Here is a 71254-nt window from a genome sequence, read left to right on the forward strand (position 1 = left end):
TGGGTGACGCGTACACATCCCCTGGAGTGGGGGGGGGAAAGATCACCAATTTGGGAGCACAGTCTGGGGAGCCCCTCACTGCAACAGCTCCACAGCTGTCTGAGACCTTGCCAAGGGTCACTGAGGTGTGGAGAACTGCTGGAGACGAGGGACCAACTCAGCACCAAGCAGGAGAGGAGCTGGGGTGGGGGGAGCGGTGGACAGGTGTATGGCACACAATGATCCTCAATGGCCAGATGCTGCCGAGGCGCAGTTACACTGTGGGGAACCCAACGATCTCAAGCAGGAGAATGTCTGGCTGGTACTATGGAGAGGTTGGTGGTGGCCATTGGAGAGTCAGATCCAGCACCCTTGGGATCTATTGGAGAGGGGCTCACACCAGCATTCCCTTGGGACTGAAGGCATGGTGAGAGGGGGACAGGGAACCTGGCAAGGACTCCAGTTATCCCTTCCTCACGAGGAGAGTGGGCGGTGCCAGGAAGTACCCAGCGAGAGGAGTAACCACACGCAAGGCCTTCCAGAATTCTCCTCTCAGGATGCCCTGGGGCGGCTGAGCCCACTATCTCCACCCTGATGTTTGGAAGTCCAAGATGAGGTGGATCCACTTGCTTCTGGTAAGAAGACTCTCAACATTTCAGGGATATCCAGGTACAGATGCCTCTGGGATCATCCAACTGATCCTCCAAGGATAATCGACTGCACTGTCCAGGTAAGTACCCAGAGCCGAGATGTGCACTGAGACAGAGTGGGAAGGAGAGAAAGGTAAAAACACCTTTGGGGAGTGGGCAATGCATAAGGGAGTAACAGTGAGGGGTGTGGGGTATATCAGTGTGTTACAGTGAGGGGTGAGGGGTATATCAGAGTGTTACAGTGAGGGGTGTGGGGTATATCAGTGTGTTACAGTGAGGGGTGTGGGGTATATCAGTGTGTTACAGTGAGGGGAGTGGGGTATATCAGGGTGTTACAGTGAGGGGTGTGGGGTATATCAGTGTGTTACAGTGAGGGGTGTGGGATATATCAGTGTGTTACAGTGAGGGGTGTGGGGTATATCAGGGTGTTACAGTGAGGGGTGTGGGATATATCAGTGTGTAACAGTGAGGGGTGTGGGGTATATCATTGTGTTACAGTGAGGGGAGTGGGGTATATCAGGGCGTTACAGTGAGGGGTGTGGGGTATATCAGTGTGTTACAGTGAGGGGTGTGGGGTATATCAGGGTGTTACAGTGAGGGGAGTGGGGTATATCAGTGTGTTACAGTGAGGGGTGTGGTGTATATCAAGGTGTTACAGTGAGGGGTGTGGGGTATATCAGGGTGTAACAGTGAGGGGTGAGGGGTATATCAGAGTGTTACAGTGAGGGGTGTGGGGTATATCAGTGTGTTACAGTGAGGGGTGTGGGGTATATCAGTGTGTTACAGTGAGGGGAGTGGGGTATATCAGGGTGTTACAGTGAGGGGTGTGGGGTATATCAGTGAGTTACAGTGAGGGGTGTGGGATATATCAGTGTGTTACAGTGAGGGGGGTGGGGTATATCAGAGTGTTACAGTGAGGGGTGTGGGATATATCAGTGTGTTACAGTGAGGGGTGTGGGATATGTCAGTGTGTTACAGTGAGGGGTGTGGGGTATATCAGTGTGTTACAGTGAGGGGAGTGGGTTATATCAGTGTGTTACAGTGAGGGGTGTGGGATATATCAGTGTGTTACAGTGAGGGGAGTGGGGTATATCAGTGTGTTACAGTGAGGGGAGTGGGGTATATCAGTGTGTTACAGTGAGGGGTGTGGGGTATATCAGTGTGTTACAGTGAGGGGAGTGGGGTATATCAGTGTGTTACAGTGAGGGGAGTGGGTTATATCAGGGTGTTATAGTGAGGGGTGTGAGGTATATCAGTGTGTTAGAGTGAGGGGTGTGGGATATATCAGTGTGTTACAGTGAGGGGTGTGGCATATATCAGTGTGTTATAGTGAGGGGTGTGGGATATATCAGTGTGTTACAGTGAGGGGTGTGGGGTATATCAGTGTGTTACAGGGAGGGGTGTGAGGTATATCAGTGTGTCACAGTTCGGGGTGTGGGGTATATCAGTGTGTTATAGTGACGGGTGTGGGATATATCAGTGTGTTACAGTGAGGGGTGTGGGGTATATCAGCGTGTTACAGTGAGGGGTGTGGGATATATCAGGGTGTTACAGTGAGGGGTGTGGGGTATATCAGTGTGTTACAGTGAGGGGAGTGGGGTATATCAGTGTGTTACAGTGAGGGGAGTGGGTTATATCAGGGTGTTATAGTGAGGGGTGTGAGGTATATCAGTGTGTTAGAGTGAGGGGTGTGGGATATATCAGTGTGTTACAGTGAGGGGTGTGGCATATATCAGTGTGTTATAGTGAGGGGTGTGGGATATATCAGTGTGTTACAGTGAGGGGTGTGGGATATATCAGTGTGTTACAGTGAGGGGTGTGGGATATATCAGTCTGTAACACTGAGGGGTGTGGGGGATATCAGTGTGTTACAGCGAGGGGTGTGGGATATATCAGAGTATGACAGTGAGGGGTGTGGGATATATCACAGTGTTACAGTGAGGGGTGTGGGATATATCAGAGTGTTACAGTGAGGGGTGTGGGGTATATCAGAGTGTTACAGTGATGGGTGTGGGGTATATCAGTGTGTTACAGTGAGGGGTGTGGGATATATCAGTCTGTAACACTGAGGGGTGTGGGGGATATCAGTGTGTTACAGCGAGGGGTGTGGGATATATCAGAGTATGACAGTGAGGGGTGTGGGATATATCACAGTGTTACAGTGAGGGGTGTGGGATATATCAGAGTGTTACAGTGAGGGGTGTGGGGTATATCAGAGTATTACAGTAAGGGGTGTGGGGTATATCAGGGTATTAAAATGATGGGTTTGTGATATATCAGGTTGTTACAGTGAGGGGTGTGGAGTATATCAGTGTGTTATAGTGAGGGGTCCAGGGTATGTCAGAGTGTTACAGTGAGGGGTGTGAGGTATATCAAAGTGTTACAGTAAGGGGTGCGGGGTATTTCATTGTGTTACTGTGAAGGGTGTGGGGTATATCAGTGTGTTACAGAGAGATGTGTGGGGTATATCAGAATGTTCCAGTGAGGGGTGTGGGGTATATCAGTGTGTTACAGTGAGCGGTGTGGGGTATATCAGTGTGTTACACTGAGGTGCGTGGGTTATATCAGTGTGTTAGAGTGAGGGGTGTGGGATATATCAGTGTGTTACAGTGAGGGTGTGGGGTATATCAGTGTGTTACAGTGTGGGGTGTGGGGTATATCAGAGTGTTACACTGAGGTGCGTGGGTTATATCAGTGTGTTCCAGTGGAGGGTGTGGGTTATATCAGAGTGTCACATTGAGGCGTGTGGGGTACATCAGAGCGCGACAGTGAGGGGTGTGGGGTATATCAGTGTGGTACAGTGAGGGGAGTATCGTATATCGGTGCGTTACTGTGAGGATGTAAGATATATCAGTGTGTAACAGTGAGGGGTGTGGGATATATCAGTGTGTTACAGTGAGGTGTGTGGGATATATCAGTGTGTTACAGTGAGGGGTGTGGGGTGTATCAGTGTGTTACACTGAGGTGTGTGGGTTAGATCAGTGTGTGACAGTGAGGGGTGTGGGATATATCAGAGTGCTCCAGTGTGGGGTGTGGGGAATGTCAGTTTTTTACAGTGAGGGGTGTGTGATATATCAGTGTGTTACAGTGAGGAATGTGGGGTATAACAGGGTTTTACAGTGAGGGGTGTGGGGTATATCAGAGTATTAAAGTGAGGGGTTGTGGGATATATAATTGTGTTACATTGAGGGGTGTGGAATATATCAACGTGTTACAGTGAGGGGTGTGGGGTGTATCAGTGTGTTTCAGTGAGGGGTGTGGGATATATCAGTGTGTTACAGTGAGGGGTGTGGGATATATCAGTGTGTAACAGTGAGGGGTGTGGGGTATATCAGAGTGTGACAGTGAGGGGTGTGGGATATATCAGTGTGTTACAGTGAGGGGTGTTCGGTATATCAGTGTGTTACAGTGAGGGGTGTGGGGTATATCAGAGTGCTACAGTGAGGGGTGTGGGGTATATCAGTGTGTTACAGTGTGGGGTTTGGGATATATCAGTGTGTTCCAGTGGAGGGTGTGGGATAAATCAGTGTTTTAGTGAGGGGTGTGGATTATATCAGTGTGTTATCGTGAGGAGCGTGGGGTATATCACTGTGTGACAGTGAGGGGCGTGGGGTCTATCAGAGTGTTACAGTGACGGGTGTGGGATATATCAGTGTGTTACAGTGAGGGTTTGGGGTATATCAGTGTGTTACAGTGAGGGGTGTGGGATATTTCAGTGTGTTACAGTGACGGGTGTGGGATATATCAGGGTGTTACAGTGAGGGGTGTGGGGTGTATCAGTGTGTTACAGTGAGGGGTGTGGGGTATATCAGTGTGTTCCAGTGTAGGTTGTGGGATATATCAGAGTGTTTCAGTGAGGGGTGTGGGGTATATCAGTGTGTTATCGTGAGGAGTGTGGGGTATACCACTGTGTTCCAGTGAGGGGTGTGGGGTATATCAGTGTGTTACAGCGAGGGGTGTGGGGTCTATCAGAGTGTTACAGTGAAGGGTGTCGGTTATATCAGTGTGTTTCAGTGAGGGGTGTGGGGTATATCAGTGTGTTACAGTGACGGGTGTGGGATATATCAGTGTGTTACAGTGAGGGTTTGGGGTATATCAGTGTGTTACAGTGAGGGGTGTGGGATATATCAGTGTGTTACAGTGAGGGTTTGGGGTATATCAGTGTGTTACAGTGAGGGGTGTGGGGTCTATCAGAGTGTTACAGTGAGGGGTGTGTGGTATATCAGTGTGTTACAGTGAGGGGTGTGGGGTCTATCAGAGTGTTACAGTGAGGGGTGTGGGATATATCAGTGTGTTACAGTGAGGGTTTGGGGTATATCAGTGTGTTACAGTGAGGGGTGTGGGGTCTATCAGAGTGTTACAGTTAGGGGTGTGGGGTATATCAGTGTGTTACAGTGAGGGGTGTGGGGTATATCAGTGTGTTACAGTGAGGGGTGTGGGGTATATCAGTGTGTTACAGTGAGGGGTGTGGGATATATCAGTGTGTTACAGTGAGGGGTGTGGGATATATCAGTGTGTTACAGTGAGGGGTGTGGGGTATATCAGGGTGTTACAGTGAGGGGTGTGGGGTCTATCAGAGTGTTACAGTGATGGGTGTGGGATATATCAGTGTGTTACAGTGAGGGGTGTGGGGTATATCAGTGTGTTACAGTGAGGGGTGTGGGGTATATCAGTGTGTTACAGTGAGGGGCGTGGGGTATATCAGAGTGTTACAGTGAGGGGTGTGGGATATATCAGTGTGTTACAGTGAGGGGTGTGGGGTATATCAGTGTGTTCCAGTGTAGGGTGTGGGATATATCAGAGTGTTTCTGTGAGGGGTGCGGGGTATATCAGTGTGTTGTCGTGAGGAGCGTGGGGTATAACACTGTGTTCCAGTGAGGGGTGTGGGGTATAACACTGTGTTCCAGTGAGGGGTGTGGGATATATCAGTGTGTTACAGTGAGGGGTGTGGGGTCTATCAGAGTGTTACAGTGAGGGGTGTGGGGTATATCAGTGTATTACAGTGAGGGGTGTGGGGTATATCAGTGTGTTACAGTGAGGGGTGTGGGATATATCATTGTGTTACAGTGAGGGGTGTGGGATATATTAGTGTGTTACAGTGAGGGGTGTGGGGTATATCAGAGTGTTACAGTGAGGGGTGTGGGATATATCAGTGTGTTACAGTGAGGGGTGTGGGGTATATTAGTGTGTTGTCGTGAGGGGTGTGGGGTATAACACTGTGTTCCAGTGAGGGGTGTGGGATATATCAGGGTGTTACAGTGAGGGGAGTGGGGTATATCAGAGTGTTACAGTGAGGGGTGTGGGATATATCAGTGTGTTACAGTGAGGGGTGTGGGGTATATCAGTGTGTTGTCGTGAGGGGTGTGGGGTATAACACTGTGTTCCAGTGAGGGGTGTGGGATATATCAGTGTGTTACAGTGAGGGGTGTGGGGTCTATCAGAGTGTTACAGTGAGGGGTGTGGGGTATATCAGTGTGTTACAGTGAGGGGTGTGGGATATATCAGAGTGTTACAGTGAGGGGTGTGGGGTATATCAGAGTATGACAGTAAGGGGTGTGGTGTATATCAGTGTGTTACAGTGAGGGGTGTGGGATATCTCAGAGTGTTACAGTAAGGGGTGTGGGGTATATCAGGGTAGTAAAATGATGGGTTTGTGATATATCAGGTTGTTACAGTGAGGGGTGTGGAGTATATCAGTGTGTTACAGTGAGGGGTCCAGGGTATGTCAGAGTGTTACAGTGAGGGGTGTGAGGTATGTCAAAGTGTTACAGTAAGGGGTGCGGGGTATATCATTGTGTTACTGTGAAGGGTGTGGGGTATATCAGTGTGTTACAGAGAGATGTGTGGGATATATCAGTGTGTTACAGTGAGGGGTGTGGGGTGTATCAGTGTGTTACACTGAGGTGTGTGGGGTCTATCAGAGTGTTACAGTGAGGGGTGTGGGGTATATCAGTGTGTTACAGTGAGGGGTGTGGGATATATCAGAGTGTTACAGTGAGGGGTGTGGGGTATATCAGAGTATGACAGTAAGGGGTGTGGTGTATATCAGTGTGTTACAGTGAGGGGTGTGGGATATCTCAGAGTGTTACAGTAAGGGGTGTGTGACAGTGAGGGGTGTGGGATATATCAGAGCGCTCCAGTGTGGGGTGTGGGGTATGTCAGTGTTTTACAGTGAGGGGTGTGTGATATATCAGTGTGTTACAGTGAGGGGTGTTTGGTATATCAGGGTGTTACAGTGAGGAATGTGGGGTATAACAGGGTTTTACAGTGAGGGGTGTGGGGTATATCAGAGTATTACAGTGAGGGGTTGTGGGATATATAATTGTGTTACATTGAGAGGTGTGGAATATATCAACGTGTTACAGTGAGGGGTGTGGGGTGTATCAGTGTGTTTCAGTGAGGGTTGCAGGGTGTACTTGAGTGTTACAGTGAGGGGTGTGGGGTATATCAGTGTGTTACAGTGAGGGGTGTGGGGTATATCAGTGTGTTACAGTGAGGGGTGTGGGGTGTATCAGTGTGTTACAGTGAGGGGTGTGGGATATATCAGTGTGTTACAGTGAGGGGTGTTCGGTATATCAGAGTGTTACAGTGATGGGGGTGGGTATATCAGGGTGTTACAGTGAGGGGTGTGGGATATATCAGTGTGTTACAGTGAGGTGTGTGGGGTATATCAGAGTGTTACAGTGAGGGGTGTGGGATATATCAGAGTATGACAGTGAGGGGTGTGGGGTATATCAGTGTGCTACAGCGAGGGGTGTGGGATACATCAGAGTGTTACAGTGAGGGGTGTGGGATATATCAGAGTGTTACACTGAGGGTTGTGGGGTATATCAGAGAGTGTTACAGTGAGGGGTGTGGGATATATCAGTGTGTTACAGTGATGGGTGTGGGATATATCAGTCTGTAACACTGAGGGGTGTGGGGGATATCAGTGTGTTACAGCGAGGGGTGTGGGATATATCAGAGTATGACAGTGAGGGGTGTGGGATATATCACAGTGTTACAGTGAGGGGTGTGGGATATATCAGAGTGTTACAGTAAGGGGTGTGGTGTATATCAGTGTGTTACAGTGAGGGGTGTGGGGTATATCAGAGTATTACAGTAAGGGGTGTGGGGTATATCAGGGTATTAAAATGATGGGTTTGTGATATATCAGGTTGTTACAGTGAGGGGTGTGGAGTATATCAAAGTGTTACAGTAAGGGGTGCGGGGTATATCATTGTGTTCCTGTGAAGGGTGTGGGGTATATCAGTGTGTTACAGAGAGATGTGTGGGGTATATCAGAATGTTCCAGTGAGGGGTGTGGGGTATATGAGTGTGTTACACTGAGGTGCGTGGGTTATATCAGTGTGTTCGAGTGAGGGGTGTGGGATATATCAGTGTGTTACAGTGAGGGTGTGGGGTATATCAGTGTGTTACAGTGTGGGGTGTGGGGTATATCAGAGTGTTACACTGAGGTGCGTGGGTTATATCAGTGTGTTCCAGTGGAGGGTGTGGGGTATATCAGAGTGTCACATTGAGGCGTGTGCGGTACATCAGAGCGCTACAGTGAGGGGTGTGGGGTATATCAGTGTGGTACAGTGAGGGGAGTATCGTATATCAGTGCGTTACTGTGAGGATGTGAGATATATCAGTGTGTAACGGTGAGGGGTGTGGGATATATCAGTGTGTTACAGTGAGGTGTGTGGGATATATCAGTGCGTTACTGTGAGGATGTGAGATATATCAGTGTGTTACAGTGAGGGGTGTGGGGTGTATCAGTGTGTTACACTGAGGTGTGTGGGTTAGATCAGTGTGTGACAGTGAGGGGTGTGGGATATATCAGAGCGCTCCAGTGTGTGGTGTGGGGTACGTCAGTGTTTTACAGTGAGGGGTGTGTGATATATCAGTGTGTTACAGTGAGGGGTGTTTTTTATATCAGGGTGTTACAGTGAGGAATGTGGGGTATAACAGGGTTTTACAGTGAGGGGTGTGGGGTATATCAGAGTATTACAGTGAGGGGTTGTGGGATATATCATTGTGTTACATTGAGGGGTGTGGAATATATCAACGTGTTACAGTGAGGGGTGTGGGGTGTATCAGTGTGTTTCATGGGGGGTTTGGGATATATCAGGGTGTTACAGTGAGGGGTGTGGGGTATATCAGTGTGTTACAGTGAGTGGTGTGGGGTATATCAGTGTGTTACAGTGAGGGGTGTGGGGTATATCAGGGTGTTACAGTGAGGGGTGTGGGGTATATCAGTGTGTTCCAGTGAGTGGTGTGGGGTATATCAGTGTGTTACAGTGAGGGGTGTGGGATATATCAGGGTGTTACAGAGAGTGGTGTGGGGTATATCAGTGTGTTACAGTGAGGGGTGTGGGATATATCAGGGTGTTACAGTGAGGGGTGTGGGGTATATCAGTGTGTTCCAGTGAGTGGTGTGGGGTATATCAGTGTGTTACAGTGAGGGGTGTGGGATATATCAGGGTGTTACAGTGAGGGGTGTGGGGTATATCAGTGTGTTACAGTGAGTGGTGTGGGGTATATCAGTGTGTTACAGTGAGGGGTGTGGGGTATATCAGAGTGTTACAGTGAGGGGTGTGGGATATATCAGAGTATGACAGTGAGGGGTGTGGGGTATATCAGTGTGTTACTGTGAGGGGTTTGGGGTATATCAGTGTGTTACAGTGTGGGGTGTGGGGTCTATCAGAGTGTTACAGTGAGGGGTGTGGGGTCTATTAGAGTGTTACATTGAGGAGTGTGGGATATATCAGTGTGTTATAGTGAGGGGTGTGGGGTATATCAGTGTGTTACAGAGAGGGGTGTGGGGTATATCAGAGTGTTACATTGAGGGGTGTGGGGTATATCAGAGTGTTACAGTGAGGGGTGTGGGGTATATCAGTGTGATACAGTGAGGGGTGTGGGATATATCAGTGTGTTACAGTGAGGTGTGTGGGACATATCAGAGTGTTACAGTGAGGGGTGTGGGATATATCAGTGTGATACAGTGAGGGGTGTGGGGTATATCAGTGTGTTACAGTGAGGGGTGTGGGGTATATCAGTGTGTTACAGTGAGGGGTGTGGGATATATCAGTGTGTTACAGTGAGGGGTGTGGGGTATATCAGTGTGTTACAGTGAGGGGTGTGGGATATATCAGGGTGTTACAGTGAGGGGTGTGGGATATATCAGTGTGTTACAGTGAGGGGTGTGGGGTGTATCAGTGTGTTACACTGAGGTGTGTGGGTTAGATCAGTGTGTGACAGTGAGGGGTGTGGGGTATATCAGTGTGTTACAGTGAGGGGTGTGGGGTGTATCAGTGTGTTACACTGAGGTGTGTGGGTTAGATCAGTGTGTGACAGTGAGGGGTGTGGGATATATTAGAGCGCTCCAGTGTGGGGTGTGGGGTATGTCAGTGTTTTACAGTGAGGGGTGTGTGATATATCAGTGTGTTACAGTGAGGGGTGTTTGGTATATCAGGGTGTTACAGTGAGGAATGTGGGGTATAACAGGGTTTTACAGTGAGGGGTGTGGGGTATATCAGAGAATTACAGTGAGGGGTTGTGGGATATATCATTGTGTTACATTGAGGGGTGTGGGGTATAACATTGTTTAACAGTGTGGGGTGTGGGGTATATCAGAATGTTACAGTGAGGGGTGTGGGATATATCAGTGTGTTACAGTGAGGGGTGTTCGGTATATCAGAGTGTTACAGTGATGGGGGTGGGTATATCAGAGTGTTACAGTGAGGGGTGTGGGATATATCAGGGTGTTACAGTGAGGTGTGTGGGGTATATCAGTCAATGACAGTGAGGGGTGTGGGGGATATCAGTGTGTTACAGCGAGGGTTGTGGGATATATCAGTGTGTTACAGTGAGGGGTGTGGGGTCTATCAGAGTGTTACAGTGAGGGTTGTGGGGTCTATCAGAGTGTTACATTGAGGGGTGTGGGGTCTATCAGAGTGTTACATTGAGGAGTGTGGGATATATCAGTGTGTTATAGTGAGGGGTGTGGGGTATATCAGTGTGTTACAGAGAGGGGTGTGGGGTATATCAGAGTGTTACGTTGAGGGGTGTGTGGTATATCAGAGTGTTACATTGAGGAGTGTGGTATATATCAGTGTGATACAGTGAGGGGTGTGGGGTATATCAGTGTGTTACAGTGAGGGGTGTGGGGTATATCAGAGTGCTACAGTGAGGGGTGTGGGGTATATCAGTGTGTTACAGGGTGGGGTGTGGGATATATCAGTGTGTTACATTGAGGAGTTTGGGATATATCAGTGTGTTACAGTGAGGGGCGTGGGGTATATCAGAGTGTAACAGTGAGGGGTGTGGGGTATATCAGTGTGTTACAGTGAGGGGTGTGGGGTATATCAGTGTGTTCCAGTGTAGGGTGTTGGATATATCAGAGTGTTTCAGTGAGGGGTGTGGGGTATATCAGTGTGTTATCGTGAGGAGTGTGGGGTATAACACTGTGTTCCAGTGAGGGGTGTGGGGTATATCAGTGTGTTACAGTGAGGGGTGTGGGGTCTATCAGAGTGTTATAGTGACGGGTGTGGGATATATCAGTGTGTTACAGTGAGGGGTGTGGGGTCTATCAGAGTGTTACAGTGTGGGGTGTGGGATATATCAGTGTGTTACATTGAGGAGTGTGGGATATATCGGTGTGTTACAGTGAGGGGTGTTGGGTATATCAGTGTGTTCCAGTGGAGGGTGTGGGATAAATCAGTGTTTTCGTGAGGGGTGTGGATTATATCAGTGTGTTAGCGTGAGGAGCGTGGGGTATATCACTGTGTTACAGTGAGGGGTGTGGGATATATCAGCGTGTTACAGTGAGGTGTGTGGGATATATCAGTGTGTTCCAGTGAGTGGTGTGGGGTATATCAGTGTGTTACAGTGAGGGGTGTGGCATATATCAGTGTGTTACAGTGAGGGGTGTGGGATATATCAGTGTGTTACAGTGAGGAGTGTGGGGTATATCAGAGTGTTACAGTGAGGGGTGTGGGGTATATCAGTGTGTTACAGTGAGGGGTGTGGGGCATATCAGTGTGTTACAGTGAGGGGTGTGGGGTATATCAGTGTGTTACAGTGAGGGGTGTGGGATGTATCAGTGTGTTACAGTGAGGGGTGTGGGGTATATCAGCGTGTTACAGTGAGGGGTGTGGGATATATCAGGGTGTTACAGTGAGGGGTGTGGGATATATCAGTGTGTTACAGTGAGGGGCGTGTGGTATATCAGAGTGTTACAGTGAGGGGTGTGGGGTATATCAGTGTGTTACAGTGAGGAGTTTGGGATATATCAGTGTGTTACAGTGAGGGGCGTGGGGTATATCAGAGTGTAACAGTGAGGGGTGTGGGGTATATCAGTGTGTTACAGTGAGGGGTGTGGGGTATATCAGTGTGTTATCGTGAGGAGTGTGGGGTATAACACTGTGTTCCAGTGAGGGGTGTGGGGTATATCAGTGTGTTACAGTGAGGGGTGTGGGGTCTATCAGAGTGTTATAGTGACGGGTGTGGGATATATCAGTGTGTTACAGTGAGGGGTGTGGGGTCTATCAGAGTGTTACAGTGTGGGGTGTGGGATATATCAGTGTGTTACATTGAGGAGTGTGGGATATATCGGTGTGTTACAGTGAGGGGTGTTGGGTATATCAGTGTGTTCCAGTGGAGGGTGTGGGATAAATCAGTGTTTTCGTGAGGGGTGTGGATTATATCAGTGTGTTAGCGTGAGGAGCGTGGGGTATATCACTGTGTTACAGTGAGGGGTGTGGGATATATCAGCGTGTTACAGTGAGGTGTGTGGGATATATCAGTGTGTTCCAGTGAGTGGTGTGGGGTATATCAGTGTGTTACAGTGAGGGGTGTGGCATATATCAGTGTGTTACAGTGAGGGGTGTGGGATATATCAGTGTGTTACAGTGAGGAGTGTGGGGTATATCAGAGTGTTACAGTGAGGGGTGTGGGGTATATCAGTGTGTTACAGTGAGGGGTGTGGGGCATATCAGTGTGTTACAGTGAGGGGTGTGGGGTATATCAGTGTGTTACAGTGAGGGGTGTGGGATATATCAGTGTGTTACAGTGAGGGGTGTGGGGTATATCAGCGTGTTACAGTGAGGGGTGTGGGATATATCAGGGTGTTACAGTGAGGGGTGTGGGATATATCAGTGTGTTACAGTGAGGGGTGTGGGATATATCAGGGTGTTACAGTGAGGGGTGTGGGGCATATCAGTGTGTTCCAGTGAGTGGTGTGGGGTATATCAGTGTGTTACAGTGAGGGGTGTGGGGTATATCAGTGTGTTACAGTGAGGGGTGTGGGGTATATCAGTGTGTTACAGTGAGGGGTGTGGGATATATCAGTGTGTTACAGTGAGGGGTGTTTGGTATATCAGTGTGTTCCATTGAGGGGTGTGGGGTATATCAGTGTGTTACAGTGAGGGGTGTGGGGTATATCAGTGTGTTCCAGTGAGGGGTGTGGGGTATATCAGTATGATACAGTGAGGGGTGTGGGATATATCAGGGTGTTACAGTGAGGGGTGTGGGATCTCTCAGTGTGTTACAGTGAGGGGTGTGGGATATATCAGGGTGTTACAGTGAGGGGTGTGGGGTATATCAGTGTGTTACAGAGAGGGGTGTGGGGTATATCAGTGGGTTACAGTGAGGGGTGTGGGGTATATCAGTGTGTTACAGTGAGGGGTGTGGGGTATATCAGTGTGTTCCAGTGAGTGGTGTGGGGTATATCAGTGTGTTACAGTGAGGGGTGTGGGGTATATCAGTGTGTTACAGTGAGGGGTGTGGGGTATATCAGTGTGTTACAGTGAGGGGTGTGGGGTATATCAGTGTGTTCCAGTGAGGGGTGTGGGGTATATCAGTGTGTTACAGTGAGGGGTGTGGGATATATCAGGGTGTTACAGTGAGGGGTGTGGGGTATATCAGTGTGTTACAGTGAGGGGTGTGGGATATATCAGTGTGTTACAGTGAGGGGTGTGGGGTATATCAGAGTGTTACAGTGAGGGGTGTGGGATATATCAGTGTGTTACAGTGAGGGGTGTGGGGTATATCAGTGTGTTACAGTGAGGGGTGTGGGGATATATCAGGGTGTTACAGTGAGGGGTGTGGGATCTCTCAGTGTGTTACAGTGAGGTGTGTGGGATATATCAGTGTGTTACAGTGAGGGGTGTGGGGTGTATCAGTGTGTTACACTGAGGTGTGTGGGTTCGATCAGTGTGTGACAGTGAGGGGTGTGGGATATATCAGAGCGCTCCAGTGTGGGGTGTGGGGTATGTCAGTGTTTTACAGTGAGGGGTGTGTGATATATCAGTGTGTTACAGTGAGGGGTGTTTGGTATATCAGGGTGTTACAGTGAGGAATGTGGGGTATAACAGGGTTTTACAGTGAGGGGTGTGGGGTATATCAGTGTGTTACAGTGAGGGGTGTGGGATATATCAGTGTGTTACAGTGAGGGGTGTGGGGTATATCAGAGAATTACAGTGAGGGGTGTGGGATATATCAGGGTGTTACAGTGAGGTGTGTGGGGTATATCAGTCTATTACAGTGAGGGGTGTGGGGGATATCAGTGTGTTACAGTGAGGGGTGTGGGGTATATCAGTGTGTTACAGTGAGGGGTGTGGGATACATCAGTGTGTTACAGTGAGGGGTGTGGGATATATCAGTGTGTTACAGCGAGGGTTGTGGGATATATTAGAGTATGACAGTGAGGGGTGTGGGGTATATCAGTGTGTTACAGTGAGGGGTGTGGGGTATATCAGTGTGTTACTGTGAGGGGTGTGGGGTATATCAGTGTGTTACAGTGAGGGGTGTGGGGTCTATCAGAGTGTTACAGTGAGGGTTGTGGGGTCTATCAGAGTGTTACATTGAGGGGTGTGGGGTCTATCAGAGTGTTACATTGAGGAGTGTGGGATATATCAGTGTGTTATAGTGAGGGGTGTGGGGTATATCAGTGTGTTACAGAGAGGGGTGTGGGGTATATCAGAGTGTTACGTTGAGGGGTGTGTGGTATATCAGAGTGTTACATTGAGGAGTGTGGTATATATCAGTGTGATACAGTGAGGGGTGTGGGGTATATCAGTGTGTTACAGTGAGGGGTGTGGGGTATATCAGAGTGCTACAGTGAGGGGTGTGGGGTATATCAGTGTGTTACAGGGTGGGGTGTGGGATATATCAGTGTGTTACATTGAGGAGTGTGGGATATATCAGTGTGTTACAGTGAGGGGTGTGGGGTATATCAGTGTGTTATCGTGAGGAGCGTGGGGTATATCACTGTGTTACAGTGAGGGGCGTGGGGTATATCAGAGTGTAACAGTGAGGGGTGTGGGGTATATCAGTGTGTTACAGTGAGGGGTGTGGGGTATATCAGTGTGTTCCAGTGTAGGGTGTTGGATATATCAGAGTGTTTCAGTGAGGGGTGTGGGGTATATCAGTGTGTTATCGTGAGGAGTGTGGGGTATAACACTGTGTTCCAGTGAGGGGTGTGGGGTATATCAGTGTGTTACAGTGAGGGGTGTGGGGTCTATCAGAGTGTTATAGTGACGGGTGTGGGATATATCAGTGTGTTACAGTGAGGGGTGTGGGGTCTATCAGAGTGTTACAGTGTGGGGTGTGGGATATATCAGTGTGTTACATTGAGGAGTGTGGGATATATCGGTGTGTTACAGTGAGGGGTGTTGGGTATATCAGTGTGTTCCAGTGGAGGGTGTGGGATAAATCAGTGTTTTCGTGAGGGGTGTGGATTATATCAGTGTGTTAGCGTGAGGAGCGTGGGGTATATCACTGTGTTACAGTGAGGGGTGTGGGATATATCAGCGTGTTACAGTGAGGTGTGTGGGATATATCAGTGTGTTCCAGTGAGTGGTGTGGGGTATATCAGTGTGTTACAGTGAGGGGTGTGGCGTATATCAGTGTGTTACAGTGAGGGGTGTGGGATATATCAGTGTGTTACAGTGAGGAGTGTGGGGTATATCAGAGTGTTACAGTGAGGGGTGTGGGGTATATCAGTGTGTTACAGTGAGGGGTGTGGGGCATATCAGTGTGTTACAGTGAGGGGTGTGGGGTATATCAGTGTGTTACAGTGAGGGGTGTGGGATATATCAGTGTGTTACAGTGAGGGGTGTGGGGTATATCAGCGTGTTACAGTGAGGGGTGTGGGATATATCAGGGTGTTACAGTGAGGGGTGTGGGATATATCAGTGTGTTACAGTGAGGGGTGTGGGATATATCAGGGTGTTACAGTGAGGGGTGTGGGGCATATCAGTGTGTTCCAGTGAGTGGTGTGGGGTATATCAGTGTGTTACAGTGAGGGGTGTGGGGTATATCAGTGTGTTACAGTGAGGGGTGTGGGGTATATCAGTGTGTTACAGTGAGGGGTGTGGGATATATCAGTGTGTTACAGTGAGGGGTGTTTGGTATATCAGTGTGTTCCATTGAGGGGTGTGGGGTATATCAGTGTGTTACAGTGAGGGGTGTGGGGTATATCAGTGTGTTCCAGTGAGGGGTGTGGGGTATATCAGTATGATACAGTGAGGGGTGTGGGATATATCAGGGTGTTACAGTGAGGGGTGTGGGATCTCTCAGTGTGTTACAGTGAGGGGTGTGGGATATATCAGGGTGTTACAGTGAGGGGTGTGGGGTATATCAGTGTGTTCCAGTGAGTGGTGTGGGGTATATCAGTGGGTTACAGTGAGGGGTGTGGGGTATATCAGTGTGTTACAGTGAGGGGTGTGGGGTATATCAGTGTGTTCCAGTGAGTGGTGTGGGGTATATCAGTGGGTTACAGTGAGGGGTGTGGGGTATATCAGTGTGTTACAGTGAGGGGTGTGGGGTATATCAGGGTGTTACGGTGAGCAGTGTGGGGTATATCAGTGGGTTACAGTGAGGGGTGTGAGGTATGTCAGTGTGTTACAGTGAGGGGTGTTTGGTATATCAGTGTGTTACAGTGAGGGGTGTGGGATATATCAGGGTGTTACAGTGAGGGGTGTGGGATCTCTCAGTGTGTTACAGTGAGGTGTGTGGGATATATCAGTGTGTTACAGTGAGGGGTGTGGGGTGTATCAGTGTGTTACAGTGAGGGGTGTGGGGTGTATCAGTGTGTTACACTGAGGTGTGTGGGTTCGATCAGTGTGTGACAGTGAGGGGTGTGGGATATATCAGAGCGCTCCAGTGAGGGGTGTGGGGTATGTCAGTGTTTTACAGTGAGGGGTGTTTGGTATATCAGGGTGTTACAGTGAGGAATGTGGGGTATAACAGGGTTTTACAGTGAGGGGTGTGGGGTATATCAGAGAATTACAGTGAGGGGTGTGGGATATATCAGGGTGTTACAGTGAGGTGTGTGGGGTATATCAGTCTATTACAGTGAGGGGTGTGGGGGATATCAGTGTGTTACAGCGAGGGTTGTGGGATATATTAGAGTATGACAGTGAGGGGTGTGGGGTATATCAGTGTGTTACTGTGAGGGGTGTGGGGTATATCAGTGTGTTACAGTGAGGGGTGTGGGGTCTATCAGAGTGTTACAGTGAGGGTTGTGGGGTCTATCAGAGTGTTACATTGAGGGGTGTGGGGTCTATCAGAGTGTTACATTGAGGAGTGTGGGATATATCAGTGTGTTATAGTGAGGGGTGTGGGGTATATCAGTGTGTTACAGAGAGGGGTGTGGGGTATATCAGAGTGTTACGTTGAGGGGTGTGTGGTATATCAGAGTGTTACATTGAGGAGTGTGTTATATATCAGTGTGATACAGTGAGGGGTGTGGGGTATATCAGTGTGTTACAGTGAGGGGTGTGGGGTATATCAGAGTGCTACAGTGAGGGGTGTGGGGTATATCAGTGTGTTACAGGGTGGGGTGTGGGATATATCAGTGTGTTACATTGAGGAGTGTGGGATATATCAGTGTGTTACAGTGAGGGGTGTGGGGTATATCAGTGTGTTATCGTGAGGAGCGTGGGGTATATCACTGTGTTACAGTGAGGGGCGTGGGGTATATCAGAGTGTAACAGTGAGGGGTGTGGGGTATATCAGTGTGTTACAGTGAGGGGTGTGGGGTATATCAGTGTGTTCCAGTGAGGGGTGTGGGGTATATCAGTATGATACAGTGAGGGGTGTGGGATATATCAGGGTGTTACAGTGAGGGGTGTGGGATCTCTCAGTGTGTTACAGTGAGGGGTGTTTGGTATATCAGTGTGTTCCATTGAGGGGTGTGGGGTATATCAGTGTGTTACAGTGAGGGGTGTGGGGTATATCAGTGTGTTCCAGTGAGGGGTGTGGGGTATATCAGTATGATACAGTGAGGGGTGTGGGATATATCAGGGTGTTACAGTGAGGGGTGTGGGGTATATCAGTGTGTTACAGTGAGGGGTGTGGGATATATCAGGGTGTTACAGTGAGGGGTGTGGGGTATATCAGTGTGTTCCAGTGAGTGGTGTGGGGTATATCAGTGGGTTACAGTGAGGGGTGTGGGGTATATCAGTGTGTTACAGTGAGGGGTGTGGGGTATATCAGTGTGTTCCAGTGAGTGGTGTGGGGTATATCAGTGGGTTACAGTGAGGGGTGTGGGGTATATCAGTGTGTTACAGTGAGGGGTGTGGGGTATATCAGGGTGTTACGGTGAGCAGTGTGGGGTATATCAGTGGGTTACAGTGAGGGGTGTGAGGTATGTCAGTGTGTTACAGTGAGGGGTGTTTGGTATATCAGTGTGTTACAGTGAGGGGTGTGGGATATATCAGGGTGTTACAGTGAGGGGTGTGGGATCTCTCAGTGTGTTACAGTGAGGTGTGTGGGATATATCAGTGTGTTACAGTGAGGGGTGTGGGGTGTATCAGTGTGTTACACTGAGGTGTGTGGGTTCGATCAGTGTGTGACAGTGAGGGGTGTGGGATATATCAGAGCGCTCCAGTGAGGGGTGTGGGGTATGTCAGTGTTTTACAGTGAGGGGTGTTTGGTATATCAGGGTGTTACAGTGAGGAATGTGGGGTATAACAGGGTTTTACAGTGAGGGGTGTGGGGTATATCAGAGAATTACAGTGAGGGGTGTGGGATATATCAGGGTGTTACAGTGAGGTGTGTGGGGTATATCAGTCTATTACAGTGAGGGGTGTGGGGGATATCAGTGTGTTACAGCGAGGGTTGTGGGATATATTAGAGTATGACAGTGAGGGGTGTGGGGTATATCAGTGTGTTACTGTGAGGGGTGTGGGGTATATCAGTGTGTTACAGTGAGGGGTGTGGGGTCTATCAGAGTGTTACAGTGAGGGTTGTGGGGTCTATCAGAGTGTTACATTGAGGGGTGTGGAGTCTATCAGAGTGTTACATTGAGGAGTGTGGGATATATCAGTGTGTTATAGTGAGGGGTGTGGGGTAAATCAGTGTGTTACAGAGAGGGGTGTGGCGTATATCAGAGTGTTACGTTGAGGGGTGTGTGGTATATCAGAGTGTTACATTGAGGAGTGTGTTATATATCAGTGTGATACAGTGAGGGGTGTGGGGTATATCAGTGTGTTACAGTGAGGGGTGTGGGGTATATCAGAGTGCTACAGTGAGGGGTGTGGGGTATATCAGTGTGTTACAGGGTAGGGTGTGGGATATATCAGTGTGTTACATTGAGGAGTGTGGGATATATCAGTGTGTTACAGTGAGGGGTGTGGGGTATATCAGTGTGTTATCGTGAGGAGCGTGGGGTATATCACTGTGTTACAGTGAGGGGCGTGGGGTATATCAGAGTGTAACAGTGAGGGGTGTGGGGTATATCAGTGTGTTACAGTGAGGGGTGTGGGGTATATCAGTGTGTTCCAGTGTAGGGTGTTGGATATATCAGAGTGTTTCAGTGAGGGGTGTGGGGTATATCAGTGTGTTATCGTGAGGAGTGTGGGGTATAACACTGTGTTCCAGTGAGGGGTGTGGGGTATATCAGTGTGTTACAGTGAGGGGTGTGGGGTCTATCAGAGTGTTATAGTGACGGGTGTTGGATATATCAGTGTGTTACAGTGAGGGGTGTGGGGTCTATCAGAGTGTTACAGTGTGGGGTGTGGGATATATCAGTGTGTTACATTGAGGAGTGTGGGATATATCGGTGTGTTACAGTGAGGGGTGTTGGGTATATCAGTGTGTTCCAGTGGAGGGTGTGGGATAAATCAGTGTTTTCGTGAGGGGTGTGGATTATATCAGTGTGTTAGCGTGAGGAGCGTGGGGTATATCACTGTGTTACAGTGAGGGGTGTGGGATATATCAGCGTGTTACAGTGAGGTGTGTGGGATATATCAGTGTGTTCCAGTGAGTGGTGTGGGGTATATCAGTGTGTTACAGTGAGGGGTGTGGCATATATCAGTGTGTTACAGTGAGGGGTGTGGGATATATCAGTGTGTTACAGTGAGGAGTGTGGGGTATATCAGAGTGTTACAGTGAGGGGTGTGGGGTATATCAGTGTGTTACAGTGAGGGGTGTGGGGCATATCAGTGTGTTACAGTGAGGGGTGTGGGGTATATCAGTGTGTTACAGTGAGGGGTGTGGGATATATCAGTGTGTTACAGTGAGGGGTGTGGGGTATATCAGCGTGTTACAGTGAGGGGTGTGGGATATATCAGGGTGTTACAGTGAGGGGTGTGGGATATATCAGCGTGTTACAGTGAGGGGTGTGGGATATATCAGGGTGTTACAGTGAGGGGTGTGGGGCATATCAGTGTGTTCCAGTGAGTGGTGTGGGGTATATCAGTGTGTTACAGTGAGGGGTGTGGGGTATATCAGTGTGTTACAGTGAGGGGTGTGGGGTATATCAGTGTGTTACAGTGAGGGGTGTGGGATATATCAGTGTGTTACAGTGAGGGGTGTTTGGTATATCAGTGTGTTCCATTGAGGGGTGTGGGGTATATCAGTGTGTTACAGTGAGGGGTGTGGGGTATATCAGTGTGTTCCAGTGAGGGGTGTGGGGTATATCAGTATGATACAGTGAGGGGTGTGGGATATATCAGGGTGTTACAGTGAGGGGTGTGGGATCTCTCAGTGTGTTACAGTGAGGGGTGTGGGATATATCAGGGTGTTACAGTGAGGGGTGTGGGGTATATCAGTGTGTTCCAGTGAGTGGTGTGGGGTATATCAGTGGGTTACAGTGAGGGGTGTGGGGTATATCAGTGTGTTACAGTGAGGGGTGTAAGGTATATCAGTGTGTTACAGTGAGGGGTGTGAGGTATGTCAGTGTGTTACAGTGAGGGGTGTGGGATATATCAGTGCGTTACAGTGAGGGGTGTTTGGTATATCAGTGTGTTACAGTGAGGGGTGTGGGGTATATCAGTGTGTTACAGTGAGGGGTGTGGGGTATATCAGTGTGTTACAGTGAGGGGTGTGGGGTATATCAGTGTGTTCCAGTGAGGGGTGTGGGGTATATCAGTGTGTTACAGTGAGGGGTGTGGGATATATCAGGGTGTTACAGTGAGGGGTGTGTGATATATCAGTGTGTTACAGTGAGGGGTGTTTGGTATATCAGGGTGTTACAGTGAGGAATGTGGGGTATAACAGGCTTTTACAGTGAGGGGTGTGGGGTATATCAGAGAATTACAGTGAGGGGTTGTGGGATATATCATTGTGTTACATTGAGGGGTGTGGGGTATAACAGTGTTTAACAGCGTGGGGTTTGGGGTATATCAGAGTGTTACAGTGAGGGGTGTGGGATATATCAGTGTGTTACAGTGAGGGGTGTTCGGTATATCAGAGTGTTACAGTGAGGGGTGTGGGATATATCAGGGTGTTACAGTGAGGTGTGTGGGGGAAATCAGTCTATTACAGTGAGGGGTGTGGGGGATATCAGTGTGTTACAGCGAGGGGTGTGGGGTATATCAGTGTGTTACAGTGAGGGGTGTGGGGTCTATCAGAGTGTTACAGTGAGGGGTGTGGGGTCTATCAGAGTGTTACATTAAGGGTTGTGGGGTCTATCAGAGTGTTACATTGAGGAGTGTGGGATATATCAGTGTGTTATAGTGAGGGGTGTGGGATATATCAGTGTGTTACAGAGAGGGGTGTGGGGTATATCAGAGTGTTACGTTGAGGGGTGTGTGGTATATCAGAGTGTTACATTGAGGAGTGTGGGATATATCAGTGTGATACAGTGAGGGGTGTGGGGTATATCAGTGTGTTACAGTGAGGGGTGTGGGGTATATCAGAGTTCTACAGTGAGGGGTGTGGGGTATATCAGTGTGTTACACTGTGGGGTGTGGGATATATCAGTGTGTTACAGTGAGGTGTGTGGGATATATCAGAGTGTTACAGTGAGGGGTGTGGGATATATCAGAGTATGACAGTGAGGGGTGTGGGGTATATCAGTGTGTTACTGTGAGGGGTGTGGGGTATATCAGTGTGTTACAGTGAGGGTTTGGGGTATATCAGTGTGTTACAGTGAAGGGTGTGGGGTCTATCAGAGTGTTACAGTGACGGGTGTGGGATATATCAGTGTGTTACAGTGAGGGGTGTGGGGTATATCAGTGTGTTACAGTGAGGGGTGTGGGGTCTATCAGTGTGTTACAGTGAGGGGTGTGGGGTATATCAGTGTGTTACAGTCAGGGGCGTGGGGTATATCAGAGTGTTACAGTGAGGGGTGTGGGATATATCAGTGTGTTACAGTGAGGGGTGTGGGGTATATCAGTGTGTTCCAGTGTAGGGTGTGGGATATATCAGAGTGTTTCAGTGAGGTGTGTGGGGTATATCAGTGTGTTATCGTGACGAGTGTGGGGTATAACACTGTGTTCCAGTGAGGGGTGTGGGGTATATCAGTGTGTTACAGTGAGGGGTGTGGGGTCTATCAGTGTGTTACAGTGAGGGGTGTGGGATATATCAGTGTGTTACAGTGAGGGGTGTTCGGTATATCAGTGTATTACAGTGAGGGGTGTGGGGTATATCAGGGTGTTACAGTGAGGGGTGTGGGGCACATCAGTCTGTTACAATGAGGGGTGTGGGGTGTATCAGTGTGTTACAGTGAGGGGTGTGGGGTATATCAGAGTTTTACAGTGAGGGGAGTGGGGTATATCAAGGTGTTACAGTGAGGTGTGTGGGGTATATCAGTGTGTTACAGCGAGGGGTGTGGGATATATCAGGTTGTTATAGTGAGGGGTGTGGGGTATATCAGTGTGTTACAGTGAGGCGTGTGGGATATATCAGTGTGTTACAGTGAGGGGTGTTCGGTATATCAGAGTGTTACAGTGAGGGGTGTGGGGGATATCAGTGTGTTACAGCGAGGGGTGTGGGATATATCAGAGTATGACAGTGAGGGGTGTGGGGTATATCAGTGTGTTCCTGTGAGGGGTGTGGGGTATATCAGTGTGCTACAGCGAGGGGTGTGGGATACATCAGAGTATGACAGTGAGGGGTGTGGGGTATATCAGTGTGTTCCTGTGAGGGGTGTGGGGTATATCAGTGTGCTACAGCGAGGGGTGTGGGATACATCAGAGTGTTACAGTGAGGGGTGTGGGATATATCAGAGTGTTACACTGAGGGTTGTGGGGTATATCAGAGAGTGTTACAGTGAGGGGTGTGGGATATATCAGTGTGTTACAGTGATGGGTGTGGGATATATCAGTGTGTTACAGTGAGGGGTGTGGGATATATCAGTCTGTAACACTGAGGGGTGTGGGGGATATCAGTGTGTTCCAGCGAGGGGTGTGGGATATATCAGAGTATGACAGTGAGGGGTGTGGGATATATCACAGTGTTACAGTGAGGGGTGTGGGATATATCAGTGTGTTACAGTGAGGGGTGTGGGGTATGTCAGAGTATTACAGTAAGGGGTGTGGGGTATATCAGTGTGTTACAGTGAGGGGTGTGGGGCATATCAGTGTGTTACAGTGAGGGGTGTGGAGTATATCAGTGTGTTACAGTGAGGGGTGTGGGATATATCAGTGTGTTACAGTGAGGGGTGTGGGGTATATCAGCGTGTTACAGTGAGGGGTGTGGGATATATCAGGGTGTTACAGTGAGGGGTGTGGGATATATCAGTGTGTTACAGTGAGGGGTGTGGGATATATCAGGGTGTTACAGTGAGGGGTGTGGCGTATATCAGTGTGTTCCAGTGAGTGGTGTGGGGTATATCAGTGTGTTACAGTGAGGGGTGTGGGGTATATCGGTGTGTTACAGTGAGGGGTGTGGGGTATATCAGTGTGTTACAGTGAGGGGTGTGGGATATATCAGTGTGTTACAGTGAGGGGTGTTTGGTATATCAGTGTGTTCCAGTGAGGGGTGTGGGGTATATCAGTGTGTTACAGTGAGGAGTGTGGGGTATATCAGTGTGTTCCAGTGAGGGGTGTGGGGTATATCAGTGTGTTTCTGTGAGGGGTGTGGGATATATCAGGGTGTTACAGTGAGGGGTGTGGGATCTCTCAGTGTGTTACAGTGAGGGGTGTGGGATATATCAGGGTGTTACAGTGAGGGGTGTGGGGTATATCAGTGTGTTCCAGTGAGTGGTGTGGGGTATATCAGTGTGTTACAGTGAGGGGTGTGGGGTATATCAGTGTGTTACAGTGAGGGGTGTGGGATATATCAGTGTGTTACAGTGAAGGGTGTGGGATATATCAGTGTGTTACAGTGAGGGGTGTGGGGTATATCAGTGTGTTACAGTGAGGGGTGTGGGGTATATCAGTGTGTTACAGTGAGGGGTGTTTGGTATATCAGTGTGTTCCAGTGAGGGGTGTGGGGTATATCAGTGTGTTACAGTGAGGGGTGTGGGATATATCAGGGTGTTACAGTGAGGGGTGTGGGATATATCAGTGTGTTACAGTGAGGGGTGTGGGATATATCAGGGTGTTACAGTGAGGGGTGTGGGGTATATCAGTGTGTTCCAGTGAGTGGTGTGAGGTATATCAGTGTGTTACAGTGAGGGGTGTGGGGTATATCAGTGTGTTACAGTGAGGGGTGTGGGGTATGTCTGTGTGTTACAGTGAGGGGTGTGGGATATATCAGTGTGTTACAGTGAGGGATGTTTGGGATATTAGTGTGTTACAGTGAGGGGTGTGGGATATATCATTTTGTTACAGTGAGGGGTGTTTGGTATATCAGTGTGTTACAGTGAGGGGTGTGGGGTATATCGGTGTGTTACAGTGAGGGGTGTGGGGTATATCAGTGTGTTACAGTGAGGGGTGTTTGGTATATCAGTGTGTTACAGTGAGGGCTGTGGGATATATCAGTGTGTTACAGTGAGGGGTGTGGGGTATATCAGTGTGTTACAGTGAGGTGTGTGGGGTATATCAGTGTGTTACAGTGAGGGGTGTGTGGTATATCAGTGTGTTACAGTGAGGGGTGTGGGGTATATCAGTGTGTTCCAGTGAGGGGTGTGGGGTATATCAGTGTGTTACAGTGAGGGGTGTGGGGTATATCAGTGTGTTACAGTGAGGTGTGTGGGGTATATCAGTGTGTTACAGTGAGGGGTGTGGGGTATATCAGTGTGTTACAGTGAGGTGTGTGGGGTATATCAGTGTGTTACAGTGAGGGGTGTGTGGTATATCAGTGTGTTACAGTGAGGGGTGTGGGGTATATCAGTGTGTTCCAGTGAGTGGTGTGGGGTATATCGGTGTGTTACAGTGAGGGCTGTGGGATATATCAGTGTGTTACAGTGAGGGGTGTTTGGTATATCAGTGTGTTACAGTGAGTGGTGTGGGATATATCAGTGTGTTACAGTGAGGGGTGTTTGGTATATCAGTGTGTTACAGTGAGGGGTGTGGGGTATATCGGTGTGTTACAGTGAGGGGTGTGGGGTATATCAGTGTGTTACAGTGAGGGGTGTTTGGTATATCAGTGTGTTACAGTGAGGGCTGTGGGATATATCAGTGTGTTACAGTGAGGGGTGTTTGGTATATCAGTGTGTTACAGTGAGGGGTGTGGGATATATCAGTGTGTTACAGTGAGGGGTGTTTGGTATATCAGTGTGTTACAGTGAGGGGTGTGGAGTAAATCAGTGTGTTACAGTGAGGGGTGTGGGGTATATCAGTGTGTTATAGTGAGGGGTGTGGGGTATGTCAGGGTGTTACGGTGAGCAGTGTGGGGTATATCAGAGTGTTTCAGTGAGGGGTGTGGGGTATATCAGTGTGTTATCGTGAGGAGTGTGGGGTATAACACTGTGTTCCAGTTAGGGGTGTGGGGTATATCAGTGTGTTACAGTGAGGGGTGTGGGGTCTATCAGAGTGTTATAGTGACGGGTGTGGGATATATCAGTGTGTTACAGTGAGGGGTGTGGGGTCTATCAGAGTGTTACAGTGTGGGGTGTGGGATATATCAGTGTGTTACATTGAGGAGTGTGGGATATATCGGTGTGTTACAGTGAGGGGTGTTGGGTATATCAGTGTGTTCCAGTGGAGGGTGTGGGATAAATCAGTGTTTTCGTGAGGGGAGTGGATTATATCAGTGTGTTATCGTGAGGAGCGTGGGGTATATCACTGTGTTACAGTGAGGGGTGTGGGATATATCAGCGTGTTACAGTGAGGTGTGTGGGATATATCAGTGTGTTATAGTGAGGGGTGTGGGGTGTATCAGTGTGTTACAGTGAGGGGCGTGGGGTATATCAGTGTGTAACAGTGAGGGGTGTCGGGTATATCAGTGCGTTACAGTGAGTGGTGTGGAGTATATCAGAGTTTTACAGTGAGGGGTGTGGGGTATATCAGTCTGTTACAGTGAGGGGTGTGGGGTATATCAGAGTGTTACAGTGAGGGGTGTGGGATATACCAGTGTGTTACAGTGAGGGGTGTGGTGTATATCAGTGTGTGACAGTGAGGGGTTAGGGGTATATCAGTGTGTTCCAGCGGGGTGTGGGGTATATCAGTGTGTTACAGTGAGGGGTGTGGGATATATCAGTGTGTTACAGTGAGGGGTGTGGCATATATCAGTGTGTTACAGTGAGGGGTGTGGGATATATCAGTGTGTTACAGTGAGGAGTGTGGGGTATATCAGAGTGTTACAGTGAGGGGTGTGGGGTATATCAGTGTGTTGCAGTGAGGGGTGTGGGGTATATCAGTGTGTTCCAGTGAGGGGTGTGGGATATATCAGTGTGTTACAGTGAGGGGTGTGGGGTATATCAGCGTGTTACAGTGAGGGGTGTGGGATATATCAGGGTGTTACAGTGAGAGGTGTGGGATATATCAGTGTGTTACAGTGAGGGGTGTGGGATATATCAGGGTGTTACAGTGAGGGGTGTGGGGTATATCAGTGTGTTCCAGTGAGTGGTGTGGGGTATATCAGTGTGTTACAGTGAGGGGTGTGGGGTATATCAGTGTGTTACAGTGAGGGGTGTGGGGTATATCAGTGTGTTACAGTGAGGGGTGTGGGATATATCAGTGTGTTACAGTGAGGGGTGTTTGGTATATCAGTGTGTTCCAGTGAGGGGTGTGGGGTATATCAGTGTGTTACAGTGAGGGGTGTGGGGTATATCAGTGTGTTCCAGTGAGGGGTGTGGGGTATATCAGTGTGTTACAGTGAGGGGTGTGGGATATATCAGGGTGTTACAGTGAGGGGTGTGGGATCTCTCAGTGTGTTACAGTGAGGGGTGTGGGATATATCAGGGTGTTACAGTGAGGGGTGTGGGGTATATCAGTGTGTTCCAGTGAGTGGTGTGGGGTATATCAGTGTGTTACAGTGAGGGGTGTGGGGTATATCAGTGTGTTACAGGGAGGGGTGTGAGGTATATCAGTGTGTCACAGTTCGGGGTGTGGGGTATATCAGTGTGTTATAGTGACGGGTGTGGGATATATCAGTGTGTTACAGTGAGGGGTGTGGGGTATAACACTGTGTTCCAGTGAGGGGTGTGGGGTATATCAGTGTGTTACAGTGAGGGGTGTGGGGTCTATCAGAGTGTTATAGTGACGGGTGTGGGATATATCAGTGTGTTACAGTGAGGGGTGTGGGGTCTATCGGTGTGTTACAGTGAGGGGTGTTGGGTATATCAGTGTGTTCCAGTGGAGGGTGTGGGATAAATCAGTGTTTTCGTGAGGGGTGTGGATTCTATCAGTGTGTTATCGTGAGGAGCGTGGGGTATATCACTGTGTTACAGTGAGGGGTGTGGGATATATCAGCGTGTTACAGTGAGGTGTGTGGGATATATCAGTGTGTTATAGTGAGGGGCGTGGGGTATATCAGTGTGTTACAGTGAGGGGCATGGTGTATATCAGTGTGTAACAGTGAGGGGTGTGGGGTATATCAGTGCGTTACAGTGAGGGGTGTGGAGTATATCAGAGTTTTACAGTGAGGGGTGTGGGGTATATCAGTCAGTTACAGTGAGGGGTGTGGGGTATATCAGAGTGTTACAGTGAGGGGTGTGGGATATACCAGTGTGTTACAGTGAGGGGTGTGGTGTATATCAGTGTGTGACAGTGAGGGGTTAGGGGTATATCAGTGTGTTCCAGCGGGGTGTGGGGTATATCAGTGTGTTACAGTGAGGGGTGTGGGATATATCAGTGTGTTACAGTGAGGGGTGTGGCATATATCAGTGTGTTACTGTGAGGGGTGTGGGATATATCAGTGTGTTACAGTGAGGAGTGTGGGGTATATCAGAGTGTTACAGTGAGGGGTGTGGGGTATATCAGTGTGTTACAGTGAGGGGTGTGGGGCATATCAGTGTGTTACAGTGAGGGGTGTGGGGTATATCAGTGTGTTACAGTGAGGGGTGTGGGATATATCAGTGTGTTACAGTGACGAGTGTGGGGTATATCAGAGTGTTACAGTGAGGGGTGTGGGATATACCAGTGTGTTACAGTGAGGGGTGTGGTGTATATCAGTGTGTGACAGTGAGGGGTTAGGGGTATATCAGTGTGTTCCAGCGGGGTGTGGGGTATATCAGTGTGTTACAGTGAGGGGTGTGGGATATATCAGTGTGTTACAGTGAGGGGTGTGGGATATATCAGGGTGTTACAGTGAGGGGTGTGGGATATATCAGTGTGTTACAGTGAGGTGTGTGGGATATATCAGGGTGTTACAGTGAGGGGTGTGGGGTATATCAGTGTGTTCCAGCGAGTGGTGTGGGGTATATCAGTGTGTTACAGTGAGGGGTGTGGGGTATATCAGTGTGTTACAGTGAGGGGTGTGGGGTATATCAGTGTGTTACAGTGAGGGGTGTGGGATATATCAGTGTGTTACAGTGAGGGGTGTTTGGTATATCAGTGTGTTCCAGTGAGGGGTGTGGGGTATATCAGTGTGTTACAGTGAGGGGTGTGGGGTATATCAGTGTGTTCCAGTGAGGGGTGTGGGGTATATCATGGTGTTACAGTGAGGGGTGTGGGATATATCAGGGTGTTACAGTGAGGGGTGTGGGATCTCTCAGTGTGTTCCAGTGAGTGGTGTGGGGTATATCAGGGTGTTACAGTGAGGGGTGTGGGGTATATCAGTGTGTTACAGTGAGGGGTGTGAGGTATATCAGTGTGTCACAGTTAGGGGTGTGGGGTATATCAGTGTGTTACAGTGAGGGGTGTTTGGTATATCAGTGTGTTACAGTGAGGGGAGTGGGGTATATCAGGGTGTTACAGTGAGGGGTGTGGGATATATCAGGGTGTGACAGTGAGGGGTGTGGGATATATCAGTGTGTTACAGTGAGGGGTGTGGGATATATCAGGGTGTTACAGTGAGGGGTGTGGGGTATATCAGTGTGTTCCAGTGAGTGGTGTGAGGTATATCAGTGTGTTACAGTGAGGGGTGTGGGGTATATCAGTGTGTTACAGTGAGGGGTGTGGGGTATATCAGAGTGTTACAGTGAGGGGTGTGGGGTATATCAGTGTGTTACAGTGAGGGGTGTGGGATATATCAGTGTGTTACAGTGAGGGGTGTGGAGTATATCAGTGTGTTACAGTGAGGGGTGTGGGGTATATCAGAGTGTTACAGTGAGGGGTGTGGGGTATATCAGTGTGTTACAGTGAGGGGTGTGGGGTATATCAGAGTGTTACAGTGAGGGGTGTGGGGTATATCAGTGTGTTACAGTGAGGGGTGTGGGATATATCAGTGTGTTACAGTGAGGGGTGTTTGGTATATCAGTGTGTTACAGTGAGGGGTGTGCAGTATATCAGTGTGTTCCAGTGAGGGGTGTGGGGTATATAAGTGTGTTATAGTGAGGGGTGTGGGGTATATCAAGGTGTTACGGTGAGCAGTGTAGGGTATATCAGTGTGTTACAGTGAGGGGCGTGGGGTATATCAGGGTGTTACAGTGAGGGGTGTGGGATATATCAGTGTGTTACAGTGAGGGGTGTGGGGTATATAAGTGTGTTATAGTGAGGGGTGTGGGGTATATCAAGGTGTTACGGTGAGCAGTGTAGGGTATATCAGTGTGTTACAGTGAGGGGTGTGGTGAATATCAGTGTGTTACAGTGAGGGGTGTGGGATATATCAGTGTGTTCGAGTGAGGGGGGTGGGGTGTATCAGTGTGTTACAGTGAGGGGTGTGGGGTATATCGGTGTGTTACAGTGAGGGGCGTGGGGTATATCAGTGTGTTACAGTGAGGGGTGTGGGGTATATCGGTGTGTTACAGTGAGGGGTGTGGGATATATCAGTGTGTTACAGTGAGGGGTGTGGGGTATATCAGTGTGTTACAGTGAGGGATGTGGGATATATCAGTGTGTAACAGTGAGCGGTGTGGGGTATATCAGTGTGTTACAGTGAGGGGTGTGGGGTATATCAGTGTGTTACAGTGAGGGGTGTGGGATATATCAGTGTGTTACAGTGAGGGGTGTGGGGTATATCAGTGTGTTACTGTGAGGGGTGTTTGGTATATCAGTGTGTTACAGTGAGGGGTGTGGGATATATCAGTGTGTTATAGTGAGGGGTGTGGGGTATATCAGTGTGTTACAGTGAGGGGCGTGGGGTATATCAGTGTATTACAGTGAGGGGTGTGGGGTATATCAGTGTGTTACAGTGAGGGGTGTGGCATATATCAGTGTGTTATAGTGAGGGGTGTGGGATATATCAGTGTGTTACAGTGAGGAGTGTGGGGTATATCAGAGTGTTACAGTGAGGGGTGTGGGGTATATCAGTGTGTTACAGTGAGGGGTGTGGGGCATATCAGTGTGTTACAGTGAGGGGTGTGGGGTATATCAGTGTGTTACAGTGAGGGGTGTGGGATATATCAGTGTGTTACAGTGAGGGGTGTGGGGTATATCAGCGTGTTACAGTGAGGGGTGTGGGATATATCAGTGTGTTACAGTGAGGGGTGTGGGGTATATCAGCGTGTTACAGTGAGGGGTGTGGGATATATCAGGGTGTTACAGTGAGGGGTGTGGGATATATCAGGGTGTTACAGTGAGGGGTGTGGGATATATCAGTGTGTTACAGTGAGGGGTGTGGGATATATCAGGGTGTTACAGTGAGGGGTGTGGGGTATATCAGTGCATTACAGTGAGGGGTGTGGAGTATATCAGAGTTTTACAGTGAGGGGTGTGGGGTATATCAGTCTGTTACAGTGAGGGATGTGGGGTATATCAGAGTGTTACAGTCAGGGGTGTGGGATATACCAGTGTGTTACAGTGAGGGGTGTGGTGTATATCAGTGTGTGACAGTGAGGGGTTAGGGGTATATCAGTGTGTTCCAGCGGGGTGTGGGGTATATCAGTGTGTTACAGTGAGGGGTGTGGGATATATCAGTGTGTTACAGTGAGGGGTGTGGCATATATCAGTGTGTTATAGTGAGGGGTGTGGGATATATCAGTGTGTTACAGTGAGGAGTGTGGGGTATATCAGAGTGTTACAGTGAGGGGTGTGGGGTGTATCAGTGTGTTACAGTGAGGGGTGTGGGGCATATCAGTGTGTTACAGTGAGGGGTGTGGGGTATATCAGTGTGTTACAGTGAGGGGTGTGGGATATATCAGTGTGTTACAGTGAGGGGTGTGGGATATATCAGGGTGTTACAGTGAGGGGTGTGGGGTATATCAGTGTGTTCCAGTGAGTGGTGTGGGGTATATCAGTGTGTTACAGTGAGTGGTGTGGGGTATATCAGTGTGTTAGAGTGAGGGGTGTGGGGTATATCAGTGTGTTACAGTGAGGGGTGTGGGATATATCAGTGTGTTACAGTGAGGGGTGTTTGGTATATCAGTGTGTTCCAGTGAGGGGTGTGGGGTATATCAGTGTGTTACAGTGAGGGGTGTGGGGTATATCAGTGTGTTCCAGTGAGGGGTGTGGGGTATATCAGTGTGTTACAGTGAGGGGTGTGGGATATATCAGGGTGTTACAGTGAGGGGTGTGGGATCTCTCAGTGTGTTACAGTGAGGGGTGTGGGATATATCAGGGTGTTACAGTGAGGGGTGTGGGGTATATCAGTGTGTTCCAGTGAGTGGTGTGCGGTATATCAGTGTGTTACAGTGAGGGGTGTGGGGTATATCAGTGTGTTACAGTGAGGGGTGTGAGGTATGTCAGTGTGTTACAGTGTGGGGTGTGGGATATATCAGTGTGTTACAGTGAGGGGTGTTTGGTATATCAGTGTGTTACAGTGAGGTGTGTGGGGTATATCAGTGTGTTACAGTGAGGGGTGTTTGGTATATCAGTGTGTTACAGTGAGGGGTGTGGGATATATCAGTGTGTTCAGTGAGGGGTGTTTGGTATATCAGTGTGTTCCAGTGAGGGGTGTGGGGTATATCAGTGTGTTACAGTGAGGGGTGTGGGATATATCAGGGTGTTACAGTGAGGGGTGTGGGATATATCCGTGTGTTACAGTGAGGGGTGTGGGATATATCAGGGTGTTACAGTGAGGGGTGTGGGGTATATCAGTGTGTTCCAGTGAGTGGTGTGAGGTATATCAGTGTGTTACAGTGAGGGGTGTGGGGTATATCAGTGTGTTACAGTGAGGGGTGTGGGGTATGTCTGTGTGTTACAGTGAGGGGTGTGGGGTATATCAGTGTGTTCCAGTGAGTGGTGTGAGGTATATCAGTGTGTTACAGTGAGGGCTGTGGGATATATCAGTGTGTTACAGTGAGGGGTGTTTGGTATATCAGTGTGTTACAGTGAGGGGTGTGGGGTATATCAGTGTGTTACAGTGTGGGGTGTTTGGTATATCAGTGTGTTACAGTGAGGGGTGTGGGATATATCAGTGTGTTACAGTGAGGGGTGTTTGGTATATCAGTGTGTTACAGTGAGGGGTGTGGAGTATATCAGTGTGTTACAGTGAGGGGTGTGGGATATATCAGTGTGTTACAGTGAGGGGTGTCAGATATATCAGGGTGTTATAGTGAGGGGTGTGGGATATATCAGTGTGTTACAGTGAGGAGTGTGGGGTATATCAGAGTGTTACAGTGAGGGGTGTGGGGTATATCAGTGTGTTACAGTGAGGGGTGTGGGGCATATCAGTGTGTTACAGTGAGGGGTGTGGGGTATATCAGTGTGTTACAGTGAGGGGTGTGGGATATATCAGTGTGTTACAGTGAGGGGTGTGGGGTATATCAGCGTGTTACAGTGAGGGGTGTGGGATATATCAGGGTGTTACAGTGAGGGGTGTGGGATATATCAGGGTGTTACAGTGAGGGGTGTGGGATATATCAGTGTGTTACAGTGAGGGGTGTGGGATATATCAGGGTGTTACAGTGAGGGGTGTGGGGTATATCAGTGCGTTACAGTGAGGGGTGTGGAGTATATCAGAGTTTTACAGTGAGGGGTGTGGGGTATATCAGTCTGTTACAGTGATGGGTGTGGGGTATATCAGAGTGTTACAGTCAGGGGTGTGGGATATACCAGTGTGTTACAGTGAGGGGTGTGGTGTATATCAGTGTGTGACAGTGAGGGGTTAGGGGTATATCAGTGTGTTCCAGCGGGGTGTGGGGTATATCAGTGTGTTACAGTGAGGGGTGTGGGATATATCAGTGTGTTACAGTGAGGGGTGTGGCATATATCAGTGTGTTATAGTGAGGGGTGTGGGATATATCAGTGTGTTACAGTGAGGAGTGTGGGGTATATCAGAGTGTTACAGTGAGGGGTGTGGGGTATATCAGTGTGTTACAGTGAGGGGTGTGGGGCATATCAGTGTGTTATAGTGAGGGGTGTGGGATATATCAGTGTGTTACAGTGAGGAGTGTGGGGTATATCAGAGTGTTACAGTGAGGGGTGTGGGGTATATCAGTGTGTTACAGTGAGGGGTGTGGGGCATATCAGTGTGTTACAGTGAGGGGTGTGGGGTATATCATTGTGTTACAGTGAGGGGTGTGGGATATATCAGTGTGTTACAGTGAGGGGTGTGGGGTATATCAGCGTGTTACAGTGAGGGGTGTGGGATATATCAGGGTGTTACAGTGAGGGGTGTGGGATATATCAGTGTGTTACAGTGAGGGGTGTGGGATATATCAGGGTGTTACAGTGAGGGGTGTGGGGTATATCAGTGCGTTACAGTGAGGGGTGTGGAGTATATCAGAGTTTTACAGTGAGGGGTGTGGGGTATATCAGTCTGTTACAGTGAGGGGTGTGGGGTATATGAGAGTGTTACAGTCAGGGGTGTGGGATATACCAGTGTGTTACAGTGAGGGGTGTGGTGTATATCAGTGTGTGACAGTGAGGGGTTAGGGGTATATCAGTGTGTTCCAGCGGGGTGTGGGGTATATCAGTGTGTTACAGTGAGGGGTGTGGGATATATCAGTGTGTTACAGTGAGGGGTGTGGCATATATCAGTGTGTTACAGTGAGGGGTGTGGCATATATCAGTGTGTTATAGTGAGGGGTGTGGGATATATCAGTGTGTTACAGTGAGGAGTGTGGGGTATATCAGAGTGTTACAGTGAGGGGTGTGGGGTATATCAGTGTGTTACAGTGACGGGTGTGGGGCATATCAGTGTGTTACAGTGAGGGGTGTGGGGTATATCAGTGTGTTACAGTGAGGGGTGTGGGATATATCAGTGTGTTACAGTGAGGGGTGTGGGGTATATCAGCGTGTTACAGTGAGGGGTGTGGGATATATCAGGGTGTTACAGTGAGGGGTGTGGGATATATCAGGGTGTTACAGTGAGGGGTGTGGGATATATCAGTGTGTTACAGTGAGGGGTGTGGGATATATCAGGGTGTTACAGTGAGGGGTGTGGGGTATATCAGTGCGTTACCGTGAGGGGTGTGGAGTATATCAGAGTTTTACAGTGAGGGGTGTGGGGTATATCAGTCTGTTACAGTGAGGGGTGTGGGGTATATCAGAGTGTTACAGTCAGGGGTGTGGGATATACCAGTGTGTTACAGTGAGGGGTGTGGTGTATATCAGTGTGTGACAGTGAGGGGTTAGGGGTATATCAGTGTGTTCCAGCGGGGTGTGGGGTATATCAGTGTGTTACAGTGAGGGGTGTGGGATATATCAGTGTGTTACAGTGAGGGGTGTGGCATATATCAGTGTGTTATAGTGAGGGGTGTGGGATATATCAGTGTGTTACAGTGAGGAGTGTGGGGTATATCAGAGTGTTACAGTGAGGGGTGTGGGGTATATCAGTGTGTTACAGTGAGGGGTGTGGGGCATATCAGTGTGTTACAGTGAGGGGTGTGGGGTATATCAGTGTGTTACAGTGAGGGGTGTGGGATATATCAGTGTGTTACAGTGAGGGGTGTGGGGTATATCAGCGTGTTACAGTGAGGGGTGTGGGATATATCAGGGTGTTACAGTGAGGGGTGTGGGATATATCAGTGTGTTACAGTGAGGGGTGTGGGATATATCAGGGTGTTACAGTGAGGGGTGTGGGGTATATCAGTGTGTTCCAGTGAGTGGTGTGGGGTATATCAGTGTGTTACAGTGAGTGGTGTGGGGTATATCAGTGTGTTAGAGTGAGGGGTGTGGGGTATATCAGTGTGTTACAGTGAGGGGTGTGGGATATATCAGTGTGTTAAAGTGAGGGGTGTTTGGTATATCAGTGTGTTCCAGTGAGGGGTGTGGGGTATATCAGTGTGTTACAGTGAGGGGTGTGGGGTATATCAGTGTGTTCCAGTGAGGGGTGTGGGGTATATCAGTGTGTTACAGTGAGGGGTGTGGGATATATCAGGGTGTTACAGTGAGGGGTGTGGGATCTCTCAGTGTGTTACAGTGAGGGGTGTGGGATATATCAGGGTGTTACAGTGAGGGGTGTGGGGTATATCAGTGTGTTCCAGTGAGTGGTGTGGGGTATATCAGTGTGTTACAGTGAGGGGTGTGGGGTATATCAGTGTGTTACAGTGAGGGGTGTGAGGTATGTCAGTGAGTTACAGTGAGGGGTGTGGGATATATCAGTGTGTTACAGTGAGGGGTGTGGGATATATCAGTGTGTTACAGTGAGGGGTGTGGGATATATCAGTGTGTTACAGTGAGGGGTGTGAGGTATGTCAGTGTGTTACAGTGAGGGGTGTGGGATATATCAGTGTGTTACAGTGAGGGGTGTGGGGTATATCAGTGTGTTACAGTGAGGGGTGTGGGATATATCAGTGTGTTACAGTGAGGGATGTTTGGTATATCAGTGTGTTACAGTGAGGGGTGTTTGGTATATCAGTGTGTTACAGTGAGGGGTGTGGGATATATCAGTGTGTTCAGTGAGGGGTGTTTGGTATATCAGTGTGTTCCAGTGAGGGGTGTGGGGTATATCAGTGTGTTACAGTGAGGGGTGTGGGATATATCAGGGTGTTACAGGTAGGGGTGTGGGATATATCCGTGTGTTACAGTGAGGGGTGTGGGATATATCAGTGTGTTACATTGAGGGGTGTGGGGTATATCAGTGTGTTCCAGTGAGTGGTGTGAGGTATATCAGTGTGTTACAGTGAGGGGTGTGGGGTATATCAGTGTGTTACAGTGAGGGGTGTGGGGTATGCCTGTGTGTTACAGTGAGGGGTGTGGGATATATCAGTGTGTTACAGTGAGGGATGTTTGGTATATCAGTGTGTTACAGTGAGGGGTGTGGGGTATATCAGAGTGTTATAGTGAGGGGTGTTTGGTATATCAGTGTGTTACAGTGAGGGGTGTGGGATATATCAGTGTGTTACAGTGAGGGGTGTTTGGTATATCAGTGTGTTACAGTGAGGGGTGTGGGGTATATCGGTGTGTTACAGTGAGGGGTGTGGGGTATATCAGTGTGTTACAGTGAGGGGTGTTTGGTATATCAGTGTGTTACAGTGAGGGGTGTGGGATATGTCAGTGTGTTACAGTGAGGGGTGTGGGGTATATCAGTGTGTTACAGTGAGGGGTGTTTGGTATATCAGTGTGTTACAGTGAGGGGTGTGGGGTATATCAGTGTGTTACAGTGAGGGGTGTGGGGTATATCAGTGTGTTACAGTGAGGGGTGTGGGGTATATCAGTGTGTTACAGTGAGGGCTGTGGGATATATCAGTGTGTTACAGTGAGGGGTGTTTGGTATATCAGTGTGTTACAGTGAGGGGTGTGGGGTATATCAGAGTGTTACAGTGTGGGGTGTTTGGTATATCAGTGTGTTACAGTGAGGGGTGTGGGGTATATCAGTGTGTTACAGTGAGGGGTGTGGGGCATATCAGTGTGTTATAGTGAGGGGTGTGGGATATATCAGTGTGTTACAGTGAGGAGTGTGGGGTATATCAGAGTGTTACAGTGAGGGGTGTGGGGTATATCAGTGTGTTACAGTGAGGGGTGTGGGGCATATCAGTGTGTTACAGTGAGGGGTGTGGGGTATATCATTGTGTTACAGTGAGGGGTGTGGGATATATCAGTGTGTTACAGTGAGGGGTGTGGGGTATATCAGCGTGTTACAGTGAGGGGTGTGGGATATATCAGGGTGTTACAGTGAGGGGTGTGGGATATATCAGGGTGTTACAGTGAGGGGTGTGGGATATATCAGTGTGTTACAGTGAGGGGTGTGGGATATATCAGGGTGTTACAGTGAGGGGTGTGGGGTATATCAGTGCGTTACAGTGAGGGGTGTGGAGTATATCAGAGTTTTACAGTGAGGGGTGTGGGGTATATCAGTCTGTTACAGTGAGGGGTGTGGGATATATCAGTGTGTTACAGTGAGGGGTGTGGCATATATCAGTGTGTTACAGTGAGGGGTGTGGCATATATCAGTGTGTTATAGTGAGGGGTGTGGGATATATCAGTGTGTTACAGTGAGGAGTGTGGGGTATATCAGAGTGTTACAGTGAGGGGTGTGGGGTATATCAGTGTGTTACAGTGACGGGTGTGGGGCATATCAGTGTGTTACAGTGAGGGGTGTGGGGTATATCAGTGTGTTACAGTGAGGGGTGTGGGATATATCAGTGTGTTACAGTGAGGGGTGTGGGGTATATCAGCGTGTTACAGTGAGGGGTGTGGGATATATCAGGGTGTTACAGTGAGGGGTGTGGGATATATCAGTGTGTTACAGTGAGGGGTGTGGGATATATCAGGGTGTTACAGTGAGGGGTGTGGGGTATATCAGTGCGTTACCGTGAGGGGTGTGGAGTATATCAGAGTTTTACAGTGAGGGGTGTGGGGTATATCAGTCTGTTACAGTGAGGGGTGTGGGGTATATCAGAGTGTTACAGTCAGGGGTGTGGGATATACCAGTGTGTTACAGTGAGGGGTGTGGTGTATATCAGTGTGTGACAGTGAGGGGTTAGGGGTATATCAGTGTGTTCCAGCGGGGTGTGGGGTATATCAGTGTGTTACAGTGAGGGGTGTGGGATATATCAGTGTGTTACAGTGAGGGGTGTGGCATATATCAGTGTGTTATAGTGAGGGGTGTGGGATATATCAGTGTGTTACAGTGAGGAGTGTGGGGTATATCAGAGTGTTACAGTGAGGGGTGTGGGGTATATCAGTGTGTTACAGTGAGGGGTGTGGGGCATATCAGTGTGTTACAGTGAGGGGTGTGGGGTATATCAGTGTGTTACAGTGAGGGGTGTGGGATATATCAGTGTGTTACAGTGAGGGGTGTGGGGTATATCAGCGTGTTACAGTGAGGGGTGTGGGATATATCAGGGTGTTACAGTGAGGGGTGTGGGATATATCAGTGTGTTACAGTGAGGGGTGTGGGATATATCAGGGTGTTACAGTGAGGGGTGTGGGGTATATCAGTGTGTTCCAGTGAGTGGTGTGGGGTATATCAGTGTGTTACAGTGAGTGGTGTGGGGTATATCAGTGTGTTAGAGTGAGGGGTGTGGGGTATATCAGTGTGTTACAGTGAGGGGTGTGGGATATATCAGTGTGTTAAAGTGAGGGGTGTTTGGTATATCAGTGTGTTCCAGTGAGGGGTGTGGGGTATATCAGTGTGTTACAGTGAGGGGTGTGGGGTATATCAGTGTGTTCCAGTGAGGGGTGTGGGGTATATCAGTGTGTTACAGTGAGGGGTGTGGGATATATCAGGGTGTTACAGTGAGGGGTGTGGGATCTCTCAGTGTGTTACAGTGAGGGGTGTGGGATATATCAGGGTGTTACAGTGAGGGGTGTGGGGTATATCAGTGTGTTCCAGTGAGGGGTGTGGGGTATATCAGTGTGTTACAGTGAGGGGTGTGGGGTATATCAGTGTGTTACAGTGAGGGGTGTGAGGTATGTCAGTGTGTTACAGTGAGGGGTGTGGGATATATCAGTGTGTTACAGTGAGGGGTGTGGGATATATCAGTGTGTTACAGTGAGGGGTGTGGGATATATCAGTGTGTTACAGTGAGGGGTGTGAGGTATGTCAGTGTGTTACAGTGAGGGGTGTGGGATATATCAGTGTGTTACAGTGAGGGGTGTGGGGTATATCAGTGTGTTACAGTGAGGGATGTTTGGTATATCAGTGTGTTACAGTGAGGGGTGTTTGGTATATCAGTGTGTTACAGTGAGGGGTGTGGGATATATCAGTGTGTTCAGTGAGGGGTGTTTGGTATATCAGTGTGTTCCAGTGAGGGGTGTGGGGTATATCAGTGTGTTACAGTGAGGGGTGTGGGATATATCAGGGTGTTACAGGTAGGGGTGTGGGATATATCCGTGTGTTACAGTGAGGGGTGTGGGATATATCAGTGTGTTACAGTGAGGGGTGTGGGGTATATCAGTGTGTTCCAGTGAGTGGTGTGAGGTATATCAGTGTGTTACAGTGAGGGGTGTGGGGTATATCAGTGTGTTACAGTGAGGGGTGTGGGGTATGCCTGTGTGTTACAGTGAGGGGTGTGGGATATATCAGTGTGTTACAGTGAGGGATGTTTGGTATATCAGTGTGTTACAGTGAGGGGTGTGGGATATATCAGTGTGTTACAGTGAGGGGTGTGGGGTATATCAGTGTGTTCCAGTGAGTGGTGTGAGGTATATCAGTGTGTTACAGTGAGGGGTGTGGGGTATATCAGTGTGTTACAGTGAGGGGTGTGGGGTATGCCTGTGTGTTACAGTGAGGGGTGTGGGATATATCAGTGTGTTACAGTGAGGGATGTTTGGTATATCAGTGTATTACAGTGAGGGGTGTGGGATATATCAGTGTGTTACAGTGAGGGGTGTGGGGTATATCAGAGTGTTATAGTGAGGGGTGTTTGGTATATCAGTGTGTTACAGTGAGGGGTGTGGGATATATCAGTGTGTTACAGTGAGGGGTGTTTGGTATATCAGTGTGTTACAGTGAGGGGTGTGGGGTATATCGGTGTGTTACAGTGAGGGGTGTGGGGTATATCAGTGTGTTACAGTGAGGGGTGTTTGGTATATCAGTGTGTTACAGTGAGGGGTGTGGGATATATCAGTGTGTTACAGTGAGGGGTGTGGGGTATATCAGTGTGTTACAGTGAGGGGTGTTTGGTATATCAGTGTGTTACAGTGAGGGGTGTGGGGTATATCAGTGTGTTACAGTGAGGGGTGTGGGGTATATCAGTGTGTTACAGTGAGGGGTGTGGGGTATATCAGTGTGTTACAGTGAGGGGTGTGGGATATATCAGTGTGTTACAGTGAGGGGTGTTTGGTATATCAGTGTGTTACAGTGAGGGGTGTGGGGTATATCAGAGTGTTACAGTGTGGGGTGTTTGGTATATCAGTGTGTTACAGTGAGGGGTGTGGGATATATCAGTGTGTTACAGTGAGGGGTGTTTGGTATATCAGTGTGTTACAGTGAGGGGTGTGGAGTATATCAGTGTGTTATAGTGAGGGGGGTGGGGTATATCAGTGTGTTATAGTGAGGGGTGTGGGGTATATCAGGGTGTTACGGTGAGCAGTGTGGGGTATATCAGTGTGTTACAGTGAGGTGTGTGGGGTATATCAGTGTGTTACAGTGAGGGGTGTGGGGTATATCAGTGTGTTACAGTGAGGGGTGTGTGGTATATCAGTGTGTTACAATGAGGGGTGTGGGGTATATCAGTGTGTTACAGTGAGGGGTGTGGGGTATATCCGTGTGTTCCAGTGGGGGGGTGTGGGGTATATCAGTGTGTTACAGTGAGGGGAGTCGTGTATATCAGTGTGTTACAGTGAGGGGTGTGGGGTATATCAGTGTGTTAGAGTAAGGGGTGTGGGGTGTATCAGTGTGTAACAGTGAGGGGTGTGGGGTATATCAGTGTGTTACAGTGAGGGGCGTGGGGTATATCAGTGTGTTAGAGTGAGGGGTGTGGGGTGTATCAGTGTGTAACAGTGAGGGGTGTGGGGTATATCAGTTTGTTACAGTGAGGCGTGTGGGGTATATCAGAGTGTTACAGTGAGGGGCGTGGGGTATATCAGGGTGTTACAGTGAGGGGTGTGGGATATATCAGAGTGTTACAGTGAGGGGTGTGGGGTATATCAGTGTGTTACAGTGAGGGGTGTGGGATATATCAGTGTGTTACAGTGAGGGGTGTTTGGTATATCAGTGTGTTACAGTGAGGGGTGTGGGGTATATCGGTGTGTTACAGTGAGGGGTGTGGGGTATATCAGTGTGTTACAGTGAGGGGTGTTTGGTATATCAGTGTGTTACAGTGAGGGCTGTGGGATATATCATTGTGTTACAGTGAGGGGTGTGGGGTATATCAGTGTGTTACAGTGAGGGGTGTGGGGCATATCAGTGTGTTACAGTGAGGGGTGTGGGGTATATCAGTGTGTTACAGTGAGGGGTGTGGGGTATATCAGTGTGTTACAGTGAGGGGCGTGGGGTATATCAGTGTGTTACAGTGAGGGGTGTGGGGTATATCAGTGTGTTACAGTGAGGGGTGTGGGGTATATCAGTGTGTTACAGTGAGGGGTGTGGGGTATATCAGAGTGTTACAGTGTGGGGTGTTTGGTATATCAGTGTGTTACAGTGAGGGGTGTGGGATATATCAGTGTGTTACAGTGAGGGGTGTTTGGTATATCAGTGTGTTACAGTGAGGGGTGTGGAGTATATCAGTGTGTTCCAGTGAGGGGTGTGGGGTATATCAGTGTGTTATAGTGAGGGGTGTGGGGTATATCAGTGTGTTACAGTGAGGGGTGTGGGATATATCAGTGTGTTACAGTGAGGGGTGTTTGGTATATCAGTGTGTTACAGTGAGGGGTGTGGAGTATATCAGTGTGTTCCAGTGAGGGGTGTGGGGTATATCAGTGTGTTATAGTGAGGGGTGTGGGGTATATCAGGGTGTTACGGTGAGCAGTGTGGGGTATATCAGTGTTTTACAGTGAGGTGTGTGGGGTATATCAGTGTGTTACAGTGAGGGGTGTGTGGTATATCAGTGTGTTACAGTGAGGGGTGTGGGGTATATCAGTGTGTTACCATGAGGGGTGTGGGGTATATCAGTGTGTTACAGTGAGGGGTGTGGGGTATATCCGTGTGTTCCAGTGAGGGGTGAGGGGTATATCAGTGTGTTACAGTGAGGGGAGTCGTGTATATCAGTGTGTTAGAGTAAGGGGTGTGGGGTGTATCAGTGTGTAACAGTGAGGGGTGTGGGGTATATCAGTGTGTTACAGTGAGGGGCGTGGGGTATATCAGTGTGTTCGAGTGAGGGGTGTGGGGTGTATCAGTGTGTAACAGTGAGGGGTGTGGGGTATATCAGTTTGTTACAGTGAGGCGTGTGGGGTATATCGGTGTGTTACAGTGAGGGGTGTGGGGTATATCAGTGTGTTACAGTAAGGGGTGTGGGATATATCAGTGTGTTCGAGTGAGGGGGGTGGGGTGTATCAGTGTGTTACAGTGAGGGGTGTGGGGTATATCGGTGTGTTACAGTCAGGGGCATGGGGTATATCAGTGTGTTACAGTGAGGGGTGTGGGGTATATCGGTGTGTTACAGTGAGGGGTGTGGGGTATATCAATGTGTTAGAGTGAGGGGTGTGGGGAATATCAGTGTGTTACAGTGAGGGGTGTGGGATATATCAGTGTGTTAGAGTGAGGGGTGTGGGGTGTATCAGTGTGTAACAGTGAGGGGTGTGGGGTATATCAGTGTGTTACAGTGAGGGATGTGGGGTGTATCAGTGTGTAACAGTGAGGGGTGTGGGGTATATCAGTGTGTTACAGTGAGGGGTGTGGGATATATCAGTGTGTTACAGTGAGGGGTGTGGGGTATATCAGTGTGTTACTGTGAGGGGTGTTTGGTATATCAGTGTGTTACAGTGAGGGGTGTGGGATATATCAGTGTGTTATAGTGAGGGGTGTGGGGTATATCAGTGTGTTACAGTGAGGGGCGTGGGGTATATCAGTGTGTTACAGTGAGGGGTGTGGGGTATATCAGTGCGTTACAGTGAGGGGTGTGGAGTATATCAGAGTTTTACAGTGAGGGGTGTGGGGTATATCAGTCTGTTACAGTGAGGGGTGTGGGGTATATCAGAGTGTTACAGTCAGGGGTGTGGGATATACCAGTGTGTTACAGTGAGGGGTGTGGTGTATATCAGTGTGTGACAGTGAGGGGTTAGGGGTATATCAGTGTGTTCCAGCGGGGTGTGGGGTATATCAGTGTGTTAGAGTGAGGGGTGTGGGATATATCAGTGTGTTACAGTGAGGGGTGTGGCATATATCAGTGTGTTATAGTGAGGGGTGTGGGATATATCAGTGTGTTACAGTGAGGAGTGTGGGGTATATCGAGTGTTACAGTGAGGGGTGTGGGGTATATCAGTGTGTTACAGTGAGGGGTGTGGGGCATATCAGTGTGTTACAGTGAGGGGTGTGGGGTATATCAGTGTGTTACAGTGAGGGGTGTGGGATATATCAGTGTGTTACAGTGAGGGGTGTGGGGTATATCAGCGTGTTACAGTGAGGGGTGTGGGATATATCAGGGTGTTACAGTGAGGGGTGTGGGGTATATCAGTGTGTTACAGTGAGGGGTGTGGGGTATATCAGTGTGTTACAGTGAGGGGTGTGGGGAATATCAGTGTGTTACAGTGAGGGGTGTGGGATATATCAGTGTGTTACAGTGAGGGGTGTGGGGTATATCAGCGTGATACAGTGAGGGGTGTGGGATATATCAGGGTGTTACAGTGAGGGGTGTGGGATATATCAGGGTGTTACAGTGAGGGGTGTGGGATATATCAGGATGTTACAGTGAGGGGTGTGGGGTATATCAGTGCGTTACAGTGAGGGGTGTGGAGTATATCAGAGTTTTACAGTGAGGGGTGTGGGGTATATCAGTCTGTTACAGTGAGGGGTGTGGGGTATATCAGAGTGTTACAGTCAGGGGTGTGGGATATACCAGTGTGTTACAGTGAGGGGTGTGGTGTATATCAGTGTGTGACAGTGAGGGGTTAGGGGTATATCAGTGTGTTCCAGCGGGGTGTGGGGTAAATCAGTGTGTTACAGTGAGGGGTGTGGGATATATCAGTGTGTTACAGTGAGGGGTGTGGCATATATCAGTGTGTTATAGTGAGGGGTGTGGGATATATCAGTGTGTTACAGTGAGGAGTGTGGGGTATATCAGAGTGTTACAGTGAGGGGTGTGGGGTATATCAGTGTGTTACAGTGAGGGGTGTGGGGCATATCAGTGTGTTACAGTGAGGGGTGTGGGGTATATCAGCGTGTTACAGTGAGGGGTGTGGGGTATATCAGTGTGATCCAGTGAGTGGTGTGGGGTATATCAGCGTGTTACAGTGAGTGGTGTGGGGTATATCAGTGTGTTAGAGTGAGGGGTGTGGGGTATATCAGTGTGTTACAGTGAGGGGTGTGGGATATATCAGTGTGTTACAGTGAGGGGTGTTTGGTATATCAGTGTGTTCCAGTGAGGGGTGTGGGGTATATCAGTGTGTTACAGTGAGGGGTGTGGGGTATATCAGTGTGTTCCAGTGAGGGGTGTGGGGTATATCAGTGTGTTACAGTGAGGGGTGTGGGATATATCAGGGTGTTACAGTGAGGGGTGTGGGATCTCTCAGTGTGTTACAGTGAGGGGTGTGGGATATATCAGGGTGTTACAGTGAGGGGTGTGGGGTATATCAGTGTGTTACAATGAGGGGTGTGGGATATATCAGTGTGTTCAGTGAGGGGTGTTTGGTATATCAGTGTGTTCCAGTGAGGGGTGTGGGATATATCAGGGTGTTACAGTGAGGGGTGTGGGGTATATCAGTGTGTTACAGTGAGGGGTGTGGGGTATATCAGTGTGTTCCAGTGAGGGGTGTGGGATATATCAGGGTGTTACAGTGAGGGGTGTGGGGTATATCAGAGTGTTACAGTGAGGGGTGTGGGGTATATCAGTGTGTTCCAGTGAGTGGTGTGAGGTATATCAGTGTGTTACAGTGAGGGGTGTGGGGTATATCAGTGTGTTACAGTGAGGGGTGTGGGGTATGTCTGTGTGTTACAGTGAGGGGTGTGGGATATATCAGCGTGTTACAGTGAGGGATGTTTGGTATATCAGTGTGTTACAGTGAGGGGTGTGGGGTATATCAGAGTGTTACAGTGAGGGGTGTTTGGTATATCAGTGTGTTACAGTGAGGGGTGTGGGATATATCAGTGTGTTACAGTGAGGGGTGTTTGGTATATCAGTGTGTTACAGTGAGGGCTGTGGGGTATATCGGTGTGTTACAGTGAGGGGTGTGGGGTATATCAGTGTGTTACAGTGAGGGGTGTTTGGTATATCAGTGTGTTACAGTGAGGAGTGTGGGGTATATCAGTGTGTTACAGTGAGGGGTGTGGGGTATATCAGAGTGTTACAGTGAGGGGTGTGGGGTATATCAGTGTGTTACAGTGAGGGGTGTGGGGCATATCAGTGTGTTACAGTGAGGGGTGTGGGGTATATCAGTGTGTTACAGTGAGGGGTGTGGGATATATCAGTGTGTTACAGTGAGGGGTGTGGGGTATATCAGCGTGTTACAGTGAGGGGTGTGGGATATATCAGGGTGTTACAGTGAGGGGTGTGGGGTATATCAGTGTGTTACAGTGAGGGGTGTGGGGTATATCAGTGTGTTACAGTGAGGGGTGTGGGGTATATCAGTGTGTTACAGTGAGGGGTGTGGGATATATCAGTGTGTTACAGTGAGGGGTGTGGGGTATATCAGCGTGTTACAGTGAGGGGTGTGGGATATATCAGGGTGTTACAGTGAGGGGTGTGGGATATATCAGGGTGTTACAGTGAGGGGTGTGGGATATATCAGGATGTTACAGTGAGGGGTGTGGGGTATATCAGTGCGTTACAGTGAGGGGTGTGGAGTATATCAGAGTTTTACAGTGAGGGGTGTGGGGTATATCAGTCTGTTACAGTGAGGGGTGTGGGGTATATCAGAGTGTTACAGTCAGGGGTGTGGGATATACCAGTGTGTTACAGTGAGGGGTGTGGTGTATATCAGTGTGTGACAGTGAGGGGTTAGGGGTATATCAGTGTGTTCCAGCGGGGTGTGGGGTAAATCAGTGTGTTACAGTGAGGGGTGTGGGATATATCAGTGTGTTACAGTGAGGGGTGTGGCATATATCAGTGTGTTATAGTGAGGGGTGTGGGATATATCAGTGTGTTACAGTGAGGAGTGTGGGGTATATCAGAGTGTTACAGTGAGGGGTGTGGGGTATATCAGTGTGTTACAGTGAGGGGTGTGGGGCATATCAGTGTGTTACAGTGAGGGGTGTGGGGTATATCAGCGTGTTACAGTGAGGGGTGTGGGGTATATCAGTGTGATCCAGTGAGTGGTGTGGGGTATATCAGCGTGTTACAGTGAGTGGTGTGGGGTATATCAGTGTGTTAGAGTGAGGGGTGTGGGGTATATCAGTGTGTTACAGTGAGGGGTGTGGGATATATCAGTGTGTTACAGTGAGGGGTGTTTGGTATATCAGTGTGTTCCAGTGAGGGGTGTGGGGTATATCAGTGTGTTACAGTGAGGGGTGTGGGGTATATCAGTGTGTTCCAGTGAGGGGTGTGGGGTATATCAGTGTGTTACAGTGAGGGGTGTGGGATATATCAGGGTGTTACAGTGAGGGGTGTGGGATCTCTCAGTGTGTTACAGTGAGGGGTGTGGGATATATCAGGGTGTTACAGTGAGGGGTGTGGGGTATATCAGTGTGTTACAATGAGGGGTGTGGGATATATCAGTGTGTTCAGTGAGGGGTGTTTGGTATATCAGTGTGTTCCAGTGAGGGGTGTGGGATATATCAGGGTGTTACAGTGAGGGGTGTGGGGTATATCAGTGTGTTACAGTGAGGGGTGTGGGGTATATCAGTGTGTTCCAGTGAGGGGTGTGGGATATATCAGGGTGTTACAGTGAGGGGTGTGGGGTATATCAGAGTGTTACAGTGAGGGGTGTGGGGTATATCAGTGTGTTCCAGTGAGTGGTGTGAGGTATATCAGTGTGTTACAGTGAGGGGTGTGGGGTATATCAGTGTGTTACAGTGAGGGCTGTGGGGTATGTCTGTGTGTTACAGTGAGGGGTGTGGGATATATCAGCGTGTTACAGTGAGGGATGTTTGGTATATCAGTGTGTTACAGTGAGGGGTGTGGGGTATATCAGAGTGTTACAGTGAGGGGTGTTTGGTATATCAGTGTGTTACAGTGAGGGGTGTGGGATATATCAGTGTGTTACAGTGAGGGGTGTTTGGTATATCAGTGTGTTACAGTGAGGGCTGTGGGGTATATCGGTGTGTTACAGTGAGGGGTGTGGGGTATATCAGTGTGTTACAGTGAGGGGTGTTTGGTATATCAGTGTGTTACAGTGAGGAGTGTGGGGTATATCAGTGTGTTACAGTGAGGGGTGTGGGGTATGTCAGGGTGTTACAGTGAGGGGTGTGGGGTATATCAGTGTGTTACAGTGAGGGGTGTGGGGTATATCAGTGTGTTACAGTGAGGGGTGTGGGATATATCAGTGTGTTATAGTGAGGGGTGTGGGGTATATCAGGGTGTTACAGTGAGGGGTGTGGGGTATATCAGTGTGTTACAGTGAGGGCTGTGGGATATATCAGTGTGTTACAGTGAGGGGTGTTTGGTATATCAGTGTGTTACAGTGAGGGGTGTGGGGTATATCAGAGTGTTACAGTGTGGGGTGTTTGGTATATCAGTGTGTTACAGTGAGGGGTGTGGGATATATCAGTGTGTTACAGTGAGGGGTGTTTGGTATATCAGTGTGTTACAGTGAGGGGTGTGGAGTATATCAGTGTGTTACAGTGAGGGGTGTGGGGTATATCAGTGTGTTATAGTGAGGGGTGTGGGGTATATCAGGGTGTTACGGTGAGCAGTGTGGGGTATATCAGTGTGTTACAGTGAGGTGTGTGGGGTATATCAGTGTGTTACAGTGAGGGGTGTGTGGTATATCAGTGTGTTACAGTGAGGGGTGTGGGGTATATCAGTGTGTTACCATGAGGGGTGTGGGGTATATCAGTGTGCTACAGTGAGGGGTGTGGGGTATATCAGTGTGTTACAGTGAGGGGAGTCGTGTATATCAGTGTGTTAGAGTAAGGGGTGTGGGGTGTATCAGTGTGTAACAGTGAGGGGTGTGGGGTATATCAGTGTGTTACAGTGAGGGGCGTGGGGTATATCAGTGTGTTAGAGTGAGGGGTGTGGGGTGTATCAGTGTGTAACAGTGAGGGGTGTGGGGTATATCAGTTTGTTACAGTGAGGCGTGTGGGGTATATCGGTGTGTTAGAGTGAGGGGTGTGGGGAATATCAGTGTGTTACAGTGAGGGGTGTGGGATATATCAGTGTGTTCGAGTGAGGGGTGTGGGATATATCAGTGTGTTCGAGTGAGGGGTGTGGGGTGTATCAGTGTGTTACAGTGAGGGGTGTGGGGTATATCGGTGTGTTACAGTGAGGGGCGTGGGGTATATCAGTGTGTTACAGTGAGGGGTGTGGGGTATATCGGTGTGTTACAGTGAGGGGTGTGGGGTATATCAGTGTGTTAGAATGAGGGGTGTGGGTAATATCAGTGTGTTACAGTGAGGGGTGTGGGATATATCAGTGTGTTACAGTGAGGGGTGTTTGGTATATTAGTGTGTTACAGTGAGGGCTGTGGGGTATATCGGTGTGTTACAGTGAGGGGTGTGGGGTATATCAGTGTGTTACAGTGAGGGGTGTTTGGTATATCAGTGTGTTACAGTGAGGAGTGTGGGGTATATCAGTGTGTTACAGTGAGGGGTGTGGGGTATGTCAGGGTGTTACAGTGAGGGGTGTGGGGTATATCAGTGTGTTACAGTGAGGGGTGTGGGGTATATCAGTGTGTTACAGTGAGGGGTGTGGGATATATCAGTGTGTTATAGTGAGGGGTGTGGGGTATATCAGGGTGTTACAGTGAGGGGTGTGGGGTATATCAGTGTGTTACAGTGAGGGCTGTGGGATATATCAGAGTGTTACAGTGTGGGGTGTTTGGTATATCAGTGTGTTACAGTGAGGGGTGTGGGATATATCAGTGTGTTACAGTGAGGGGTGTTTGGTATATCAGTGTGTTACAGTGAGGGGTGTGGAGTATATCAGTGTGTTACAGTGAGGGGTGTGGGGTATATCAGTGTGTTATAGTGAGGGGTGTGGGGTATATCAGGGTGTTACGGTGAGCAGTGTGGGGTATATCAGTGTGTTACAGTGAGGTGTGTGGGGTATATCAGTGTGTTACAGTGAGGGGTGTGTGGTATATCAGTGTGTTACAGTGAGGGGTGTGGGGTATATCAGTGTGTTACCATGAGGGGTGTGGGGTATATCAGTGTGTTACAGTGAGGGGTGTGGGGTATATCAGTGTGTTACAGTGAGGGGAGTCGTGTATATCAGTGTGTTAGAGTAAGGGGTGTGGGGTGTATCAGTGTGTAACAGTGAGGGGTGTGGGGTATATCAGTGTGTTACAGTGAGGGGCGTGGGGTATATCAGTGTGTTAGAGTGAGGGGTGTGGGGTGTATCAGTGTGTAACAGTGAGGGGTGTGGGGTATATCAGTTTGTTACAGTGAGGCGTGTGGGGTATATCGGTGTGTTAGAGTGAGGGGTGTGGGGAATATCAGTGTGTTACAGTGAGGGGTGTGGGATATATCAGTGTGTTCGAGTGAGGGGTGTGGGATATATCAGTGTGTTCGAGTGAGGGGTGTGGGATATATCAGTGTGTTCGAGTGAGGGGTGTGGGGTGTATCAGTGTGTTACAGTGAGGGGTGTGGGGTATATCGGTGTGTTACAGTGAGGGGCGTGGGGTATATCAGTGTGTTACAGTGAGGGGTGTGGGGTATATCGGTGTGTTACAGTGAGGGGTGTGGGGTATATCAGTGTGTTAGAATGAGGGGTGTGGGTAATATCAGTGTGTTACAGTGAGGGGTGTGGGATATATCAGTGTGTTAGAGTGAGGGGTGTGGGGTGTATCAGTGTGTAACAGTGAGGTGTGTGGGGTATATCAGTGTGTTACAGTGAGGGGTGTGGGGTGTATCAGTGTGTAACAGTGAGGGGTGTGGGGTATATCAGTGTGTTACAGTGAGGGGTGTGGGGTATATCAGTGTGTTACAGTGAGGGGTGTGGGATATATCATTGTGTTACAGTGAGTGGTGTGGGGTATATCAGTGTGTTACTGTGAGGGGTGTTTGGTATATCAGTGTGTTACAGTGAGGGGTGTGGGATATATCAGTGTGTTACAGTGAGGGGTGTGTGGTATATCAGTGTGTTACAGTGAGGGGAGTGGGGTATATCAGAGTGTTACAGTGAGGGGTGTCGGGTATATCAGGGTGTTACAGTGAAGGGTGTGGGGTATATCAGAGTGTTCCAGTGAGGGGTGTGGGGTATATCAGTGTGTTACAGTTAGGGGTGTGTGGTACATCAGTGTGTTACAGTGAGGGGTGTGTGGTATATCAGTGTGTTACAGTGAGGGAAGTGGGGTATATCAGAGTGTTACAGTGAGGGGTGTGGGGTATATCAGAGAGTGTTCCAGTGAGGGGCGTGGGATATATCAGTGTGTTACAGTGAGGGGTGTGTGATATATCAGTGTGTTACAGTGAGGGGTGTGGGGTGTATCAGTGTGTTAGAGTGAGGGGTGTGGGGTATATCAGAGTGTTACAGTGAGGGGTGTGGGGTATATCAGTGTGTTAGAGTGAGGGGTGTGGTGTATATCAGTGTGAAACAGTGAGGGGTGTGGGGTATATCAGTGTGTTAAAGTGAGGGGTGTGGGGTATATCAGTGTGTTAGAGTGAGGGGTGTGGGGTATATCAGAGAGTTACAGTGAGGGGTGTGGGGTATATCAGTGTGTTACTGTGAGGGGTGTGGGATATATCAGTGTGTTACAGTGAGGGGTGTGGGGTATATCAGTGTGTTACAGTGAGGGGTGTGGGGTATATCAGTGTGTTGCAGTGAGGGGTGTGGGGTATATCAGAGTGTTACAGTGAGGGGTGTGGGGTATATCAGTGTGTTACAGTGAGGGGGTGTGGGATATATCAGTGTGTTACAGTGAGGGGTGTGGGGTATATCAGTGTGTTACAGTGAGGGGTGTGGGGTATATCAGTGTGTTACAGTGAGGGGTGTGGGATATATCAGTGTGTTACAGTGAGGGGTGTGGGGTATATCAGTGTGTTACAGTGAGGGGTGTGGGGTATATCGGTGTGTTACAGTGAGGGGTGTGGGGTATATCGGTGTGTTACTGTGAGGGGTGTGGGGTATATCAGTGTGTTACAGTGAGGGGTGTGGAGTATATCAGGGTGTTACAGTGAGGGGTGTGGGGTATATCAGTGTGTTACATTGAGGGGTGTGGGGTATATCAGGGTGTTACAGTGAGGGGTGTGGGGTATATCAGTGTGTTACAATGAGGGGTGTGGGGTATATCAGGGTGTTACAGTGAGGGGTGTGGGGTATATCAGTGTGTTCCAGTGAGTGGTGTGAGGTATATCAGTGTGTTACAGTGAGGGGTGTGGGGTATATCAGTGTGTTACAGTAAGGGGTGTGGGGTATGTCTGTGTGTTACAGTGAGGGGTGTGGGATATATCAGTGTGTTACAGTGAGGGGTGTGGGGTATATCAGAGTGTTACAGTGAGGGGTGTTTGGTTTATCAGTGTGTTACAGTGAGGGGTGTGGGATATATCAGAGTGTTACAGTGAGGGGTGTTTGGTTTATCAGTGTGTTACAGTGAGGGGTGTTTGGTATATCAGTGTGTTACAGTGAGGGGTGTGGGGTATATCAGAGTGTTACAGTGAGGGGTGTTTGGTTTATCAGTGTGTTACAGTGAGGGGTGTGGGATATATCAGTGTGTTACAGTGAGGGGTGTTTGGTATATCAGTGTGTTACAGTGAGGGGTGTGGGGTATATCGGTATGTTACAGTGAGGGGTGTGGGGTATATCAGTGTGTTACAGTAAGGTGTGTTTGGTATATCAGTGTGTTACAGTGAGGGCTGTGGGATATATCAGTGTGTTACAGTGAGGGGTGTGGGGTATATCAGTGTGTTACAGTGAGGGGTGTGGGGTATATCCGTGTGTTCCAGTGAGGGGTGTGGGGTATATCAGTGTGTTACAGTGAGGGGAGTCGTGTATATCAGTGTGTTAGAGTAAGGGGTGTGGGGTGTATCAGTGTGTAACAGTGAGGGGTGTGGGGTATATCAGTGTGTTACAGTGAGGGGCGTGGGGTATATCAGTGTGTTAGAGTGAGGGGTGTGGTGTGTATCAGTGTGTAACAGTGAGGGGTGTGGGGTATATCAGTTTGTTACAGTGAGGCGTGTGGGGTATATCGGTGTGTTACAGTGAGGGGCGTGGGGTATATCAGTGTGTTCGAGTGAGGGGCGTGGGGTGTATCAGTGTGTTACAGTGAGGGGTGTGGGGTATATCAGTGTGTTACAGTGAGGGGTGTGGGATATATCAGTGTGTTCGAGTGAGGGGTGTGGGGTGTATCAGTGTGTAACAGTGAGGTGTGTGGGGTATATCAGTGTGTTACAGTGAGGGGTGTGGGGTGTATCAGTGTGTAACAGTGAGGGGTGTGGGGTATATCAGTGTGTTACAGTGAGGGGTGTGGGGTATATCAGTGTGTTACAGTGAGGGGTGTGGGATATATCAGTGTGTTACAGTGAGGGGTGTGGGGTATATCAGTGTGTTACTGTGAGGGGTGTTTGGTATATCAGTGTGTTACAGTGAGGGGTGTGGGATATATCAGTGTGTTACAGTGAGGGGTGTGTGGTATATCAGTGTGTTACAGTGAGGGGAGTGGGGTATATCAGAGTGTTACAGTGAGGGGTGTCGGGTATATCAGGGTGTTACAGTGAAGGGTGTGTGGTATATCAGAGTGTTACAGTGAGGGGTGTGGGGTATATCAGTGTGTTACAGTTAGGGGTGTGTGGTATATCAGTGTGTTACAGTGAGGGGCGTGTGGTATATCAGTGTGTTACAGTGAGGGGTGAGGGGTATATCAGAGTGTTACAGTGTGGGGTGTTTGGTATATCAGTGTGTTACAGTGAGGGGTGTGGAGTATATCAGTGTGTTACAGTGAGGGGTGTGGGATATATCAGTGTGTTACAGTGAGGGGTGTTTGGTATATCAGTGTGTTACAGTGAGGGGTGTGGAGTATATCAGTGTGTTACAGTGAGGGGTGTGGGGTATATCAGTGTGTTATAGTGAGGGGTGTGGGGTATATCAGGGTGTTACGGTGAGCAGTGTGGGGTATATCAGTGTGTTACAGTGAGGTGTGTGGGGTATATCAGTGTGTTACAGTGAGGGGTGTGTGGTATATCAGTGTGTTACAGTGAGGGGTGTGGGGTATATCAGTGTGTTACCATGAGGGGTGTGGGGTATATCAGTGTGTTACAGTGAGGGGTGTGGGGTATATCCGTGTGTTCCAGTGAGGGGTGTGGGGTATATCATTGTGTTACAGTGAGGGGAGTCGTGTATATCAGTGTGTTAGAGTAAGGGGTGTGGGGTGTATCAGTGTGTAACAGTGAGGGGTGTGGGGTATATCAGTGTGTTACAGTGAGGGGCGTGGGGTATATCAGTGTGTTAGAGTGAGGGGTGTGGGGTGTATCAGTGTGTAACAGTGAGGGGTGTGGGGTATATCAGTTTGTTACAGTGAGGCGTGTGGGGTATATCGGTGTGTTACAGTGAGGGGTGTGGGGTATATCAGTTTGTTACAGTGAGGCGTGTGGGGTATATCAGTGTGTTACAGTGAGGGGTGTGGGGTATATCAGTGTGTTACAGTGAGGGGTGTGGGGTATATCAGTGTGTTACAGTGAGGGGTGTGGAGTATATCAGTGTGTTCGAGTGAGGGGTGTGGGGTATATCGGTGTGTTACAGTGAGGGGCGTGGGGTATATCAGTGTGTTACAGTGAGGGGTGTGGGGTATATCGGTGTGTTACAGTGAGGGGTGTGGGTTATATCAGTGTGTTAGAATGAGGGGTGTGGGTAATATCAGTGTGTTACAGTGAGGGGTGTGGGATATATCAGTGTGTTCGAGTGAGGGGTGTGGGTAATATCAGTGTGTTATAGTGAGGGGTGTGGGGTATATCAGGGTGTTACGGTGAGCAGTGTGGGGTATATCAGTGTGTTACAGTGAGGGGTGTGGGGTGTATCAGTGTGTAACAGTGAGGGGTGTGGGGTATATCAGTGTGTTACAGTGAGGGGTGTGGGGTATATCAGTGTGTTACAGTGAGGGGTGTGGGATATATCAGTGTGTAACAGTGAGGGGTGTGTGGTATATCAGTGTGTTACAGTGAGGGGAGTGGGGTATATCAGAGTGTTACAGTGAGGGGTGTCGGGTATATCAGGGTGTTACAGTGAAGGGTGTGGGGTATATCAGAGTGTTCCAGTGAGGGGTGTGGGGTATATCAGTGTGTTACAGTTAGGGGTGTGTGGTACATCAGTGTGTTACAGTGAGGGGTGTGTGGTATATCAGTGTGTTGCAGTGAGGGAAGTGGGGTATATCAGAGTGTTACAGTGAGGGGTGTGGGGTATATCAGAGAGTGTTCCAGTGAGGGGCGTGGGATATATCAGTGTGTTACAGTGAGGGGTGTGTGATATATCAGTGTGTTACAGTGAGGGGTGTGGGATGTATCAGTGTGTTAGAGTGAGGGGTGTGGGGTATATCAGAGTGTTACAGTGAGGGGTGTGGGGTATATCAGTGTGTTAGAGTGAGGGGTGTGGTGTATATCAGTGTGAAACAGTGAGGGGTGTGGTGTATATCAGTGTGTTAAAGTGAGGGGTGTGGGGTATATCAGTGTGTTAGAGTGAGGGGTGTGGGGTATATCAGAGAGTTACAGTGAGGGGTGTGGGGTATATCAGTGTGTTACTGTGAGGGGTGTGGGATATATCAGTGTGTTACAGTGAGGGGTGTGGGGTATATCAGTGTGTTGCAGTGAGGGGTGTGGGGTATATCAGAGTGTTGCAGTGAGGGGTGTGGGGTATATCAGTGTGTCACAGTGAGGGGGTGTGGGATATATCAGTGTGTTACAGTGAGGGGTGTGGGGTATATCAGTGTGTTACAGTGAGGGGTGTGGGGTATATCAGTGTGTTACAGTGAGGGGTGTGGGATATATCAGTGTGTTACAGTGAGGGATGTTTGGTCTATCAGTGTGTTACAGTGAGGGGTGTGGGATATATCAGTGTGTTACAGTGAGGGGTGTGGGGTATATCAGAGTGTTACAGTGAGGGGTGTTTGGTTTATCAGTGTGTTACAGTGAGGGGTGTGGGATATATCAGAGTGTTACAGTGAGGGGTGTTTGGTTTATCAGTGTGTTACAGTGAGGGGAGTGGGGTATATCAGTGTGTTACAGTGAGGGGTGTGGGGTATATCAGAGTGTTCCAGTGAGGGGTGTGGGGTATATCAGAGTGTTACAGTGAGGGGTGTTTGGTTTATCAGTGTGTTACAGTGAGGGGAGTGGGGTATATCAGTGTGTTACAGTGAGGGGTGTGGGGTATATCAGAGTGTTCCAGTGAGGGGTGTGGGGTATATCGGTGTGTTACAGTGAGGGGTGTGGGGTATATCAGTGTGTTACAGTGAGGGGTGTGGGGTATATCAGTGTGTTACAGTGAGGGGTGTTTGGTATATCAGTGTGTTACAGTGAGGGGTGTGGGGTATATCAGAGTGTTACAGTGAGGGGTGTTTGGTTTATCAGTGTGTTACAGTGAGGGGTGTGGGATATATCAGTGTGTTACAGTGAGGGGTGTTTGGTATATCAGTGTGTTACAGTGAGGGGTGTGGGGTATATCGGTATGTTACAGTGAGGGGTGTGGGGTATATCAGTGTGTTACAGTAAGGTGTGTTTGGTATATCAGTGTGTTACATTGAGGGCTGTGGGATATATCAGTGTGTTACAGTGAGGGGTGTGGGGTATATCAGTGTGTTACAGTAAGGTGTGTTTGGTATATCAGGGTGTTACAGTGAGGGCTGTGGGGTATATCAGTGTGTTACAGTGAGGGGTGTGGGGTATATCAGTGTGTTACAGTGAGGGGTGTTTGGTATATCAGTGTGTTACAGTGAGGGGTGTGGGGTATATCAGAGTGTTACAGTGTGGGGTGTGGGATATATCAGTGTGTTACAGTGAGGGGTGTGGGGTATATCAGTGTGTTACAGTGAGGGGTGTGGGGTATATCAGTGTGTTACAGTGAGGGGTGTTTGGTATATCAGTGTGTTACAGTGAGGGGTGTGGGGTATATCAGAGTGTTACAGTGTGGGGTGTTTGGTATATCAGTGTGTTGCAGTGAGGGGTGTGGGATATATCAGTGTGTTACAGTGAGGGGTGTGGGGTATATCAGTGTGTTATAGTGAGGGGTGTGGGGTATATCAGGGTGTTACGGTGAGCAGTGTGGGGTATATCAGTGTGTTACAGTGAGGTGTGTGGGGTATATCAGTGTGTTACAGTGAGGGGTGTGTGGTATATCAGTGTGTTACAGTGAGGGGTGTGGGGTATATCAGTGTGTTACGATGAGGGGTGTGGGGTATATCAGTGTGTTACAGTGAGGGGTGTGGGGTATATCCGTGTGTTCCAGTGAGGGGTGTGGGGTATATCAGTGTGTTACAGTGAGGGGAGTCGTGTATATCAGTGTGTTAGAGTAAGGGGTGTGGGGTGTATCAGTGTGTAACAGTGAGGGGTGTGGGGTATATCAGTGTGTTACAGTGAGGGGCGTGGGGTATATCAGTGTGTTAGAGTGAGGGGTGTGGTGTGTATCAGTGTGTAACAGTGAGGGGTGTGGGGTATATCAGTTTGTTACAGTGAGGCGTGTGGGGTATATCAGTGTGTTACAGTGAGGGGCGTGGGGTATATCAGTGTGTTACAGTGAGGGGCGTGGGGTATATCAGTGTGTTCGAGTGAGGGGTGTGGGGTGTATCAGTGTGTTACAGTGAGGGGTGTGGGGTATATCAGTGTGTTACAGTGAGGGGTGTGGGATATATCAGTGTGTTCGAGTGAGGGGTGTGGGGTGTATCAGTGTGTAACAGTGAGGTGTGTGGGGTATATCAGTGTGTTACAGTGAGGGGTGTGGGGTGTATCAGTGTGTAACAGTTAGGGGTGTGTGGTATATCAGTGTGTTACAGTGAAGGGTGTGTGGTATATCAGAGTGTTACAGTGAGGGGTGTGGGGTATATCAGTGTGTTACAGTTAGGGGTGTGTGGTATATCAGTGTGTTACAGTGAGGGGCGTGTGGTATATCAGTGTGTTACAGTGAGGGGTGAGGGGTATATCAGAGTGTTACAGTGTGGGGTGTTTGGTATATCAGTGTGTTACAGTGAGGGGTGTGGAGTATATCAGTGTGTTACAGTGAGGGGTGTGGGATATATCAGTGTGTTACAGTGAGGGGTGTTTGGTATATCATTGTGTTACAGTGAGGGGTGTGGAGTATATCAGTGTGTTACAGTGAGGGGTGTGGGGTATATCAGTGTGTTATAGTGAGGGGTGTGGGGTATATCAGGGTGTTACGGTGAGCAGTGTGGGGTATATCAGTGTGTTACAGTGAGGGGTGTGGGGTATATCAGTGTGTTACAGTGAGAGGTGTGTGGTATATCAGTGTGTTACAGTGAGGGGTGTGGGGTATATCAGTGTGTTACCATGAGGGGTGTGGGGTATATCAGTGTGTTACAGTGAGGGGTGTGGGGTATATCCGTGTGTTCCAGTGAGGGGTGTGGGGTATATCAGTGTGTTACAGTGAGGGGAGTCGTGTATATCAGTGTGTTAGAGTAAGGGGTGTGGGGTGTATCAGTGTGTAACAGTGAGGGGTGTGGGGTATATCAGTGTGTTACAGTGAGGGGCGTGGGGTATATCAGTGTGTTAGAGTGAGGGGTGTGGGGTGTATCAGTGTGTAACAGTGAGGGGTGTGGGGTATATCAGTTTGTTACAGTGAGGCGTGTGGGGTATATCGGTGTGTTACAGTGAGGGGTGTGGGGTATATCAGTTTGTTACAGTGAGGCGTGTGGGGTATATCAGTGTGTTACAGTGAGGGGTGTGGGGTATATCAGTGTGTTCGAGTGAGGGGTGTGGGGTATATCGGTGTGTTACAGTGAGGGGCGTGGGGTATATCAGTGTGTTACAGTGAGGGGTGTGGGGTATATCGGTGTGTTACAGTGAGGGGTGTGGGTTATATCAGTGTGTTAGAATGAGGGGTGTGGGTAATATCAGTGTGTTACAGTGAGGGGTGTGGGATATATCAGTGTGTTCGAGTGAGGGGTGTGGGTAATATCAGTGTGTTATAGTGAGGGGTGTGGGGTATATCAGGGTGTTACGGTGAGCAGTGTGGGGTATATCAGTGTGTTACAGTGAGGTGTGTGGGGTATATCAGTGTGTTACAGTGAGGGGTGTGTGGTATATCAGTGTGTTACAGTGAGGGGTGTGGGGTGTATCAGTGTGTTACAGTGAGGGGTGTGGGGTATATCAGTGTGTAACAGTGAGGGGTGTGGGGTATATCAGTGTGTTACAGTGAGGGGTGTGGGATATATCAGTGTGTTCGAGTGAGGGGTGTGGGGTGTATCAGTGTGTAACAGTGAGGTGTGTGGGGTATATCAGTGTGTTACAGTGAGGGGTGTGGGGTGTATCAGTGTGTAACAGTTAGGGGTGTGTGGTATATCAGTGTGTTACAGTGAGGGGCGTGGGGTATATCAGTGTGTTACAGTGAGGGGTGTGGGGTATATCGGTGTGTTACAGTGAGGGGTGTGGGTTATATCAGTGTGTTAGAATGAGGGGTGTGGGTAATATCAGTGTGTTACAGTGAGGGGTGTGGGATATATCAGTGTGTTCGAGTGAGGGGTGTGGGTAATATCAGTGTGTTATAGTGAGGGGTGTGGGGTATATCAGGATGTTACGGTGAGCAGTGTGGGGTATATCAGTGTGTTACAGTGAGGTGTGTGGGGTATATCAGTGTGTTACAGTGAGGGGTGTGTGGTATATCAGTGTGTTACAGTGAGGGGTGTGGGGTGTATCAGTGTGTTACAGTGAGGGGTGTGGGGTATATCAGTGTGTAACAGTGAGGGGTGTGGGGTATATCAGTTTGTTACAGTGAGGCGTGTGGGGTATATCGGTGTGTTAGAGTGAGGGGTGTGGGGAATATCAGTGTGTTACAGTGAGGGGTGTGGGATATATCAGTGTGTTCGAGTGAGGGGTGTGGGGTGTATCAGTGTGTTCGAGTGAGGGGTGTGGGGTGTATCAGTGTGTTACAGTGAGGGGTGTGGGGTATATCAGTGTGTTCGAATGAGGGGTGTGGGGTGTATCAGTGTGTTACAGTGAGGGGTGTGGGGTATATCGGTGTGTTACAGTGAGGGGCGTGGGGTATATCAGTGTGTTACAGTGAGGGGTGTGGGGTATATCGGTGTGTTACAGTGAGGGGTGTGGGTTATATCAGTGTGTTAGAATGAGGGGTGTGGGTAATATCAGTGTGTTACAGTGAGGGGCGTGGGGTATATCAGTGTGTTAGAGTGAGGGGTGTGGGGTGTATCAGTGTGTAACAGTGAGGGGTGTGGGGTATATCAGTTTGTTACAGTGAGGCGTGTGGGGTATATCGGTGTGTTACAGTGAGGGGCGTGGGGTATATCAGTGTGTTACAGTGAGGTGTGTGGGATATAGCAGTGTGTTAGAGTGAGGGGTGTGGGGTGTATCAGTGTGTAACAGTGAGGTGTGTGGGGTATATCAGTGTGTTACAGTGAGGGGTGTGGGGTGTATCAGTGTGTAACAGTGAGGGGTGTGGGGTATATCAGTGTGTTACAGTGAGGGGTGTGGGATATATCAGTGTGTTACAGTGAGGGGTGTGGGGTATATCAGTGTGTTACTGTGAGGGGTGTTTGGTATATCAGTGCGTTACAGTGAGGGGTGTGGTATATATCAGTGTGTTACAGTGAGGGGTGTGTGGTATATCAGTGTGTTACAGTGAGGGGAGTGGGGTATATCAGAGTGTTACAGTGAGGGGTGTCGGGTATATCAGGGTGTTACAGTGAAGGGTGTGGGGTATATCAGAGTGTTACAGTGAGGGGTGTGGGGTTTATCAGAGAGTGTTCCAGTGAGGGGCGTGGGATATATCAGTGTGTTACAGTGAGGGGTGTGTGATATATCAGTGTGTTACAGTGAGGGGTGTGGGGTATATCAGTGTGTTAGAGTGAGGGGTGTGGGGTATATCAGAGTGTTACAGTGAGGGGTGTGGGGTATATCAGTGTGTTAGAGTGAGGGGTGTGGTGTATATCAGTGTGTTACAGTGAGGGGTGTGGGGTATATCAGTGTGTTGCAGTGAGGGGTGTGGGGTATATCAGTGTGTTAGAGTGAGGGGTGTGGGGTATATCAGAGAGTTACAGTGAGGGGTGTGGGGTATATCAGTGTGTTACAGTGAGGGGTGTGGGGTATATCAGTGTGTTACAGTGAGGGGTGTGGGGTATATCAGTGTGTTACAGTGAGGGGTGTGTGGTATATCAGTGTGTTGCAGTGAGGGGTGTGGGGTATATCAGAGTGTTACAGTGAGGGGTGTGGGGTATATCAGTGTGTTACAGTGAGGGGTGTGGGGTATATCAGTGTGTTACAGTGAGGGGTGTGGGGTATATCAGTGTGTTACAGTGAGGGGTGTGGGGTATATCAGTGTGTTACAGTGAGGGGTGTGGGGTATATCAGTGTGTTACAGTGAGGGGTGTGGGGTATATCAGTGTGTTGCAGTGAGGGGTGTGGGGTATATCAGAGTGTTACAGTGAGGGGTGTGGGGTATATCAGTGTGTTACAGTGAGGGGTGTGGGGTATATCAGTGTGTTACAGTGAGGGGTGTGGGGTATATCAGTGTGTTACAGTGAGGGGTGTGGGGTATATCAGTGTGTTACAGTGAGGGGTGTGGGGTATATCAGTGTGTTACAGTGAGGTGTGTGGGGTATATCAGGGTGTTACAGTGAGGGGTGTGGGGTATATCAGTGTGTTACAATGAGGGGTGTGGGGTATATCAGGGTGTTACAGTGAGGGGTGTGGGGTATATCAGTGTGTTACAGTGAGGGGTGTGGGGTATATCAGTGTGTTACAGTGAGGGGTGTGGCATATATCAGTGTGTTACAGTGAGGGGTGTGGGGTATATCAGTGTGTTACTGTGAGGGGTGTTTGGTATATCAGTGTGTTACAGTGAGGGGTGTGGGATATATCAGTGTGTTACAGTGAGGGGTGTGTGGTATATCAGTGTGTTACAGTGAGGGGAGTGGGGTATATCAGAGTGTTACAGTGAGGGGTGTCGGGTATATCAGGGTGTTACAGTGAAGGGTGTGGGGTATATCAGAGTGTTACAGTGAGGGGTGTGGGGTATATCAGTGTGTTACAGTTAGGGGTGTGTGGTATATCAGTGTGTTACAGTGAGGGGTGTGTGGTATATCAGTGTGTTACAGTGAGGGGAGTGGGGTATATCAGAGTGTTACAGTGAGGGGTGTGGGGTATATCAGAGAGTGTTCCAGTGAGGGGCGTGGGATATATCAGTGTGTTACAGTGAGGGGTGTGTGATATATCAGTGTGTTACAGTGAGGGGTGTGGTGTATATCAGTGTGTTACAGTGAGGGGTGTGGGGTATATCAGTGTGTTACAGTGAGGGGTGTGGGGTATATCAGTGTGTTAGAGTGAGGGGTGTGGGGTATATCAGAGAGTTACAGTGAGGGGTGTGGGGTATATCAGTGTGTTACTGTGAGGGGTGTGGGATATATCAGTGTGTTACAGTGAGGGGTGTGGGGTATATCAGTGTGTTACAGTGAGGGGTGTGGGGTATATCAGTGTGTTACAGTGAGGGGTGTGGGGTATATCAGTGTGTTGCAGTGAGGGGTGTGGGGTATATCAGAGTGTTACAGTGAGGGGTGTGGGGTATATCAGTGTGTTACAGTGAGGGGTGTGGGGTATATCTGTGTGTTACAGTGAGGGGTGTGGGGTATATCAGTGTGTTACAGTGAGGGGTGTGGGATATATCAGTGTGTTACAGTGAGGGGTGTGGGGTATATCAGTGTGTTACAGTGAGGGGTGTGGGGTATATCAGTGTGTTACAGTGAGGGGTGTGGGGTATATCGGTGTGTTACAGTGAGGGGTGTGGGGTATATCAGTGTGTTACAGTGAGGGGTGTGGGGTATATCAGGGTGTTACAGTGAGGGGTGTGGGGTATATCAGTGTGTTACAATGAGGGGTGTGGGGTATATCAGGGTGTTACAGTGAGGGGTGTGGGGTATATCAGTGTGTTACAGTGAGGGGTGTGGGGGATATCAGTGTGTTACAGTGAGGGGTGTGGGGTATATCAGTGTGTTACAGTGAGGGGTGTGGGGTATATCAGTGTGTTACAGTGAGGGGTGTGGGGTATATCAGTGTGTTACAGTGAGGGGTGTGGGGTATATCAGTGTGTTGCAGCGAGGGGTGTGGGGTATATCAGGGTGTTACAGTGAGGGGTGTGGGGTCTCTCAGTGTGTTACAGTGAGGGGTGTGGGATATATCAGTGTGTTACAGTGAGGGGTGTGGGTTATATCAGTGTGTCACAGTGAGGGGTGTGGGATATATCAGGGTGTTACAGTGAGGGGTGTGGGTTATATCAGTGTGTCACAGTGAGGGGTGTGGGATATATCAGGGTGTTACAGTGAGGGGTGTGGGGTATATCAGTGTGTTACAGTGAGGGGTGTGGGATATATCAGTGTGTTACAGTGAGGGGTGTGGGATGTATCAGTGTGTTACAGTGAGGGGTGTGGGATATATCAGGGTGTTACAGTGAGGGGTGTGGGATATATCAGTGTGTTACAGTGAGGGGTGTGGGATATATCAGTGTGTTACATTGAGGGGTGTGGGGATATATCAGTGTGTTACAGTGAGGGGTGTGGGATATATCAGTGTGTCACAGTGAGGGGTGTGGGATATATCAGTGTGTTACAGTGAGGGGTGTGGGGTATATCAGTGTGTTACAGTGAGGGGTGTGGGATATATCAGTGTGTTACAGTGAGGGGTGTGGGGTATATCAGTGTGTCACAGCGAGGGGTGTGGGGTATATCAGAGTGTTACAGTGAGGGGTGTGGGGTATATCAGTGTGTTACAGTGAGGGGTGTGGGATATATCAGTGTGTTATAGTGAGGTGTGTGGGGTATATCAGTGTGTTACAGTGAGGGGTGTGGGGTATATCAGTGTGTCACAGTGAGGGGTGTGGGGTATATCAGTGTGTGACAGTGAGGGGTGTGGGATATATCAGTGTGTTACAGTGAGGGGTGTGGGGTATATCAGTGTGTTACAGTGAGGGGAGTGGGATATATCAGGGTGTTACAGTGAGGGGTGTGGGGTATATCAGTGTGTTATAGTGAGGGGTGTGGGATATATCAGTGTGTTACAGTGAGGGGTGTGGGATATATCAGTGTGTTACAGTGACGGGTGTGGGATATATCAGAGTGTTACAGTGAGGGGTGTGGGGTATATCAGTGTGTTACAGTGAGCGGTGTGGGGTATATCAGGGTGTGACAGTGAGGGGTGTGGGGTATATCAGGGTGTTACAGTGAGGGGTGTGGGGTATATCAGTGTATTACAGTGCGCGGTGTGGGGTATATCGGAGTGTTACAGTGAGGGGTGTGGGATATATCAGTGTGTTACAGTGAGGGGTGTGGGGCATATCAGTGTGTGACAGTGAGGGGTGTGGGGTATATCAGTGTGTAACAGTGAGGGGTGTGGGATATATCAGTGTGTTACAGTGAGGGGTGTGGGGTATATCAGTGTGTTACAGTGAGGGGTGGGGGATATATCAGTGTGTTATAGTGAGGTGTGTGGGGTATATCAGTGTGTTACAGTGAGGGGTGTGGGGTATATCAGTGTGTTACAGTGAGGGGTGTGGGGATATATCAGTGTGTTACAGTGAGGGGTGTGGGGTATATCAGTGTGTTACAGTGAGGGGTGTGGGGTATATCAGTGTGTTACAGTGAGGGGTGTGGGGTATATCAGAGTGTTACAGTGAGGGGTGTGGGGTATATCAGAGTGTTACAGTGAGGGGTGTGGGGTATATCCGGGTGTCACAGTGAGGGGTGTGGGGTATATCAGTGTGTTACAGTGAGGGGTGTGGGGTATATCAGAGTGTTACAGTGAGGGGTGTGGGGTATATCAGAGTGTTACAGTGAGGGGTGTGGGGTATATCAGAGTGTTACAGTGAGGGGTGTGGGGTATATCCGGGTGTCACAGTGAGGGGTGTGGGGTATATCAGTGTGTTACAGTGAGGGGTGTGGGGTATATCAGTGTGTTACAGTGAGGGGTGTGGGGTATATCAGAGTGTTACATTCAGGGGTGTGGGATGTAACAGTGTGTTACAGTGAGGGGTGTGGCTTATATCAGAGTGTTACAGTGAGGGGTGTGGGGTATATCAGAGTGTTACAGTGAGGGGTGTGGGGTATATCCGGGTGTCACAGCGAGGGGTGTGGGGTATATCAGTGTGTTACAGTGAGGGGTGTGGGGTATATCAGTGTGTTACAGTGAGGGGTGTGGGGTATATCAGTGTGTTACAGTGAGGGGTGGGGGATATATCAGTGTGTTATAGTGAGGTGTGTGGGGTATATCAGTGTGTTACAGTGAGGGGTGTGGGGTATATCAGTGTGTTCCAGTGAGGGGTGTGGGGTATATCAGTGTGTTACAGTGAGGGGTGTGGGGATATATCAGTGTGTTACAGTGAGGGGTGTGGGGTATATCAGTGTGTTACAGTGAGGGGTGTGGGGTATATCAGTGTGTTACAGTGAGGGGTGTGGGGTATATCAGGGTGTTACAGTGAGGGGTGTGGGGTATATCAGAGTGTTACAGTGAGGGGTGTGGGGTATATCAGGGTGTTACAGTGAGGGGTGTGGGGTATATCAGTGTGTTACAGTGAGGGGTGTGGGGTATATCAGAGTGTTACAGTGAGGGGTGTGGGGTATATCAGTGTGTTACAGTGAGGGGCGTGGGGTATATCAGAGTGTTACAGTGAGGGGTGTGGGGTATATCAGGGTGTTACAGTGAGGGGTGTGGGGTATATCAGTGTGTTACAGTGAGGGGTGTGGGGTATATCAGAGTGTTACAGTGAGGGGTGTGGGGTATATCAGTGTGTTACAGTGAGGGGCGTGGGGTATATCAGTGTATTACAGTGAGGGGTGTGGGGTATATCAGTGTGTTACAGTGAGGGGTGTGGGGTATATCAGGGTGTTACAGTGAGGGGTGTGTGGTGTCTCAGTGTGTTACAGTGAGGGGTGTGGGGTATATCAGTGTATTACAGTGAGGGGTGTGGGGTATATCAGAGTGTTACAGTGAGGGGTGTGGGGTATATCCGGGTGTCACAGTGAGGGGTGTGGGGTATATCAGTGTGTTACAGTGAGGGGTGTGGAGTATATCAGAGTGTTACAGTGAGGGGTGTGGGGTATATCAGAGTGTTACAGTGAGGGGTGTGGGGTATATCAGAGTGTTACAGTGAGGGGTGTGGGGTATATCCGGGTGTCACAGTGAGGGGTGTGGGGTATATCAGTGTGTTACAGTGAGGGGTGTGGGGTATATCAGTGTGTTACGGTGAGGGGTGTGGGGTATATCAGAGTGTCACAGTGAGGGGTGTGGGGTATATCAGTGCGTTACAGTGAGGGGTGTGGGGTATATCAGAGTGTTACAGTGAGGGGTGTGGGGTATATCAGTGTGTTAGAGTGAGGGGTGTGGGGTATATCAGTGTGTGACAGTGAGGGGTGTGGGGTATATCAGTGTGTTACAGTGAGGGGTGTGGGGTATATCAGGGTGTTACAGTGAGGGGTGTGGGGTATATCAGTGTGTTACAGTGAGGGGTGTGGGGTATATCAGTGTGTTACGGTGAGGGGTGTGGGGTATATCAGAGTGTCACAGTGAGGGGTGTGGGGTATATCAGTGCGTTACAGTGAGGGGTGTGGGGTATATCAGAGTGTTACAGTGAGGGGTGTGGGGTATATCAGTGTGTTAGAGTGAGGGGTGTGGGGTATATCAGTGTATTACAGAGAGGGGTGTGGGGTATATCAGTGTGTTACGGTGAGGGGTGTGGGGTATATCAGAGTGTCACAGTGAGGGGTGTGGGGTATATCAGTGTGTTACAGTGAGGGGTGTGGGGTATATCAGAGTGTTACAGTGAGGGGTGTGGGGTATATCAGTGTGTTAGAGTGAGGGGTGTGGGGTATATCAGTGTGTGACAGTGAGGGGTGTGGGGTATATCAGTGTGTTACAGTGAGGGGTGTGGGGTATATCAGGGTGTTACAGTGAGGGGTGTGGGGTATATCAGTGTGTTACAGTGAGGGGTGTGGGGTATATCAGAGTGTTACAGTGAGGGGTGTGGGGTATATCAGTGTGTTACAGTGAGGGGTGTGGGGTATATCAGTGTGTTACAGTGAGGGGTGTGGGGTATATCAGAGTGTTACAGTGAGGGGTGTGGGGTATATCAGGGTGTGACAGTGAGGGGTGTGGGGTATATCAGTGTGTTACAGTGAGGGGTGTGGGGTATATCAGTGTGTTACAGTGAGGGGTGTGGGATATATCAGGGTGTTACAGTGAGGGGTGTGAGGTATATCAGTGTGTTACAGTGAGGGGTGTGGGGTATATCAGTGTGTTACAGTGAGGGGTGTGGGGTATATCAGTGTGTTACAGTGAGGGGTGTGGGGTATATCAGTGTGTTACAGTGAGGGGTGTGGGATATATCAGTGTGTTACAGTGAGGGGTGTGGGATATATCAGTGTGTTACAGTGAGGGGTGTGGGGTATATCAGTGTGTTACAGTGAGGGGTGTGGGGTATATCAGAGTGTTACAGTGAGGGGTGTGGGATATATCAGTGTGTTACGGTGAGGGGTGTGGGATATATCAGTGTGTTACAGTGAGGGGTGTGGGGTATATCAGTGTGTTACAGTGAGGGGTGTGGGATATATCAGTGTGTTACAGTGAGGGGTGTGGGGTATATCAGTGTGTTACAGTGAGGGGTGTGGGATATATCAGAGTGTTACAGTGAGGGGTGTGGGATCTCTCAGTATGTTACAGTGAGGTGTGTGGGGTATATCAGTGTGTTACAGTGAGGGGTGTGGGGTATATCAGTGTGTTACAGTGAGGGGTGTGGGATATATCAGTGTGTTACAGTGAGGGGTGTGGGGTATATCAGTGTGTTACAGTGAGGGGTGTGGGGATATATCAGTGTGTTACAGTGAGGGGTGTGGGGTATATCAGTGTGTTACAGTGAGGGGTGTGGGATCTCTCAGTATGTTACAGTGAGGGGTGTGGGGTATATCAGTGTTACGGTGAGGGGTGTGGGATATATCAGTGTGTTACAGTGAGGGGTGTGGGGTATATCAGTGTGTTACAGTGAGGGGTGTGGGGTATATCAGGGTGTTACAGTGAGGGGTGTGGGGTATATCAGTGTGTTACAGTGAGGGGTGTGGGGTATATCAGGGTGTTACAGTGAGGGGTGTGGGGTATATCAGTGTGTTACAGTGAGGGGTGCGGGATATATCAGTGTGTTACAGTGAGGGGTGTGGGGTATATCAGTGTGTTAGAGTGAGGGATGTGGGGTATATCAGTGTGTTACAGTGAGGGGTGTGGGGTATATCAGTGTATTACAGTGAGGGGTGTGGGGTATATCCATGTATTACAGTGAGGGGTGTGGGGTATATCAGGGTGTTACAGTGAGGGGTGTGGGGTATATCAGTGTGTTACAGTGAGGGGTGTGGGGTATATCAGTGTATTACAGTGAGGGGTGTGGGGTATATCCATGTGTTACAGTGAGGGGTGTGGGGTATATCCATGTGTTACAGTGAGGGGTGTGGGGTATATCAGTGTGTTACAGTGAGGGGTGTGGGATATATCAGGGTGTTACAGTGAGGGGTGTGGGGTATATCAGTGTGTTACAGTGAGGGGTGTGGGGTGTATCAGGGTGTTACAGTGAGGGGTGTGGGGTATATCAGGGTGTTACAGTGAGGGGTGTGGGGTATATCAGGGTGTTACAGTGAGGGGTGTGGCATATATCAGTGTGTTATAGTGAGGGGTGTGGGATATATCAGTGTGTTACAGTGAGGGGTGTGGGATATATCAGGGTGTTACAGTGAGGGGTGTGGGGTATATCAGTGTGTTACAGTGAGGGGTGTGGGGTGTATCAGGGTGTTACAGTGAGGGGTGTGGGGTATATCAGGGTGTTACAGTGAGGGGTGTGGGGTATATCAGTGTGTTACAGTGAGGGGTGTGGGGTGTATCAGGGTGTTACAGTGAGGGGTGTGGGGTATATCAGTGTGTCACAGTGAGGGGTGTGGGGTATATCAGTGTGTTACAGTGAGGGGTGTGGGGTATATCAGTGTGTTACAGTGAGTGGTGTGGGGTATATCAGTGGGTTACAGCGAGGGGTGTGGGGTATATCAGGGTGTTACAGTGAGGGGTGTGGGGTATATCAGGGTGTTACAGTGAGGGGTGTGGGGTATATCAGTGTGTTACAGTGAGGGGTGTGGGGTGTATCAGTGTGTTACAGTGAGGGGTGTGGGGTATATCAGTGTGTTACAGTGAGGGGTGTGGGGTATATCAGAGTGTTACAGTGAGGGGTGTGGGGTATATCAGGGTGTTACAGTGAGGGGTGTGGGGTATATCAGGGTGTTACAGTGAGGGGTGTGGGATATATCAGTGTGTTACAGTGAGGGGTGTGGGGTATATCAGTGTGTCACAGTGAGGGGTGTGGGGTATATCAGTGTGTTACAGTGAGGGGTGTGGGGTATATCAGTGTGTTACAGCGAGGGGTGTGGGGTATATCAGGGTGTTACAGTGAGGGGTGTGGGGTATATCAGTGTGTCACAGTGAGGGGTGTGGGGTATATCAGTGTGTCACAGTGAGGGGTGTGAGGTATATCAGGGTGTTACAGTGAGGGGTGTGGGGTATATCAGTGTGTTACAGTTAGGGGTGTGGGGTATATCAGTGTGTTACAGTGAGGGGTGTGGGGTATATCAGTGTGTTACAGTGAGGGGTGTGGGGTATATCAGTGTGTTACAGTGAGGGGTGTGGGATATATCAGGGTGTTACAGTGAGGGGTGTGGGATATATCAGTGTGTCACAGTGAGGGGTGTGAGGTATATCAGTGTGTTACAGTGAGGGGTGTGGGGTATATCAGTGTGTTACAGTGAGGGGTGTGGGGTATATCAGTGTGTCACAGTGAGGGGTGTGGGATATATCAGTGTGTTACAGTGAGGGGTGTGGGGTATATCAGTGTGTCACAGTGAGGGGTGTGGGGTATATCAGTGTGTTACAGTGAGGGGTGTGGGGTATATCAGTGTGTTACAGTGAGGGGTGTGGGGTATATCAGTGTGTTACAGTGAGGGGTGTGGGGTATATCAGTGTGTCACAGTGAGGGGTGTGGGGTATATCAGTGTGTTACAGTGAGGGGTGTGGGGTATATCAGTGTGTTACAGTGAGGGGTGTGGGATATATCAGTGTGTTACAGTGAGGGGTGTGGGGTATATCAGTGTGTTACAGTGAGGGGTGTGGGGTATATCAGTGTGTTACAGTGAGGGGTGTGGGGTATATCAGTGTGTTACAGTGAGGGGTGTGGGTTATATCAGTGTGTTACAGTGACGGGTGTGGGGTATATCACTGTGTTACAGTGAAGGGTGTGGGGTATATCAGTGTGTTACAGTGAGGGGTGTGGGGTATATCAGTGTGTTACAGTGAGGGGTGTGGGGTATATCAGTGTGTTACAGTGAGGGGTGTGGGGTATATCAGTGTGTTACAGTGAGGGGTGTGGGGTATATCAGGGTGTGACAGTGAGGGGTGTGGGGTATATCAGTGTGTTACAGTGAGGGGTGTGGGGTATATCAGGGTGTGACAGTGAGGGGTGTGGGGTATATCAGTGTGTTACAGTGAGGGGTGTGGGGTATATCAGTGTGTGACAGTGAGGGGTGTGGGGTATATCAGGGTGTGACAGTGAGGGGTGTGGGGTATATCAGTGTGTTACAGTGAGGGGTGTGGGGTATATCAGGGTGTGACAGTGAGGGGTGTGGGATATATCAGTGTGTTACAGTGAGGGGTGTGGGGTATATCAGGGTGTGACAGTGAGGGGTGTGGGATATATCAGTGTGTTACAGTGAGGGGTGTGGGGTATATCAGTGTGTTACAGTGAGGGGTGTGGGGTATATCAGGGTGTGACAGTGAGGGGTGTGGGATATATCAGTGTGTTACAGTGAGGGGTGTGGGGTATATCAGTGTGTTACAGTGAGGGGTGTGGGGTATATCAGGGTGTTACAGTGAGGGGTGTGGGATATATCAGTGTGTTACAGTGAGGGGTGTGGGGTATATCAGGGTGTTACAGTGAGGGGTGTGGGATATATCAGTGTGTTACAGTGAGGGGTGTGGGGTATATCAGTGTGTTACAGTGAGGGGTGTGGGGTATATCAGTGTGTTACAGTGAGGGGTGTGGGGTATATGAGGGTGTGACAGTGAGGGGTGTGGGGTATATCAGTGTGTTACAGTGAGGGGTGTGGGGTATATCAGTGTGTTACAGTGAGGGGTGTGGGATATATCAGTGTGTTACTGTGAGGGGTGTGGGGTATATCAGTGTGTTACAGTGAGGGGTGTGGGGTATATCAGTGTGTTACAGTGAGGGGTGTGGGGTATATGAGGGTGTGACAGTGAGGGGTGTGGGGTATATCAGTGTGTTACAGTGAGGGGTGTGGGATATATCAGTGTGTTACTGTGAGGGGTGTGGGGTATATCAGTGTGTTACAGTGAGGGGTGTGGGGTATATGAGGGTGTGACAGTGAGGGGTGTGGGGTATATCAGTGTGTTACAGTGAGGGGTGTGGGGTATATGAGGGTGTGACAGTGAGGGGGTGTGGGGTATATCAGTGTGTTACAGTGAGGGGTGTGGGGTATATGAGGGTGTGACAGTGAGGGGGTGTGGGGTATATCAGTGTGTTACAGTGAGGGGTGTGGGGTATATCAGGGTGTTACAGTGAGGGGTGTGGGGTATATCAGTGTGTTACAGTGAGGGGTGTGGGGTATATGAGGGTGTGACAGTGAGGGGGTGTGGGGTATATCAGTGTGTTACAGTGAGGGGTGTGGGGTATATGAGGGTGTGACAGTGAGGGGTGTGGGTATATCAGTGTGTTACAGTGAGGGGTGTGGGGTATATCAGTGTGTTACAGTGAGGGGTGTGGGGTATATCAGGGTGTT

The sequence above is a fragment of the Chiloscyllium punctatum genome, chromosome X (assembly GCF_047496795.1).
Source record: "Chiloscyllium punctatum isolate Juve2018m chromosome X, sChiPun1.3, whole genome shotgun sequence".
In the NCBI taxonomy this organism is placed as follows: Eukaryota; Metazoa; Chordata; class Chondrichthyes; order Orectolobiformes; family Hemiscylliidae; genus Chiloscyllium; species Chiloscyllium punctatum.